The sequence below is a fragment of the Lithobates pipiens genome, unplaced genomic scaffold (assembly GCF_037356315.1).
Source record: "Lithobates pipiens isolate NorthernLeopardFrog02 unplaced genomic scaffold, aLitPip1_a1.2 Scaffold_23, whole genome shotgun sequence".
Classification (NCBI taxonomy): Eukaryota; Metazoa; Chordata; class Amphibia; order Anura; family Ranidae; genus Lithobates; species Lithobates pipiens.
Window position 1 is genome coordinate 178,861,979 of NW_027507785.1, and position 72,089 is coordinate 178,934,067.

Here is a 72,089-nt window from a genome sequence, read left to right on the forward strand (position 1 = left end):
CCCTCAGGCATGATATTTAAAGGAATATTTCATTTTTATTGTTTCACTTTAGGCATTATTAAAATCCCTGTTCCTGAAAAAATGGTTGTCTTAAAAACTTTTTTTGTATTGATACATGTACCCTGGGGCAGTATCCGGTTCCCCATACAATTTCATGACAGTAACTTGCATATAAGCCTTTCAAATGAGCACTTTTGATTTATTTTTCATGTTCGTGTCCCATAGACTTTAATGGGGTTCGCATGTTCACACAATTTTTTTTTGCCTGTTCGCATGTCTTGGTGCGAACCAATCCGGTGGTTATTCCGCTCATCCCTATTCTCCAGGGAGAATAAGTTCAGTGCTTGTAGTCGTTCCCAGTAATTGAGGTCCTCCAGTACCCTTATTAATTTTGTTGTCCTGTCTCCAGATGTGACATTGTGACGTCGCTTCTGGGTTACTACATTGGAGACCCGATCAAACCCGATTCCGGATTTGTGCGGGACTCAGGCCAGCGGGCGGACTTGCCATCTGGTCGCTCCAGTCTCCCATGGGAGTGGTAGAAGGCTGCGGGAGGGGGCGACGTCGTTCCAGATCCTTGTGATAATGGCCGAACGGCTGCTGAGCCACATCAGTTATCACCACAAAGCCGACCACCAGCTCTAAAATTTGGTACCGGAGTGAAGCCTGCAGCTGCAGGCATTACCCTGGTACAACCACTTCCTCAAAATGATGTACAGGTGCTTTGTTTAGTGGGAAGTGGTTAAAGGCTTCTATCCATGTAGGAAATGTGAGGTCTGTAAGATCAACTCCCTAGAACAAAAAAGAGAGACATTTTCAATTTTTTTTTTAATACTACATCTAAATCATATAACATCAATTCTTTCATGACATGTTCGACCCACAATGTGGTAGATCTGATTACTCCATGTGGCCTTTATTACGTTGGTCGAACTGTACGTAAATTGAAATTGAGGCTGAAGGAACATCTGGACAATATTTGTAATGGCTTCCCAAATTACAGCCTTTTGAAGCATTACGCTATGTGCCATGGAACGAATCAAAGTGGAATCTTGCCCATTAATAAATTGAATTCCCACTGAAGAGGGAGTCACATCAGGAGAGAGATCTCCAAAATGGCAATAGGGAAGATAGCCTATTCTCTGATCCATGAGGCCATACTAGTGAGAAATACTCATGGGTTACTACATGAGGCAATGTTTAAACAATAGCATAAAGGAGACAGAAAGAGAGAGAGAGAGAAGAGGAAAGAGAAGAGAAGAACAAAACAAAGAGGAACAAAGTGGTGGAGGGGAGAGCCGAACAGCAAGAAGAGAGGAGAGGGAAGGAGGGAAGGGGGGAAGGGGAAGGGGAAGGGATACGGATAAGGGGGTAGGGTAAGAGAGCCCATAGTGTCCCTATGCGTTCGAAATTTTGTTCATCAAAGTGTCAGAGGAGGAGAAGCGGAGCCAGATCGACCATTGAGTTATAAATTTGGCGTAGGTGTCATTGTCCAGCGCCAACATCTCCTCCATTCTCATGGTGTCATTCGTAATTGATACCCACCGTGACAATGGGGGAGTATTCTTCATCTTCCAATAAGCAGGTATCAATTGCCTAGCAGAGGACATAAAAAAACGGAGCAATCTTTGTCTCTGCGATTTAATAGACCCGGGCAGTATAGAGAGTAATGCAATTTTCGGAGAGATAGGAACCGGTCTATCAGCTAAAAGATTATAACATTCAAAAACCTGTGTCCAGAAGGGGCGGATCCTCTCACAGTCCCACCAGACATGTATATAAGTTCCGACTGAGGTTTCACAGCACCAGCAGGTGGCTGGTGTAGACGGGAAGATTTTGTGTAAAGTTGCAGGGTCTCTGTACCATCTGGACAAGAGCGTGTAGTTCTTTTCTTGAGAGTAGCAGGAGATGGTTGACTTATGTGTAAAGTGAAAAGAGGTTTGCCATTCCGGCACAGAGATGTCTTCACCCAAGTCCGCAGACCACAGCCTAGTGTAATGCAGGAGTTGATCATGTGCTAAAGTCTGCAGTAGGTTATATAAGGAGGATAGGAGGTGTTTGGGAGTTTCTGGGAGCGAGCACAGTTCCTCAAAGTTGGTAAGCTTGCGATGTATTTGAGAGGAGGAGTGTAGGCGTTTGGCTCACAGCCTTACATGTGTCCACATTTACCAATCTCCAGAGTCTGCCAGGTGGACCGGGGTCCCCTGAGAAGGATGTACAAATGTGCAAGCTTGTGGCCACTCCGTGCGTTTAAAGGATCCTAGGGAGGCTGCCCCTGTACCTTGTGGTAGAGCAGGATGGTCAAAAAGGGACGTCAGGGGGCCTGGGTCAGAGGAGAGGGTGGTGTTTAGCCCTGTCTTATGCCACAGCTTCAAGGAGGCCAAAGTCAGTGGGGATAAGGATGTCATGCGAGAGTAGTCTTATTTGTAACCCCATAGAGGAGCTCAGAGATCTACAGGAGAAAGGTCCTGTTCAACGGTCACCGAGGCCTTGCAGGGAGGGCGGGGGAACCATTCTATGATGCGAGTCATATGAGCAGCTGTATGGTAAGTCTCAAAATCGGGGAGACCTGTTCCTCCCATAGTCTTCGGAAGCGTAAGCAGTTTAAATTTAACTCTGGGGAGGCCCCTGTTCCACATGAATCTGGTGGCTAGCGAACGTAGGGAGGTAAAAAATGATTTGGGGACGTGGATGGGGACCGTTTGAAATAAATACAGGAATTTAGGTAAAGTGTCCATCTTTAGGATATTAATCCTTCCAAACCAGGGCAAGGGAGACCCACCCCACTCCTCAAGGTCCTTCCGTATACGGGAAAGTAGGGGAATATAATTCAGGGAAAACAAATTGGCTAGATTGGAGGGTATAATGACCCCTAAGTAAGAGATCCCCTTGGTCTGCCATTTAAATGAGAAATTGGATTTTAGAAGGGACAGTGTGGAGGGGGTGAGGGATATGTTGAGGGCTTCTGTCTTAGCGATGTTGATCTTAAAGTTACTATGGATGCCAAAACGTTGAAATTCTCTGAGCAGGGATGGTAGGGAGATGTGTGGATTCTGAATATACACAAGGCGGTCATCAGCATACAGGGAAAGTTTGTGGTGTGCAGACGGGAGTTTGAATACCGAGAATGGAGGGGTTTTGACGTATGGCACAGGCCAGATGTTCAATGATGATGACAAAGAGGAGGGGGGACAGGGGGCAGCCCTGCCGGGTACCGTTTGCAATGTCAAAGGGGGCTGATGTGGTACCGTTGACTAGGACCTTAGCTGAGGGTCGGGAATATAGGGACATAACTTTAGAGATGAAGGGAGCTCCGAGGCCAAGTTGTTCTAAGGACAGCTGTAGAAACCTCCAACTGACCCTATCGAAGGCCTTTTCAGCGTCGAAAGATAAGAGGCAAGCTTTCAGGCCTTTACGTTGGATCAGGGATATAAGATGTATCTTCTTGGTGGTGTTGTCCCTCGCCTCTCTGCCAGGGACAAACCCCACTTGATCATTATGAATAATTTTAGGTAGTAGAGGGGACAGACGTGTAGCCAGAAATTTTGCGAATAGCTTAACATCTATGTTGAGCAGGGAGATGGGCCGATAGCTGCTGCACTGGGATGGGTCCTTGCCTGGTTTAGGGATAATAGAGATGTTGGCAGATAAAGATTCCTTGGAGGGGAGGTTAAAACTGTCTACCGAGTTAAAGGCCTTTGTCAGAACGGGTGCAAGTTGGGGGGCAAAAGTTTTGTAGAACCGGGGTGTAAAGCCGTCAGGACCCGGGCATTTTCCCACTTTAAGGGCTTTGATGGCCTGTAAAAATTTAGAGGTAATTAGGGGCTCATCTAGGGCTGTCGCGTCCACGTTGTCAACAGTAGGTAAAGCAGTCTCCATAATATAATCCTGTGTGGGGTTGGGAGAGGGGGGGGGGCGATCTGAAGGGGTGGCACGCGGAAGGTTATAAAGCTGTGAGTAGTATTGCCTGAAGGATGCAGATATCCCAGAGGTGTTAAATGTTTTCGTATGATCCGGTTGAACGATAAAGGGGATAGAATGTCGCGGGGGTCTAGGTTGAATGATCCTAGCCAGGTGCTTACCACATTTATTTTCCAGTGAGTAGAAGTGGTTCCGAGCTTTATCCCTGGCGATTAGGGAGTGCGCGTATAGGAGCTGGAGTAGGTCTCTGCGGGCATTGGAAAGCTGAACAAAAACAGAGTCCAGTTCCTTTTTGTGAAGGGGTTCGAGGTCCGCTATGGTAGTAAGGAGTTTGCGTATGTCATGAGCTCGGGCCTTCTTAAGGCGAGAACCGTGTTGTATAAGGGTACCCCGGATCACACATTTGAGTGTGTCCCATTGGTTCAAAGTGGAGGTTGTGTCAGCGGAGTGGTCACCTATAAAATCTCTAATGGCTTTAGAGACATCCGCTACACGCTGTGTCCCGCAGCAGATTGTCATTAAGTCTCCAGCTCGCCCCCCGGTGGGTAGCAGGGGGGCGGACTAGAGTCAGATAGACGGGGGCATGGTCGGACCATAGAAGGTTACCGATCAACGTTTGGAGAGGTGTGTCTAGAAGTGATTGCGATATGAGAAAGTGGTCCAATCTACTCTAGGAGTTGTGTGCAACTGAGAAATAACTGTAATCCCTTTCCGTGGGATGCTGGACCCGCCAGGCATCCACCAGATGGGAGGAATGTAAGAGGGATTTAATACGTGTAAAGGAACAGGTAGACTTACCCGAGGATGTGTCTGCGGATGGGGAGAGGACAATATTGAGATCACCTCCAATAATGAAAGCCGACCCTCCAAAGGTGGATAGTCTGGTGAGGACCGAAGAGAGGAACCGAGCCTGGCCCACGTTCGGCACGTAGATGGGCTAACAAAGAAAAGAAAATCGTTTATTTTCAGTTTCAGAAATGTCATCTATGGGAGAGTCCAGAACCTCCGGGTTAAAAGATTTATGAAAGGCAACAGATACCCCTTTAGATTTGGCCTGAGGATTAACACTGTGAAACCATTGCGAGTAATACCTATTGCGCAGAGCTGGAATAGCTCCTGCGCGAAAGTGTGTTTCTTGAAGTAGCAGAATTTTCGTACGCTTTTTGTGAAAATGGTAGAGCATCTGGCTCCGCTTCTCAGGCGTGTTGAAACCTCTACAATTAAAGGAAGCGAAGGTTATTGAACCGTCACTAGCCATGGGGGGTCATAGGGGTGGAGCTCAGAATCAGTGTGATAAGTGAGAGGCAGAGAGAAGACGGAGGGAAGAAAAAAAGTAAGAAGAGAGAGAAAAGACAGTATAATAACCTTGTATAGGAAGTAGCAACAATTATAGGTATGGTCACCCGCTCCCATTACAACAAACAGGGGTACATGGAACATAGTATTTGTAAACATCAATTGTGGGAGATGGGCCCAAGAGGTCAGGAAGAAAAAGGGAGTAGGCAAGACAAAAACAAACAAAAAAGGCCACTAGGTGGCTCCAAAAGGCAAACGGCATACAGAAAAAAAGCCTGTCATAAAGACACAAATCAGTGCATCCCACAGTGATCATCGGAACACCGTGGGGCGCAAAACGAAAAACAAAAAAAACCCGTAAGGGGGGGGGGGGGGGGCCGTGAAACAAAATCACAGAGCCGGGCAGCTCCCAGCACCACGGGTAAACCAAAATCAGTTGCGACCTAAAGAGTAAACCAAATAACATAATAATGAAAATTATCTTAGCGGTCATCAATAAATGCATTTGTAAACCGGCATAAAATAGAAAACATCTATGAGTCATAGGGGGTAAGGATATGCATCAGGCCCTAGGAAGGGATCAGACTAAACATAGCAATAACTGTAAAGTATGGCAAGGGCAACACAGGGGGCCATTGCAGGTAGTGGAATGCAAGGACAAGTCCAGAGATTAGTCCAGTAACGATCAAAAAAGTCATAACAGAGCACCCCAACTATAGGGAAGGGGGGGCACAGCAACAGGGGGGAGTAAAAAATATACAAAAAACCTGTAAACAAGAGGGTTAATCAGCAGGTGAGCTATTTGACCCATACGGGTCCAAGCACATCACAATGGAGGACCCCAGTGGTGGGAAGAGAAAACAGGCCCGGGGGGGCCCACTGAGTCGGGTCAGTCGCTGGGGTCCTGAAGCTGCGGAGACCGAGGGGTGCGCTTGCGACCTTGCTTCTGCCATTGCGGGGTGTAGGGTAGACCTGGAGTGGTTGGTGCAACCGGCCAGTCGGGTAGTGCGACTTGAGGCAGTTCAAGCGTACTGAGAAATGTAAGCAGGTCTCCCAATGTACGAAATAGAGCGGTTTTACCCGCATGGTGCACTCGAAGATGCAACGGGAAACGCCATTGGTATTTGATCTGTCTTGCTTGTAGGAGTTGCGTGAGGGATTTCAGGGATTTCTCAGGGATTTCCGTATTGCCATGGTTTGGCGGGAGAGATCAGGAAGGAGCATGATGGGTGTTTCGTTGAAGAGAATCGACTGCTGTGTGCTGGCGGCCCTCATAATGTTCTCCTTTATTTTGTAGAAATGGACACGGCACAATGTGTCACGGACGAAGGAGGGGTCAGGGGTGCGGGGACCCGATGTACGGTGCACCCAGTCCAGTTCGATCGGGACATCTTTGGGGCGTTGGAGTATTTGGTTGAAGATAGCTGTTACAGCTGCAGGTAGATTCTTGGGGTCAACCGACTCGGGTATCCCCCGTATGCGTATGTTGTTGCGGCGACTGCGGTTTTCGAGGTCGTCCTGCTGGTATGAGAGTTGCTGGAGCAGGACAGTGTGGGTATTGAGGATCCGATCATGTGATTGTACAGTGTCCCGCAGGCCATCTACTGTGTTCTCCACATCTTCAAAGTGTACCCCCACATCTTTTCTCAAGTCAGAGATCTCTTTCCGATATGTTTCCTCGATCCTATGCACACAGTGTTCAAAGTCAGCTTTAGTGGGTAGAGACCTCCTGTAGCTGTGCAGGGATCTGATCTGCGATTCCATGTCCCATCCATCCCCCGATCCTAGGGAGGCATTAGATCGGCTTCTGGTAAGCCTGGGGGAGAGGGCAGTGTCCTCGGGGTGTGAGCAGGCTGTGGGAACGCACCTGAGATTACAGGGCTGGTTCAGAGCACGCTGGGGATGGAGGGGCCAGCGCCTCTTTAGATGCTGGTCGGTGCTGTGAGGACAACCTTCCATGGCCGAAATAATCATCCAGATCCCCTCCTGGGTGACGGCCACTGCCGCCCTTGTGTGCCTTGGGCTTGTCTTTCCCCATGGAGCTGTTTGGTCCGGTTTACTGTCCGAAATGAGGTCCGTGGGGCTGGGGGAGCCGGGAGCTGAGTGTGGCCCGACTCACCTCTCCATATGTCGGGCCAGGCCCTTATAGGTGAAAGTATAGATCATTTAGGAGGGGCTTGCATACGGCAAGATGTGGCCATATAGTTACAATCATGAGATAGTTCAAGGTGACATCCACCGTAGTGATTCTGGGAGGTATGCTGGCTTATTATCTGAGAGGATTGAAAGTTCATCCAGGTAGGAGCAATGTAAATTTGTCAGTCCCCTGCTGCAGTAGGGTGAATGAGTATACAATGAGAGCCAGAGCAAAGTCTGTAAGCAAAGGGAATATGAGGCTGCAGGGGATGCTTGTAGCAAGGATGCCTGGAATAGTGGGCCAGGAGAGCAAGCTGAAGGTTACAGTCAAATGTGGATAGAGAACCACAAGTAAATGGTTAGCAAAGCAAGTCTCCGTGAGGGGGGGTGGGGGGGTAGCCAGGCCAGTGTAAGGAGGCAAACCGCGGCCGCAATTGTAGACCGGAGCGGCTGTGGAGCACTTTCCCGGGCAGCAGCCGTAGGAAACTCCGGGGATTCCTAGGCCTCAGTAGGCTGCACTAGGCTGGAGCTGGCCGCGAGCTCCCCGAGGTCCGTGGAAGTCCAAAAATGCCCCAAATGAGACCCGGGCGAGGGGGGAGATGATTGGAGGGGACCGATGACAGCCCCTTACCTCTCCCGCCGGCGTGGCTCTGGTGTCTTCTGGCGGTCCCGGATGCCAAAGATGGCGGCGGCCAGCAGATCCGGGCGGCTGGGAGCCCCAGTTCTGGGAAATAGGCGTTCAGGACCCTGTGACGGCACAGTGCGGTCCAGTCAGGGCGACCTTGGAGGCAGATTGTGTGCGGTGGTGGGTGGATGGCGACGGATAGCTCCGTGGACGGCTGGAGCTCCTCAACTAGATGTCGCCGCCATTCGCGTCAGGCCCAGAGGAAGTGGATTTAAAAGAAGACAGGAAGTCGTAGATGGGTGTGGAGGAGTGTAGAGGACATGGTGGATGGTGTTTGTGTTTGGGTTGCAGCAACAAAAGTGGACAGCAGTGTCCTGCCTGGAAGCCTTCTGGCAGGGGAAGCTATCTGCCATAGTAATCAAGGACTGTTTGATTGAAACAGCAATTCTGGACTTTGCAAGTCAGTGAGACTAAAATCTTTTTCTTTTGTTTTTGGCTGCTGTAAAGCTGTTTAAGTTTAATAAACCTCCTTTTAAGTGAAAAGCCTGTGTCCTGCGATCTAGCTGGTCCCCCGAACATTACAAGTGGTGGAGAATGCGGGTAGGACAAAGTAACAGGCATTTTTCTTGCTATTTTATTTTTTATTTTTTTTGCATTGGATTTAAACTGACATTTAAAGGGACAGTACAGTAAATTTATGTCCTGGGTTAAAGCTGCACAACTGTTGAAAGCTGAAACAATGGCGGAGCTAATTAAACAGCTGTCCTTGGCTAATATGCAAGCGCAGACTCGCCATGAGGAAGCTAATCAGCGCTTGGCAACCCAGCTGGAGGTACAAAAAATGCACCACAACGAGGTGCTGGCTCTGCAGCAAGAAGATACTCTCCTGTTGGTGACCCAGTTAGCAGCCCAGCAAGCGACCCAACAAGGGGTTATGCAGGCTCAGATGGCTGCCTTAAAAGAAGCAGTGCAGCAGCTTTCTCAGGGCCGTGAATAAGTGGCCGTTGCCCCTGGCAGCCAGGTGACCATAAGGGCAAGCCATTTTCTGCAGAAATTGTCCCTGAGTGATGAGGTAGAGGCGTTTCTGGCTACATTTGAGAGGACAGCAGAGAGAGAAGGGTGGCCCCAGGACCAGTGGGCCGGCTTAATTGCTTTTTTCCTCACCAGAGAACCTCAAAAAGCCTATTTCGACCTACCACCAGAAGACGCTAAAGATTATCAAAAACTAAAGGCAGAAATACTGGCTCGGTTGGGGGTGACTACGGCTGTTCGGGCCCAACGAGTGCACCAATGGAAGTATCGCCCGGATTGGCCACCGCGGTCTCAAATGCATGACCTGGTGCAAATAGTAAAAAAAATGGCTGCAGCCCGAAGTGTTGTCTGGCTCCCAAATTGTGGAGCGGTCGTGCTGGACCGATACTTAAGGTCACTGCTAGACGACCTTCAACGGTGGGTCAGCCATGGAGACCCCAAAACTGTGATCCTCCTTGTCGAGATGGTGAAACGAAATACAGTGGGGGAGGATCTGCTTGGCCCTACCCAGCGTCAGGGGCCCAGTCTGCCACAGCCTTTTCGATCAACTGCCGCCCTTTGAAAGGATGTCCCCAGGAGCCCTGAAACCAACACCCTGGAAGGCCAAGAGTCACACCCATTACCCCCTCAGCGATCTGTTCCTGTTCGGAGAGGAGGGGATGTACAATGTTGGCGATGTCATGCCTGGGGCCATACCCGGGCCCACTACCCATTGCAAGAAGAGCCCATGGAATGCGGGGTTCTTCGGAGGGGGTCTTTTTATGCCCATAAAGCGTGTACAACACATCTTGACCTTGGAGAGGGGAAATTTGAGTGTGAAGTCCAAGTGAACCACCACCCTGCCCGGGCTTTGCTGGACTCTGGAAGCATGGTAACCCTGGTTCACCCTAGAGTAATTGGGAAGATCGGTCAGGTAAGCAAAATTTTATGGGCTGTGTGCATTCATGGGGACGCTAGAGTACCCTCTCATCTTGGTGTCCATCTCCACAGCATGTGGCACTGGTACTCAAGAGGTGGGGGTGGTAAAGAACTTGGTACATGACGTTATCATAGGACGAGACTGTCCGTTATTTGCAAAACTGTGGGGACAAGGAGAACTATCTGAATGGTCCAAAGACTGGGAAGAAACTAGTCCCTCTGTTCCTGCTGTTGAGGGTAATAACCCTGAGATGCCACATGTTCGTAATATGGACCCAGTTGATAAAAATGCCAATGATTTGGTTAATGGTGATGAAAATAGTGCTGATACTGTTAAGGATGTCAAAATGTGTGGTTCACAGACCTACCTGAACACTGAGGGGGGGGAACCTTCCCCACTACAGGTAATGCTGGGGGAAGAGGATGAGGAAGTGGCCTCTACCCCTGCCTTGCCAGATTTGGGTGTTCCCCAGGGGGCATTTGGTACTGCCCAGATGCAGGACCCCACTTTGGCCAGGGCACGGGAACAGGTTTTAGTAATAAATGGGGATCCCCAAGAGCCAGGTGTGAATGAGCGGTGGCCACATTTTGAAATATGTAATGAATTGCTTTATTGGGTTACCAAAGTGAGAGAAAATGTGGTAGAACAATTATTGGTACCCCAACAGTATAGACGCAAGGTCCTGGACCTGGCCCATGATGATGTTTTAGGGGGACACCTGGAAGTTGAAAAGACGGAGGCACGGATCGCCGACCGGTTTTCCTGGCCAGGCCTGAAAGCAGAGGTAAGGAGATACTGTACCTCTTGTCCCACCTGTCCGTTGACCGCTCTGGCGACCCACTTCCGGAGCCCGTTGGTCCCTCTGCCCATAATTGAGGTACCATTCGAGAGGATAGCCATGGATATAGTGGGTCCCTTGGTAAAGTCGAGCGGCTCGAGGTCATTCTTACATACTGGTGATCCTCGACTATGCCACTCGATATCCAGGGGCACTACCCCTGCGTAATACCACCTCTAGGGCTATTGCCCGGGAACTATTCCAGTTGTTTACACGGACAGGTTTTCCCAAGGAAATACTCACAGACCAGGGCACCCCGTTTTATGTCAAAGGTTATGGCTGATGTATGCAAACTGTTCCGGATTAAACAGCTGCGCACATCGGTCTACCATCCCCAAACAGATGGATTGGTAGAACGTTTTAATAAGACCCTTAAGTCTATGCTCAAAAGAGTGGTACAAAGGGATGGGAAAGACTGGGACTGCCTGTTATCAGCACTCCTGTTTGCTATCCGAGAAGTGCCCCAGGCCTCCACTGAGTTTTCGCCCTTTGAATTGGTATATGGGCGGAGACCTCGCGGACTACTAGACTTTGTTAAAGAAGAATGGGAAAGTGAACCAATTCAGCATAAGAGTGTTCTTGAATATGTCTCCCAAATGCAGGAGAGGATCCGAACTGTGATGCCACTAGTTAAGGAACATTTACACAAAGCCCAGGAGGCTCAACGACAGGTCTATAATAGGGCTGCCAAAATTAGGAACTTCCAAGTGGGGGATCGAGTAGAAGTGTTGATTCCCACTGTGGAAAGTAAATTCTTGCCTTGCCAGATGGCAAGGCCCTTTCGAGGTTGTAGAAAAAGTGGGAGAGGTAAATTATAGAGTCCACCAGCCAGGCAAGAGGAAACCCTATCAGATATATCATGTAAACTTGTTAAAGCCCTGGACAGACAGGGAACCAGTGAGCTCCCTGGCTAGTGCAAAACTTAAGCCTCGGGTTGGGATGGAGTGTCCAAGTAGCAAATACCCTCTCTAAAACCCAAAGTCAGCAGGCAAAGGAGTTTTTGCAGAGAAATAAACATTTTCAGACTTGCCAGGGCTCACTAGTGTCATAGAGCATGATATTATCACGGAACCAGGAGTCAGTTTTTGTCCGGCCCTATCGCATCCCAGAGGCTTATAGGAAGGCCGTTTCAGAGAAAGTGAAGAAGATGTTAGACCTGGGGATTATTGAAGAATCGGTCGAATGTTATTCATTCAAGGTTCCTTAATAACATACCCCATCTTCTTTTTAATCATTTCCTTGGTAAAATATAAAGAAAAAGAACACAAAATCATTGGGAATTTTAACATTTCCATCGTTACTATATTTTTCTCTCCCTATATATTTTCTCCTCCTATTTTTATATTTTATATATATCTTTTATATTTTATATTTTCTCTTATTCATTTTTATATTCTCTTTTATTCATTATTTTCACAAGTCTTTTATGTTTATTCCCATTCGAAACGTATCACTTCTAATTATTCCAGAAATAATTTTAGTATTTCAAAAAATACTTTCTAAACATAAGTAAATAAATGCACAACACTCCACGTCCATAATTTAATTTTAATATTTATTCCACTTCCCCTAGGAACTTCCCACTTTTCCATGAAGGGATAAATGTACACACATAATATTTTTTGAAAAATTCTTCTTTTTAAAAAAAAATTTTTATATAATTATCCGACTACAGTTTTATACCACTTTGTCATATTCATATTTATATTACTGCATTTTCCATATTCACTTTATTTACGAATTCACTTAATGTTTTTACTCCTTGTTCCGTTTTCATTTTATATCATGTTCTGTTCAATCCTAAGGAGTGTCAGTATTTTTATAGCCAAATTCCAGACACATAGATTCCCTATATATACAGGAGTAATGTCCAACCATCTTTCGGCATTATATATTTGTATCAACACAGGCGCATTGAACAATCACCTGCCTAGCCTAATAAGTTCAGTATTACACTAATAGAGGGCATTCCCTCAACCAAAATGGCGGCGGGGTCTTCCGCGCATGCGTGTTGGTACATTACACCCTATATATAGAAAAAGGTGTATGCAGATGGCCGCTCCAGAGAACGTCTTTGATGAAACGCGTAGGGCATGGCCAGACAGCATACACCTCTAACTTATACGGCGAGGCAGCCGAACGGGATCTTTCCTTCCCTTTTTGAAGCATATACGAACAAATGTTTTTGTAATTTTGTCTATTTAATAATAAAAATTGAATTTTAAAAACATACTACACCATGGATATGCCTCTTACTCATTACATATAATCGAGCACGGTATACAAACGGAGAAACGAGGGACTCCCAGAACCACAATAGAGGCAAGCCAGAGAGCAACACAGGGCTGATACTGTGAAGGCTGATCCACCCGGACGGGGTCATAACTCTGGTGAGAGCAATTGCATAAGTGGTCACAGAGCACCGGGAGCAACATTTGAAGTCACCTTCTCTCTTCCCTTCACCTCCACTTAGAGGATACCCCACCACTTTTCTCATCATTTTTTAGGACACCATTTTTTTGGGACACTATTTACCATCAATTCTATTTTCATTTTCATCTTTATTTTTATTTTTATATTTATTTTAATTTTATTTTTATTTTAAATGTAATCACTTTTTTTTACCTTTTGTATTTTTCCGCATTTTTCATCCGATACAATTATTTTCGCACGTACCTTTAACCACAGTTGCACCAAGTGAGGATTCGATATGTGAAACAGATAATCGGACTATATATATTTTATATTCCAATCTTCATACTATTGGTTTTCACCTTTTACCCTTATAGTTCCTTTTTTTCACATTACTAGCGATTGTATTTGTGCATTTTGATATTGACACTATTCGTTCACAGGCACTCTGCACTTTAATATTGTTATTTAGTAACTGTATGTTGCTTTAATTGATCCATGGCTCATTAATTTATGATTCCAATGACATTTATGGTTTTTAAGATATAATGATTGTTTGTTGACACCCATTGATAAGCACATATATACACGTATTATCAGTTGGTATCACATATTTATATTTTTATTTTATTATCCAGCAAGCTGGAAAATTTCTGCTTATTGCTTATCTGAATTTTAATTTTTAAACGGTATAGCGCCAAGCCTATTTCCTCCCCCACTTTATTATTGAAGAATCGCAGAGTGAGTGGTTGAGCCCGATTGTGTTGGTACCAAAGCCCAACGGGACTCTGCGATTCTGCAATGATTTCCGGAAACTTAATGAAGTTTCACAGTTTGATGCCTACCCCATGCCCCAGGTAGATGCGCTTATTGAGAGACTAGGTCCAGCCAGGTATATCACTATGTTAGACCTTACCACGGGGTATTGGCAAATCCCGTTGACTAAGGCTGCTAGAGAGAAAACTGCTTTTTCTACCCCAGGGGGGAGTTTTCAGTACAAAAGAATGCCTTTTGGATTGGTTTTTACGACCTCACCGTGAGTATGCCTCAGTGTACTTGGACGATATAGTCCTTTTTAGCCAAGACTGGGAATCACATTTGCCCAAAGTTCAGGCAGTGCTGGACTCTCTTTGGAAGGAGGGGTTTACAATAAACCCTGAAAAATGTGCTTTGGGAATGGAGGAGGTGAAATGCCTGGGCTATGTCCTGGGTAGAGGGGTAGTGAAACCTCAGGTCAACAAGATAGAGGCTATACAGAGTTGGTCCCTCCCCCTCACAAAAAAGCAGGTACGTGCATTCCTGGGCATGGTGGGATACTATAGGAGGTTTGTACCCAACTTTATAGGAAATGAAACGGGGGGGGGGGGGGGGGTGGGGGGGGGGGTGCGCTTCCTCAAATACCAAAAGAACTAACAATAATACACAGCAAAGTATACAGATATAAAAATAAATATTAATAACAAGGCAAAAAGTGCTATAGTGCTTGTAAACTAAAACAGTGCTTAGTGCTTATGGAATTGTATTGAAAGTGCATTTGTGCATTGCATAAAACAACTGGTTTAAAGTGTCTCTGTGCATCACTCAAGTGTCAAAATCAAAGATGCATGTGCTAAACGCATATAACACCTAAAAAATACAGTGTAAAAAATGCAGTGTGAAAAGATATATCTGTGATATAAACACAAAACTAAAGTAAAAAAATTCCAACAGAAATCGATAGCAGCAAATAAGTGAATCTCAATGGAGTGTCCCATACATAGTCCAATCGTGCAATTTGGATGCAGTATCACAATCAAAAATAAAGTGCAATGTGCCAAGCCAACTCTCTTCCAGTGGTATTCCGTGCCAGTGCTGGTTACACTAAATAATTACCTCACAGCTGCGAGGTATGCAGCAAGAAAAACAGCTAAATTGCAGGGAGTACTTGGGAGGGTCAGGGGGATAACTGCAGAGAGGACTTCTGACCGTGCCAGAGACTCATCCGATTCCCTCGTGGTTGTTACCAGCGAAAAGGCTCAAGGGGACAGGTAAAAAGCATCCACCATAGTGTAGTATTTAAAATCAACACTTTTATTAAAATATAGCTTATCTACTCACAAGAGGAAAACGAATAAGGCACACAGCTTGACAAAAGACCGGTGAGCGTCTTGCTCGGATGTAAACGTCACTTCCGGTTTCCTACGCGTTACGTCACACAATGACCCAACTTTGCCACGTTGGTGGCTCCATTGACCGATCTGACTAAGGGTCAGAAATCGGTCATGGTGGAGTGGAATGCAGACGCTGAGAAGGCTTTTTTGGAGCTCAGGTCGGCACTGTGCCAACACCCTGTCCTGGTAACACCCAATTTTTCAAAAGAGTTTGTTGTCCAGACTGATGCTTCCAATGTAGGATTGGGAGCGGTGTTGACACAGGTTATTCATGGCGAGGAACACACAATAGTCTTCCTCAGCAGGAAGTTAACACCAGCGGAGAAAAACTATGCCATAATTGAACAAGAGTGTCTGGCCATTAAGTGGGCTCTGGAATCCCTTAGATATTACCTTTTGGGGAGGAAGTTTAGGCTGATTTCTGATCATGCCCCTTTAACATGGCTGAGACAAGGAAAAAGGACTAATGCCAGGGTTACTCTGTGGTTCCTGGCACTCCAGGAATTTAAATTTGTAGTGGAGCATAGGCCCGGGAGACTGCTTAAAAAATGCAGATGCCCTCTCCCGAGTCCATTGCTTGAGCTCCACTGTTGCCTCCACCTCCTTGGCGTTGGAGCACGGGGGGGATATGTACAGGACGCCGTGGCTGGGTCCTGGAAGGATGCTATGTTTCCCCTCTGTTTGGACTGTGGTCCCTTTTAATGGAACGAAAGTGGTTAACTCACCAGTCAGAGGAAGTGGATTTAAAAGAAGACAGGAAGTCTTAGATGGCAGGGGAAGCTACCTGCCATAGAAATCAAGGACTGTTTTATTGAGACAGCAATTCTGGACTTTGCAAGTCGGTGAGACTAAAATCTTTTTCTTTTGTTTTTGGCTGCTGTAAAGCTGTTTAAGTTTAATAAACCTCCTTTTAAGTGAAAAGCCTGTGTCCTGCGATCTAGCTGGTCCCCCGAACATTAGTGTGTGTGTGTGTGTGTGTGTGTGTGTGTGTGTGTGTGTTTCAACCACAAGATGGCAGTGGTGTCATGTTTCAGCTATTGATTTTTTATTTCCTTAGCTAGAGGCGATTGCGTGTACAGTCTTTTTTTTAGAAACAATTTAGAGCGTTTTTTTTGGCATACTGCACAAAGAGGTGGTGTCTGTTTTCATTTTGATATATGTGACTTGTCGAGAGACTGTGTTAGAAGGACACATGGTCGGACATTCCGACGGAAAATGTCCGATCGGACCGTGTTGTCAGATAATCCGACCGTGTGTGGGCTTCATCTGACTTTTTCCTTCGGAATGTCCGACCAACAAAGTTTGAGAGCTGCATATAAAAATTTTCCGACAACATGATCCGATCGGACTTTGTCCCATCATAACTAAATAACGTCATCATGTTACGAATGATCGGATTTTCCGACAACTTTGTCCGACCGTGTGTATGCAACACCAGTTTCAGACAAAATCTGTCGGAAAAAATCTGACGTATTTTGTTGTCGGAATGTCCGACCGTGTGTACAAGGGCTTAGAGGGGCTAACAGGACCTATCTTGATGATCAAAGACCAGCCACAGGAGTTCTGGAACGCTTGTATGACCACCTATAATCTAGTGGTCCATGCCTTAGGGTAAGAGGCCCAGTGTCGGTGGAGGAGTGTTATTTCACCTATTATCTCTATCCACTTTGGGTGCCCCATAGGAGTTATCAACTGAAATACATTACCTTATGCTTTACAAGATTAATTTTGAACTTTCTCTAGGTTTGATCTTTTGAATACTTTCAATTTTTGACTCACTTTTATTACACTTTAGGTGTTTTGAGTTCTCTAATATTGTGTTGAGCACTGCAATTTTTCCTTGTTACTGTTACCATAGAGTTTTGTATAATACCAATAAGCGCTGACACCATTTTTTATTCTTATTTCACTTGTTAAGTTCCCTAAGCCCTAAGCTCCTGCTGCCTCTCTGGTGTGGCTTAAGGTACAGGCAGTATTTCTGAGAAAACTCTTCAATGTAGCAGATGTCAGGAAAGTTCCCATGGTAGACGCAATGCTGGCTGCTCTGGTGCACGCCTGTGTGCGTTAATGCATGTATGCCTGTGCTCGCTAATCAGTCTATTTGAACTGACAGTACACTCTGGATCTGTGCTGTCTGATCTGCAGCTCTCTGTGACGCCGCTCCTGTTATCTGTCTTGAACGTTGATCTCCTGACTACCCAGCTTGCCCTTTGGATTATACTTTTGTCTCCTGCCTGCACCTGACCTCGGCCTGCCTTTGAGTCTGAATCCGTCTGCCCCTCTGTACTTGGCTGCCCGCCTGTTGCCAACACTGCGTGTGACCCGACCTGTCTGCTCTGCTTCCGCGCAGCATCATCTGCCGGTTTACCTGCCTGCCCAGTTGGTCACCATCTTCTCTGCATCTGGGATCCTGAGCCTCCTTTCCTGCAACTACCCGCCAGGCTCTCATACCACTCAGACACATAAGGGAGAACTTCCTCTGCTCCATTGGGCTCATCAGTCAGGTACATGAAAGCCTGACAGTAGCCCTAAGTCCCTGAAATCATTTTTTAGGATGCTCCAGCTTTCTTTAACTTTGTTGTTGGTACCAATGTGTACCATGGCAGCTGGGTCCTCCCCAGAGTCCTGGGTCCTCCCAGCCCCACCCAACAATCTGTCCATCCGATCTGCTGAACCCGAGCGTCCGGTAAACAACATACTGTTCGGCGATCACAGTCTTTGTGACAGATCTGTCCTTCTAATTATTGAATCCCCTACCACCAGTACCTGTTCTATCTTGCCTGTGTCCTTGGAACCCTCCTCCAGCAGTGCAACCCAACATCAAGCAACCTGGCATATTTGTTGAGCTGTACCAACTCAGGTCTAGCCTCCATAAGGCTCTTTCCTCTACCCTCTCCTTCTGTCACCCAGCTACCTACATCTGGCTACTGTACCTCCATATCTTCAACCCCCTCTATACTGGCACCTGCTGGGTAATGTCCAAGCTCTTTTCCAGGTTGTTAAAGCGGAGATCCGCCGATTAATTTATTTATTTATTTTTAAATACTGCAGCTGCTGACTTTTAAAGAAAGGACACTTACCTGTCCAGGGTGCACGCAATGTCGTCACCCGAAGCCGATCTATCCCTCGGCTATCAGGTGCTGCCACCACCATCTTCAGTAAGGGAATCAGGAAGTGAAGCCTTGTGGCTTCACTTCCTGGTTCCCTACTGCGCATGCGTGACTCGTGCTGTGCTATCCCACTGGTCCCTCAGGGGCGGATCCGGGGGGGGGGGCAACGGGGCAATTGCCCCCTCCGAGAATTGTGGGTGACAGCGCGGGTGGTTCCGCGGGTGACGGCGCAGCTGATTCCATGGGTGACAGTGCGGGCAACTCGGTCGGTGAGTGGGCGGATGAGAGGGGGGCAGCTTGGTGGCTCAGTGTCTGAGCGGGCTGCTGGCCAATCAGGAAGCCAGCAGCCAGGGGAGCAGGGAGATGACATCCTCTCTCACTGCCCTGCATCCCTGCAGTTCAGCCCTCACTGTTGGGGAAGCCGTGGGCAGCAGAGAGATGACATCCTCTCTCTGCTGCCTAACTTCACTCTGGGACACAGCAAAAGACCACCTTAGCAAAAAAGTGACACAGTAGGTGACAATCCGCAACGTGTGGCAGGCAACGTGGCAAGTGACAATCCGCAATGTGTGGCAAGTGACGTGGCAAGTGACAATCCATAATATGTGGCAGGCAACGTGGCAAGTGACAATCCACAATGTGTGGCAGGTGACGCGACAAGTGACAATCCGCAATGTGTGGCATGGCAAGTAACAATCTGCATTTGGTGACAAGTGACGTGGCAAGTGACAATCCGCAAGGTGTGGCAGGTGACGTGGCAAGTGACAATCTGCATTTGGTGACAAGTGACGTGGCAAGTGACACTCTCAGGTCTCCCACTGATTCTGCATTATGGTGAGTTGAACCATTTAGTTTTATATTACAACGTAATAATAGAAATGATGCGCTTCAATCATCCTGACACCATAACAACCATGGTGCCGTAATGATTGAAGCGCACCAGCCATTTCCCTGATAAATTGCCCCCAAATAAACATATTTTATAGCAGTGTCCCTCTCAAGACTAGACTCTGGATTCGCCCCTGCATCAGAGAAGCAGCCAAGAGGCCCGTGGTAACTTTGGAGGAGCTGCAGAGATCCACAGCTTGGTGGGAGAATCTATCCACAGGACAAGACAACTATTAGGCCGCGTACACACGGGCGGACTGTCTGTCCAACTTAGTCCGCTGAAACACATTTCAGCGGACAGTCCGCTCGTGTGTGGGCTTCAGCGGACTTTTTCAGCGGACAGTCTGGCGGACTAAGTCTTTCGGAATTTCCGTAATATTGTCCGTCCAAACTTGGTTTCAGCGGACAGTCCGCTCGTGAGTAGGCTAGTTCGACGGACTAAGTATGGCGCATGCTCAGAAAGGATTTACACGGCCGAAGGTTGCATTGCAGTGTATTGGACGTCGTATTTCTAGTCCCGTCGTACGTGCCGTACACGTCATCGCGCAAGCTTTCAGCGGACTGTCTGTTCGTCGTGTGTGGTCAAGTCCGTTCATTCAAAAGTAGGATGGACTGTCTGTCGGACTTAGTTGGACGGATAGTCCGCCAGTGTGTACGCGGCCTTAGTCTTTCGGAATTTCCGTAATACAGTCCGTCCAACTTTGGTTTCAGCGGACAGTCCGCTCGTGAGTAGGCTAGTCGGACGGACTAAGTATGACGCATGCCCAGAAAGGATTTACAGGGCGGAAGCGCTCGGTCTTGTAAAACTAGTGTTTGTATTGAAGCTAGCATATTCGTCATGCTGCTAATTTTGTGTTTTTTTAATATAGCCCATTCTTTTCTTCTTCATAATGCAAGAAAAGTGAAGTAGCTTTGCTGCTTATATTCACACAGAGTTATCCCAAATGTTTTTATTCATCCTCATCCTATAATTAATATTCCAATTTTAGAAAAATATTTAAAAAAAAAAAAAAAAAAAATTTTATATATATATATATATATATATATATATATATATATATTAAAAAAAATTATAGAATTTATCTATTACTATATATTTTTGGAACTACTATTATCAGTTTAAAATTATTTATTTATTTAATTTTTTTGTGGGGGGGGGGGGGGGGGGTTGAAACAAGATGGACTTGCGTTTTTTTTGGCCAAGCAGGACTATGTAAATAGATAGATACCCAAACCAGCATTTTAGCTTACACATGATTGAATGTTCAAAATCAGCAGAGCTTCCCCTCATTTCAAATGTTAAGCCTCAAATTTACAGTGACTGCACTTCCAAGTGCACTTGCAGTGCTTTAAAAATTGCACTTGAAGTTAGCATATTTATATTAACATGAACGTGTGTTTTGTAAATAACCCCCAGAGTCTTTTGACATGTACCTGTCTACTCACAAATAAACTTTTTTTTTTTAAGGGCCGGTTCACACAGCGAGGCGCGGCGAGGCGTCTCCGACTTGCCTCGCCACGACCTGCGGGGACCTCAGCGGCGACTTGCAGAGGACTTCTGTATAGAAGTCAATGCAATTCGCCCCCGAAGTCGCCCAGAAGTAGTACAGGAACCTTTTTTCTGAGTCGGAGCGACTCGAGTCGCTCCTCTCAGAACGGTTCCATTGTACAGAACGGGGGCGACTTGCGGGAGCGAGGCGAGGCGAGTCGTGTCGCCTCGCATCGCCTCGCTGTGTGAACCGGCCTCAAGCCAAAATAACAAAAAAAAAAAAAAAATACAATATTTTTGGAAATAATAAATATTTATTTTTCGTCAGAACAAAACTAAATCAAGAGGGAGGCAACACTGGAGACAATTTTGAAGTTTGTGAAGCCTTTTGTCCCCCAGGCACACATCAAGTGAGTGGCCACCAAAATTCAGAACCTGTGTAACATGTAAATAGGGAGCACAACATGGTCCTAGAATCCCAAAGACCAGGAACAGCAGCAGATGAGATCTATGTCCCCAGACTGTGGTACTACAACAGCCTGCGTCTGCCGGAGGAGGAGGCTGTGCCGGAGGCTGTGGAGGAGGAGGAGGAGGCTGTGGAGGAGGAGGAGGAGGAGGCTGTGGAGGCTGTGGAGGAGGAGGCTGTGGAGGAGGAGGAGGCTGTGGAGGCTGTGGAGGAGGAGGCTGTGGAGGAGGAGGAGGCTGTGGAGGCTGTGGAGGAGGAGGCTGTGGAGGAGGAGGAGGCTGTGGAGGCTGTGGAGGCTGAGGAGGAGGCGGCTGTGGAGGAGGAGGAGGCTGTGGAGGCTGAGGAGGAGGAGGCTGAGGAGGAGGAGGAGGAGGCTGTGGAGGCTGTGGAGGAGGCTGTGGAGGCTGTGGAGGAGGCTGTGGAGGCTGTGGAGGAGGCTGTGGAGGCTGAGGAGGAGGCTGTGGAGGAGGAGGCTGTGGAGGAGGAGGCTGTGGAGGCTGAGGAGGAGGAGGAGGCTGTGGAGGAGGCTGTGGAGGAGGAGGAGGAGGTTGTGGAGGCTGAGGAGGAGGAGGCTGTGGAGGAGGAGGAGGCTGTGGAGGCTGAGGAGGAGGCTGTGGAGGAGGAGGCTGTGGAGGCTGAGGCTGTGGAGGAGAAGGAGGCTGTGGAGGCTGAGGAGGAGGAGGCTGTGGAGGAGGAGGAGGCTGTGGATGCTGAGGAGGAGGAGGCTGTGCAGGAGGAGGAGGAGGAGGAGGAGGCTGTGGAGGAGGAGGCTGTGGAGGCTGAGGAGGAGGAGGAGGAGGAGGAGGAGGAGGAGGAGGAGGAGGAGGAGGCTGTGGAGGAGGAGGCTGTGGAGGAGGAGGAGGCTGTGGAGGCTGAGGAGGAGGCTGAGGAGGAGGAGGCTGTGGAGGCTGAGGAGGAGGAGGCTGTGGAGGCTGAGGAGGAGGCTGTGGAGGAGGAGGAGGAGTCTGTGGAGGAGGAGGAGGCTGTGGAGGAGGAGGAGGCTGTGGAGGAGGCTGAGGAGGCTGTGGAGGCTTTCGGTCCGACTCCTGCTGGGCCCAGCTAGCTCCTGGGTGAGCTCATCCTGTGTAAAAAACAAAGAAATCAATAACTAAAATATGTCTATATTTTGAAATCATCAATCACTAACAATTTTACAGTTCTCACTTGCAAATACATTTGTCTTGAAATACAAAAGGCTATCATTTTGACACCATCATTTTTCCATCAGTTCACCAAGATTTTAGCCACATTTGTGGAAACTACTGTATCCTTATATCCAATTTAATTTGTGATGAAATCCTAGATTTGGAAGCAATTCAAACATTGAACTTTACATCATTAATATTTGAGCAATCCTAACTTTAGAAACTAAAATATACCTGGCTCCAGCTGGGCGCATCAACTTCGTCCAGCAAGGAAGGGTCTGGATCTTCCTGGGGTGGCTCACCTCAGGTGGAGGGAAGGGTGGAGGGAAGGGTAGACGGAAGAGTGGAAAGTGACTGCCTGGCTTCTGACGTGTCATCCAGAAAACGCAGCCTGTCGTAATACCACAGCCTAGGTACATAGATCTGATCTGGTGCTGCTCCTGATGTTTGGGACTCTAGGATCTTTTTGCGCTCCCGCCTATACACGTTACGCAGGTTCTGAATTTTGGAGCTCACAAAGTCAATGTCTGCCTGGGGGAGTCGGGTTTTCACAAATGTCAAAATTGTCCCCAGTGTCTTCCTCCGGCCAGGACGGCTGGAATATTGTGGGTGTTTGGAATCCCACAGGCTCCTGTGCGACTCTAATATATCGATAAATGTGGAGAGGAAGGCTTCGTCCTTAAAGGGGTCTGGAGTATATTTTTGCATTTTGATTTCTGAAAAAAAAAAATAAAAAAAAAATGTCAGACCAAATGCACACTATTTATATTGTGACAATGTAGGTGAGACCCACACTACACACACACACACACACACACTACCCCCCCACACACACGCTACCCCCACACACACGCTACCCCCCCACACACACACACACACACTACCCCCCCCCCCACACACACACACACTACCCCCCCCCCCCCCACACACACACACACACACACACTACCCCCCCATACACCCACCCCCACACTACCACACAAAACACCAACCCCACTCAACCACCAACCCACATAAAAATCAATTAACCATCAACAAGGTGAAATCTCACTATATACATTCCTAACGCAGGCTTAAAATTAAAAAAAAATAAAAAGATAACCATCTTACCGTCGCGTGTAGCACTCGCTGCTGCCGTTCGGACAAACGTATGGCCTCGCGGTAATGCTTTATATACAGCGCATGCGTTCAAGCTCCGCCTGCGTCGCCCACGTTGCCCGCCCCTGACGTTCCGTGTGACCGTATTTCCCCGCCCCTTTTACCCTCGTTCCGCTGTGGGAGATTGATAGATGAAAATGGCGGACGGAATTTCAGTGAGCAGCGCGGAGGAAAGCCCTCAACCCCATGCTTCCGGAGCAAGGAAGAGATATGAGGCCACAAACATGGCCTTTGAAGAGATGGTGGAGATGGTGGATATATTGAGAAGGGAGGATTACGATGGGGAAAATGGCCCGTATCCCAAACCCAATATCCGCAAAAACGGCATCATAAATCTAGTTGTCAAAACTTTGCAAAGCAAATTTGGGGTCCGAAGAGGCAAGGATCAGCTCCGGAAACGATGGTCCGACATCAAATCCAGGGAGCCGGACCAATACCATCGAATCAAAAAGGCCCTGAAAAAAAGTGAGTAAACTCCACGTTTATCGTGACTGTCAGACATAATCGTTCGTATAGGTATACGATATATTTGTAAATCTGGCGAATTTGATCGTTCGTGTGGTTAATAGTTCATGTAATGAGCGAATATGCTTGTTCGTATATGTGGACGTAAATAGCATGAATTTGTATATGGTGTACATTTATCTGGTGTTGGATTACATTTTAATTAGTTATTTTTTTTGTATTGTTCATGATAAACTGAATTGTCACACTCAGTTTAGGATATACATTTTTAATAAAGTTTCATAAATTTATTCAGTGTAATGTAGTCTCAATAAAAAAAATGAGATAGATAGATAGATAGATAGAAAAAATGCTGGTTCAACATCTGGACTGGGAATCATTTAGTGTAGTTTGGGACATCATAGAACATTTTTTGACATAATCACACACAGGTACTCCAGGGGATGATTCGAGTGTGTCCGTCTGTGAAACTTGGACAAAAGATATAAAGTATCACAGTTTGGTTAAAGGCTAGGTTCACATTGCTGCAATGTATGAGATCGAATGTGATTTGCACCGCACTGCAGTGCAAATCACATGTGATCTCTGTGTGATGCGATTTCAGCCATGCATATAGTATGGCTGAATTCGCATCGCATCCGGCCCAAACTTGTACATGGCCCTTTTTTTAGTCCACAGCCGAATCGGATCACATGGGTGTTCACACCATGTGGTCCGATTCCTGTCCGAGTTTAAAGATTGCACTGTGATATGAGAAATAATTTGGAGGTGTCAATAAAACTTTACACTGACACTCCCAGCAGGTCACATAGGGCAGTGTGAACTGCCTCCGGGAGGCATGCGATGTGTGAAACCACAGTAGATTTGCAGCGTTCGCACATCGCAGCAGTCTGAACACAGCCTAACTAAAAAAATGTCATTTTAATGATGTATTAAACTAGGATCTTGTAATAACCAGCTAATAATTGTACACCACTTCAAACCAATGTTTCAGATTCCAATTTCTGAACTCAAATATCACTATGCTTAAAAGTATACCTTTTTTTTTTTTTTTTTTCATTCTCATAGGGGAACAAAGACTCAGACTCAGACAAGAGGCGGAGCAGCCCAGGACCCCCCGACCTCACCAGCCTGATTGGGCAGTTAGCCCAAGCCCCGTGTCCGAGATGGAGCTGCCCAGCCCAGTGTCCGAGAGGGAGCAGCCCAGCCCAGTGTCCGAGAGGGAGCAGCCCAGCCCAGTGTCCGAGAGGGAGCAGCCCAGCCCAGTGTCCGAGAGGGAGCAGCCCAGCCCAGTGTCCGAGAGGGAGCAGCCCAGCCCAGTGTCCGAGAGGGAGCAGCCCAGCCCAGTGTCCGAGAGGGAGCAGCCCAGCCCAGTGTCCGAGAGGGAGCAGCCCAGCCCAGTGTCCGAGAGGGAGCAGCCCAGCCCAGTGTCCGAGAGGGAGCAGCCCAGCCCAGTGTCCGAGAGGGAGCAGCCCAGCCCAGTGTCCGAGAGGGAGCAGCCCAGCCCAGTGTCCGAGAGGGAGCAGCCCAGCCCAGTGTCCGAGAGGGAGCAGCCCAGCCCAGTGTCCGAGAGGGAGCAGCCCAGCCCAGTGTCCGAGAGGGAGCAGCCCAGCCCAGTGTCCGAGAGGGAGCAGCCCAGCCCAGTGTCCGAGAGGGAGCAGCCCAGCCCAGTGTCCGAGAGGGAGCAGCCCAGCCCAGTGTCCGAGAGGGAGCAGCCCAGCCCAGTGTCCGAGAGGGAGCAGCCCAGCCCAGTGTCCGAGAGGGAGCAGCCCAGCCCAGTGTCCGAGAGGGAGCAGCCCAGCCCAGTGTCCGAGAGGGAGCAGCCCAGCCCAGTGTCCGAGAGGGAGCAGCCCAGCCCAGGGCTAGATGTGGAGGAGGAAGAGGTGGTGGAGATACGCACCCCACAAAGTGAGTGTCTGACAACCCAGCTTAAGGTAAACAATTAATGGCTGTATATTTTAATCAATTTTTTATCTACACATGTTTTTAGGTGATGATCTGGTTGTGGAAGGACAAGCCGCGGAGCCATTTACGACTGATAGTGCCCAGAGACTCATTGGTCAGATCATGGCCTGGAATGGCAAAATTGATTTGATGGAGAACAACATCCATGCCATGCAACAACAACTGGACACTATGAGGCAGGAAATGAAGAACATGATCGATGTTTTAGGGAGAATCTAAGCCCCTTTTCCCTAAAACGAAAGATCATGTTCTTCATTTCCTTGACAAAAAGTTTTTAATGTTTTTAGAACATTGTTTTTAGAGGCCAAATTTTGAAGATGCACACGGTGTGTCAACATGTGCTATGTGCCATCAGAGGATCGCAATGGACGCATTTGGTGTTTGCAAACCCTTCCTCATTCTAGTATGTGAGAGGAAGGGATTGCACCCACCAAACACGTCCATTGATCACTCATGATGGTACATAGCACATGTTGACATTACCAATTTTTGGTGTGCATCTTCAAAATTTGGCTTTACCCCTTGTTTTCTGTAAATAATTAAAAATTAGATTTTATGTATTTTTATATATATATATAATTTCCCAAAAAAAATTACAAAAAACAAAACAAAGAAAAATATCTAAAAAAGAGGCACTGGTTGGAATGTGCACTATTAAAAAAAAAAAAAAAAGGTGTGTGTGTGTGTGTCTACTTCTTTCAATACTCAATACCAATTTGGGAAGTCATTTTGTGTTTTCTGTCACAAAGGGCCTTATTTACTATTGGCAAAAACCACTTTGCAATACAAATGCACTAGGACAGGAATATGCAATTAGTGGAAATCCAGCTGTTGCAGAACTACAAGTCCCATGAAGCATAGCAAGACTGAAAGCCACAAGCATGAGACCCAGAGGCATGATTGACTTGTAGTTTTGCACCAGCTGGAGGTTGGCCAAGTGCATATCCCTGAATTAGGAGAATGTAGGAGACAAGCACCGTGAAAAGCAAACAAGAACCAAACTTAAAAATTTGAACAGACAATACATATTTTAAGAAAAATAAATTTTTATTGGTCAGCTGGCATTGGAATAGCCCCCCTACCATTAAAATAGCTGACATACCGGTCACGCACCTCACGTGCTGTTTGGGGGGCTAAGCCAGGAAGGGCATGATCCAGCCCTGTGAGTTCAGGTAATATTAGTCCGGCCTCAGGCCCAATTGGTTGCAGGTACTGGTTTCCTGAAAGTTTGCATAGAAAATTGTGCAAAATGCAGCAGCAAAGAATTACATAGTTCAGTTTATACTCTGCTAAGTTGATTGCTGTCATAAACAGACGGAACCGGATGGCCATAATACCAAAGGCATTCTCCACAACCCTTCTTGCTCTGGCCAGCCGGTAATTAAAAACACTCCTCTCCGGGGTGAGGGTCCTTTGGGGGAAGGGTTTCATCAGATGGTCACTCAGACCGAGCGCTTCATCAGCAATAAACACAAACGGTAGACCCTCGACATTCTCGGCATCTGGTGGCAAGTCCAGGCCACCAGTGATGAGACGGTGGCAGAACTCGGTCTGCCTAAAGACTCCTCCGTCAGACATCCGGCCGTTCTTCCCCACATCCACATACAGAAAGTCACATTGTGCTGACACCACCACCATTAACACCACACTATGGAACCTCTTATAATTCCAATAGTAGGACCCCGAATGGGGTGGGGGCACAATCCTCACATGTTTCCCGTCGATCGCCCCTCCGCAGTTGGGAAAGTCCCAACGGGCAGCGAATTGGGAAGCCACAGTCTGCCATTCCTGTGGCGTGGAAGGAAACTGGGGAGTCAAACACAGGAAAAAAAATGTGTCATTAAATCCAAACAATGCATAACAAATAAAACTCAAAAACATTTTGGAACAACAGTTAAACAGAAATATTGAAAAAGTTTTTCATCAAACAAAAAAAAAAAAAAGACGGCCCAATTCACAGATTACTCAGCCCTCTGATGGACCAGGGGACATAAGTTAGGTGGGTGAGTGGAGTCCTAATTAATGAGTATACAATCCCTGCAACCAATTTGAGTGGGGTGGGGGACTAATTAATGAGTATACAATCCCTGCAACCAATTTGAGTGGGGTGGGGGACTAATTAATGAGTATACAATCCCTGCAACCAATTTGAGTGGGGTGGGGGACATACATACATACATACATACATATTCACACACACACAAAGGGTGTATACAAAGAGTATACAAAGGGTGGGGGGGCAGTAAAATAGTACAATGGAGCTGACAATATGAATTATAGAGAAAAACAGTCTCGGCTGTGGGTGTATAGGGGCCCAGGATTGCATGCTGGGGACGTTAGTGAAAGCAAATATGCACGTGGGACACAAAAAGGTAAAAAGCTCCAAAAAAATGACACAAAAAAAAAACAAAAAATGCATGCATTCATATAAAGGGGACATTCACATCATATTCCTGTCATGGATATTAAAAGTCATGATGAAATTAATACAAACATACAATGCATATAATGCAATATTAAAAGAACAAACTTACCTTCATATGTTCCTTCTGCAGGACCCGAATAATGGCAGAACAGGTCTCTGGAATAATGATCCCAGAGCCTGGGGGGAGATGCCTGTCGAGAACTTGAGGTCCTGAAGGCTTCTCCCTGTCGCCAAGTAGCGCAACGTGGCGACGAGCCTCTGCTCCGGAGTGATGGCTTGCCGCATGCAGGTATCCTGCCTGCTGATATAAGGGGTCAGCAAAGCCAGCAGGCGGTGAAAAACGGGGTCCGTCATCCGGAGATAATTCCTGAAATCAGGATTATTCTCACGGATCTCACGGAGTAAAGGCATATGTGAGAATTGGTCACGCTGGCGCAACCAATTCTTTGTCCATGAACTCCTCCTCACCCTGTTCACAGATTGGGCTCGGGTCAAAGCCCAACACCAAGCCGCAATATAGCACGAACTCGTTCCCGAGTGCGTCCACTCTCCATGGCTTTGAAACGGTCGGCTGGACAAACAAGCTCAACTGAACGCACTGAAGAACAGCCAGACCTATGAAGAACGACCTGAAACCCAGAAACGAGCGGACCAGAAGCGCCTAACAGGTACCAACTGATCCACGCGTACCGAAAGACAGATACAAACCTCACAGGTAGACTGCGCCGCAGTAAACGGACAAATTAAGCTGAAGTCTGAAAAGCACGAATCGTCTCTAACCAAACTTCTACTAACGCAAAGTCAGCAGAAGGAGCCCAAAGGGTGCTTTGCTGTGTCTTGGACTTCCCATTTCTAGTCCCGTCGTACGTGCTGTACGTCATCGCGCAAGCTTTCAACGGACTGTCTGTTCATCGTGTGTGGTCAAGTCCGTTCATTCGAAAGTAGGACGGACTGTCCGTCGGATTGTCTGACGGACTTAGTTGGCCAGACAGTCCGCCCGTCTGTACGTGGCTTTAGTCATGGGCTCCACAAATCTGGCCTTTATGGAAGAGTGGCAAGAAGAAAGCCATGTGGGGTACACTGTAAACAGGTGGAAGAAGGTACTTTGGTCAGATCAGACCAAAATTGAACTTTTTAGCCTAAATAAAAGTAAAATTCTATGTGTGGCAAAAAACTAACACTGCACATCACCCTGAACACACCATCCCCACGTGAAACATAGTGGTGGCAGCATCATGTTGTGGGGATGCTTTTCTTCAGTAGGGACAGGAAAGCTGGTCAGAGTTGATAGGAAGATGGATGGAGCCAAAAGTTTGAGTCTGCAAAAGACTTGGTTCACCTTCCAGCAGGACAACAACCCTAAACATACAACCAGAGCTACAATTAGAAATTTTAAATCAAAGCATATTTATGCGTTAGACTGGCCAAGTAACAGTCCAGACCTAAATCCAATTGAGAATCTGTGCCAAGACTTGAAAATTGCTGTTTACCAACCATCTCTCTCTAATCTGACAGACCTTAAGCTATTTTGCAAAGAAGAATAGGCAAACATTTCACTCTCTAGGTGTGCAAAGCTGGTAGAGACATACTGACAAGTTGACACAAATATGAAGAAATTATATTTAAAGAATAAATTGCTTTAAAACTTATATTGCATGATATGTGCTCAAGATTTATTCTATTTGTATCAAAGGATATATAATGATGTAGCTTTTACCAAATATCCATTATCATATAAAACATGTATCTTTCTGAGTTCTTGACCTGATTTCTCCTAGTACTTGAAATTAGGGTTTTTCAACTAGAACTGATCTTAAAGTTTTGTTTCTGGGAAATGTTGTAGTTTTGGCTACAGAAGTAATATTCTGAGAAATTTTGTAAAGTCATGTGGTTTTGGAAATTCCAAATGTCATTGTTGACACTTATTTAGATAGTTTTTTGAAATCCGCTATTTTGATTGAATGTTTGTTTTAAAAGACTTGGCTTAAGAGATGAGCAATAAGAACATGCTGATAGTTTATATGTTCTAGATCAGGGGTGCCCAGCCTTTTGAAGAGCGAGGGCCACTTAAGCGACTTGGTAACCGGTCGCGGGCCACAATGAGCAGAGCAGGCGGATGACAGCGGACACAACCCACTCTACTCTATGGGTCCTCCGATCCACCCTGACGGAAGGCAATTGATCCCCTTCCGTTTTTTTTTTTTTTTTTTTGCGAATCAGATTGGAGGTAGGCGGGTGTAAAAGGACACAAATCTGTTTACATCTGCCGTTTCAGAGAGGTGAATGGAGGGTCCGATTGAGTTAGACCGATTGTGTGAAAGGGGCCTTTCACACCAATGCAGCGCAGTGCACCTGTGTCTTTCCTGTGGGTTAGCTACACTTTGCCAAAGCCCTTGTACACACGGTCGGAGAATCCATCGGAATGTGTCCTATCGGACTGTGTCGTCGGATAATCCGACTGTGTGTGGTATCATCATCGGATTGATTCCGTCTGAATATCCGTCGGACCCAATTTTCCAACATGTTGGAAATATTTTCCGACCAACTGGGCCGGTCGGACATACTCCGATCATGTGTAGAGAATTTTGATCGGACCAAGTGCCACGCATGCTCAGATCAAATTCCTACATCAAAGCTATTGGCTACTAACCTGAATGTAGTCCCATTGTAACGAAATTACGTCATCACGTTCTGAAAGATCAGATTTTTCGCCAACTTTGTCCGACCGTGTGTATGCAACAGTTTGACAAGATCCGACGGGCAAAATCCGACGGATTTGGTTGTGGAAATCTCTGACCGTGTGTACAGGGGCATAGACTTCTATTATATCCTGCAGGTGTGGTGTACTTTATGAAAGCTCACCAAACCCGCAGGTAATAACAGAAGTCTATGCCTCAGTAAAGGTAACCTGAAGGTGCACTGCAGTTTGAGAGCAGCCCGGTAACCAATGCGCAGATATGCCCATATATACACTGCAATTTTAGTAATAAACTGACCTTTAATAACAGTCTTCCATTCAGGTATCGCCTGCTGTTACTGTCCTCAGGAGAGTGCATTTGGCATCACTCCGCCTGTGGCAAGAGACTGCGCTATACAGGAAGCATCGGCTTAAACAGCTCCATAGAGCCATTCTCAGTGAGGGAATCGGGAAGTGAAGTGTTGTGGCTTCACTTCCCAGTTGCCTACTGCACATGCGCGAGTCGCGCAGTGCAATGGGAATGGTCCACGCTGTCTCTGGGACCCGTGTGTCCCAGTAGACAGCGCACCAGGACAGGAAGAGGCAAAGACTCCCGTGGGAGTCTATCCCCGGAAGTGGGAGCAAATACCTGTCTTAGACAGGTATCTGCACCCCCCTCCCCCCTGAAAGGTGCCAACTATGACACCAGAGGGGATGAGCGGAAGTTCCACTTTAGGGTGGAACCCCGCTTTAAGCTGTGGTCTTTTGACATTGAATATTCTGAATAAACCATTAACAGATAACGAAACCTGATTGGCATTGATGTCCTTCCTTGAAAGACCAACATAACAATACCCAAAAAGACTTGCAGCTGCAATTGCAGTGAAAAGGTGGCTCTACAAAGTATTGACTCAGGGGGGCTGTATAAAATGTATACCCCACTTTTCAAATATTTATTTATAAAAAAGTTCAGTAAAAATAAAATCCCAATAAAATACATGTTTACGTTTTTTGACTGTAACATGACAAAATGTGGAAAATTTCAAGGGGTACGACTACTTTTTCAAGGCACTGTAGATGAAGAATGAGGGAAACACTTGATTAAATCCAGTTCTCCAATACTTCTGACATCTAATACTCTGTGGGTACATCTAAAACGGTCTAAAACTGTCAAGATGTTGGCCATGTGGTTCTTAAACCATTCAGGCTGACCGTATGCAAATATGTGTTCTCAACTTAAAGGGGTTGGGGGTGAAAACATCACGTATGACGAAACGCATATGGGAGGGCTCGCTGTGACGTCACCACGTGTTGCGAGAGGAGGACGGGCTCTTGTTTTTGCCGGCCGGCTTGTTTTTCATGTGCGATCATTCTGGTTTTATGTAAGTGTATTTCTATTTGCAATTAAACGAGTACTAAGGTTTTTTACACTATGGGAAGCTTCTTTCTTTCTACATTTTGAACATGTATACTGGGTAGCAATGAGAATTACGGAGTGTCATAAGAATCCACAATATATGAATCGTTTGTCCCTGATTGGCAAAGCATTCGGTGGAGGCGGAGAGCTATTAATAGCTTGAGATCATAAACGCTCCTTATGCTTTACCGTCTGGTAAGTGCATTTATTTTCCGGTGGCTGGGCACAGTAGTGATAAGGAAGTGTGGAATCACTGTGGTGCGATCGGCTCCTTTTCCTCAATAACACAAACTTTTTATGGACTTTGTGATTTGTTTCTTGCAGTTTGTTGGCGCAGCTCTTTTTCCTCTAATTTTAGTGATTGGCTGCAAGTCTTTTTAGATGCCCTTTCATGGAAAAGTTTTATTCCTATTGTGGGGTCACCTGTACGGTATTTGTACATTGAAATCATATCCACTCTCAAGTGTCTCTTCTCCAGAGAGAAGTTCAGTGCTTGTAATCTTTCCTCATAACCAAGATCCTGCAGTCCCTTTACTAGCTTTGTTGCCCTTCTCTGTACTCTCTACATTTCCAGCACATCCTTCCTGAGGACTGGTGCCCTGAACTGGACAGCATACTCTAGGTGTGTCTTTTAGAGTGGGAGAATTATAGTTTTATTACCCTTTTGGGATACACTGACTAATACCCTTATTTAAAGTGGTGTTGCCACCAAAAAATTAAAAGCTGCTTAAAATTCGTAAAAAAAATTAAAAAAAAAATTGGCAAAAAAAAAATTTTTTACTCACCTCTAAATACCGGTTGCTAGGGGGTCCCTCGTAATCTGCCTTCTTCATTGCCCGGGCTGGTGACATCACTTCCCCTCGCGCCGCACATTCACCTGGGACCTGTCATGTGTCCCAGGTGACTGTACGACGTATCACGGCGCCCTGCGCCGCTCGCGCATGCGCAGTGGGTGCCGGCTGTGAGCCACAGCCGGGTGCCCACAGTATGCATGACGGCGCCGCGAGCGGAGCGAGGAGCGGGGGGGGCTTCGTTCCCCCGCATCGCTGGACCCTGGGGCAGGTAAGTGTCCGATTATTAAAAGCCAGCAGCTGCAGTATTTGTAGCTGCTGACTTTTAATTTTTTTTTTTTTTTTTTTTAGGGGGTACCCCACTTTAATATGCTCCTAAAGCAAACCCATTTTCCCTCCTGGTTGTAAACCCTCTCCTTTACCTAATGAAGTGAATAGCCTCAGGTGATATACAGAGATGAAACACATCTCCCTACATAAGTTTTACATGTATATCTGCTGCCTTTCCCTTTCTACACTCTTCTTACAAATCTCATGTTAATCTTTTTTGCTCATTCAGCAATGGATGTGAAGTCTGGGTGTACACTGTGTGTAAGCTGATTGAAAGAAAGGCCCGCATCTCCCCCTCCACATAGGCAGAGGAACAAATAAACTTTCAGAGCTACAGTCTGAATAGACAAGCTCTCTGCTTATGTATCTCTAGGTTCCCATTCCTGATACAAATGTCCAGCTGCTTTTATCTCCTTTGTCAGAGAGCTTGTCAGAAGTTATGCTGATAACAGAGGAATGGAGCAGCAGAAAGACACAGCACTCAGAGCTTTGGAGAGAGATAAGTAAACACTACAGATATATGTGCCCAGGTCAGATTTCATGAATGGAATTTACAACCACTTTAATTCTGTCAGAGAAAAGCAAACATACCCTTAAATATAATATACATTGTCTTGAAAAAAGTTTTCATACCCCTTGAAATTTTCCACATTCTGTCATGTTACAACCAAAAACCTAAATTTATTTTATTGGGATTTTATGTGATAGACAAACACAAAGTGGCACATAAATATGAAGTGGAAGGAAAATGATAAATGGTTTCCAATTTTTTTTATAAATAAATATCTGAAAAGTGTGATTTTATACAGCCCCCCTAAGTCAATACTTTGCAGAACCACTTTTCACTGCAATTACAGCTGCAAGTCTTTTTGGGTATTGTTAAGTTGGTGTAAGGAAAGGCTTGCTGGGAGCAGTGGTTCCTCATCGGTCCGTGTGCACCTGCGGGCGCCCGCCCACATGGTTACCGGCGCCAGGCGGGCTATTTAAACCTTGCTCTCCCCTCAGCTCTTGCTGCTTGATCTACAGCGCTCCCGTGATTGCCTTCTGATCTGATATGATTGAGTGTATTTACCCGGCTTGACCTGTGACCTTCCCTGCTCTCCGCGTGCCTTGACCCCCGGCTTGTCTACGACTCCGCATCCGTCTCATCCTCTGGTCCATCCGTGATAATCCGCTACTGAACCCGGCTTGCTCCACGACCCTGCCTCTGCTTCCTGCATCTGTTCCTGTAATGATCATCTGGTTTGACCCGTCTTGCCTGACTTCCCTGTGTGCCTGTTCCTGAGGGTCTCATCGCTCCGGTGTGCCTTACTACCTGCTGGCTCCTGTGTCCTACTACCAAGTGCTGCTAGTACAGGTGCAAGCTTCCTGTGTGCCCTGCTTGTTCCTGTCTCCTGCCACCAAGGCCTGCTGACACTGATACAGCTTCCTGAGAGCCGCCTGATCCATCCTTCGGCTGTTGATCCTGCCAGGCACTCGTGCTACCTTCGACTGCCACGCATCCTGTCTCCTCTATCAGAGGCCGCGATTCTGGGATGCAAGAGAGGTCTCCTTCTGCAATCTGAACTCACCACTATGTACGTGACAGTTGGTCTTTCAAGGAAGGAGAGGGTTTGCTGGAGGTGGTAGAACGGCGGCCCGGCACATTCCAGAAGAAAAAAAAAAAAGCCCTGGCCATAACCAATAGAGTGAGGACGATGCCTAAGACAACACCTATACCACATAATCTCACTATCATATAAATGGAAGATACCTGTATCCATTAGTCTCGAGGTGCTAGGCTTGCGTCCACAAACAGGGTATGATCAGGAAAAATACCTCTATTATATTTCACAGCAGGGCCCGTTCCTGATCTCAAGAAGAGTATCTGTGAGGCTTTACAGTGTTGTGCCATCACCACCACTGCCTAAGGCCCAATTTTTCTGCCCCTGTTTAGCAGGGGCATGTAATTACTGAGGAAGCCCTACCTTGGGCCTCACCTTATGATCCCAACCACTGTGCTATTTCCAAAGCAAAGTTGCATAGTTGGGTACATGTTCTGTTGCTGAGTACACAGATGAATTCCGACATTGGATTGCAGATACCACTTGAAACCCAGCAGTGCAAAACAATCAGTTCTGCCAAGGGCTTTCTGAACAAATAAAATATGAGCTTGATCGCCAGAGTAGATACACCTAATGATTTTAATGCTTTCATCCAATTACAGAGCATCCCAAAGAATTCATAGCGTTTTGCTTTTTCCACATTTTGTTATGTTACAGCCTTATTCCAAAATGGATTAAATTCATTATTCTCCTCAAAATTCTACAAACAATACTGATGATGATAATGACAACGTGAAAGAAATTTGTTTGAAAACTTGGCAAATTTATTAGAAAAAAAAAAAAAAAGAGACAAAATCACAAGTATTCACAGCCTTTGCTCAATTCTTTTGTTGAATCACCTTTGACACCAATTACAGCCTCAAGTCTTTATGAGTATGATGCTACAAGCTTGGTTCACCTATTTTTGAGCAGTTTCTCCCATTCTTCTTTGCAGGACCTCTCAAGCTCTATCAGGTTAGATGGGGAGCGTCGGAGCACAGCTATTTTCAGATCTCTCCAGAGATGTTCAAGTCGGGGCCACTCAAGGACATTCACAGGGTTGTCCCGTAGCCACTCCTTTATCTTGGTTGTGTGCTTAGGGTCGTTGTCCTGTTGGAAGATGAACCTTCCCCACAGTCTGAGGTCCAGAGCGCTCTGGAGCAGGTTTTCATCAAGGATGTCTCTGTACATTGCTGCATTCATCTTTCCCTCGATCCTGCCTAGTCTCCCAATTCCTGAAAAATTTCCCCACAGCTGATGCTGCCACCACCACGCTTCACTGTAGGATGGTATTGGCCAGGTGATGAGCAGTGCCTGGTTTCCTCAAGACATGACACTTGCCATTCAGGCCAAAGAGTTCAATCTTTATTCCATCAGGCCAGAGAATTTTGTTTCTAATGGTCTGACGGTCCTTCCGCTGCCTTTTACTGAAGAGTGGTTTCCGTCTGGCCATTATACCATACAGGCCTGATTGGTGGAGTGCTGCAGAGATTGTTCTTCTGGAAAGTTCTCCTCTCTCCACAGGGAAATTCTGGTGCTCTGTCAGAGTGATCATTTTGTTCTTGGTCACCTCCCAGACTAAGGTCCTTCTCCCTTGATTGCTCAGTTTGGCCAGGGTCAGCTCTAGGAAGAGTCCTGATGGTTCCAAACTTCTTCCATTTACAGATGATGGAGGCCACTATGCTCACTGGGACCTTCAATGCTGTAGAATTTTTTTATGTACCCTTCCCCAGATCTGTGCCTCAATACAATCTTGTCACAGAAGTCTACAGACAATTCCTTGGACTTCATGGCTTGGTTTGTGCTCTGACATGTACTGTTAACTGTAGGACCTTTATACAGACAGGCGTGTGCCTTTCCAAAACATGTCCAATCAACTGAATTTACCACAGGTGGACTCCAATCAAGTAGTAGAAGCAACAAACTGAGCTCAATTTTGAGTGTCATGGCAAAGGCTGTAAATGCTTAGGTACATGTACATTATGGGCGCAACAGTGGTGTAGTGGTTAGCACTCTCACCTAGCAGTAAGAAGCGTCGCTGGTTCAAATCCCAACCACTACACTACCTGCCTGGAGTTTGCATGTTCTCACTGTGCTTGTGTGGGTTTCCTCCGGGTACTCCGGTTTCCTCCCACAATCCAAAGACATGCAGGTAGGTTAATTGGCTTCTGTCCAAAATTGGCCCTAGTATGTGAATGGGGACCTTGGATTGTGGGCTCTTTGAGGGTAGGGACCAATGTGAGTGTGCAATGTACAGGGGCAATTGTAGACACTCAATCAGGTTGAACTGGATGGACTGGTGTCTTTATTTAACCTTACTATGAAACTATGTGATTATTTTTTATAAATTTGCAAAGATTTCAAATAAACTTCTTTCACCTCATCATTATTGGATATTGTTTGTAGAATTTTGAGGAAAATAATTAATTTACTCCATTTTGGAATAAGGCTGTAACATAACAAAATGTGGAAAAAGTGAAGCGATGTGAATACTTTCCAGATACACTGTATGTATTTGAATTGATCAGAAACCTACAGAAATTAGGAATGAAAGACTGGGAATGTTTAGAAGTAATGTTTGTATTTGTTTCCTGGCTAGTAAGTTTGTGTAGAAGGATCTAAAAGTTTCTCTGGATTCTAACACTCCCGAACCTATGCAGGTTGATGCTGTTAGGAGATCCATTTCTAATCAGCAGAAAGAGATGTTTGAAGAACCAATGTCTATATTGGGGGAACTCTGGGCATTACGCAGTTAATTGCCCCAACAACGTTATAAGAGCAATTGCTGCGACCGATGTTATAATGCCAGAAAAAAAAACTACATTATCCAGTCTATTACCCACTGATTCATGAAGAAAATAAAGTTAATTCTCTACTATCTCATTTTGTCATCCATATCAAACGTATCACCAAGAGCCATGAAATTCCTTGCTGTGCTATGCTGGACTCTAGGCCTAGGGTGAACTTTATAGACTTCACCCACAGCAATAATATTCAAACAAGAAATAAATCTGTCCTTATTGATATGGAAACAGTTGATAGTTCACCTTTTATCGTCAGGACCTGTTATCCATGAAACGGTTTCTCTGACACTCCAATTTGAGGCTGACCATTGTGAGACGATCAGCTTTCAACTGATTATGTCATCCAAGTGTCCTGTTATAATGGGCATTCCTTGATTTTCTACCCATAATGCCTTTATTAACTCGGAATCATGGACTATACATTTTGTGGTTCCCTTGTTGTAGAGAACCTTGTTGAACAAGTTCTCCACCAATTAAGGAACCACACTTTGATGTGGTGGCTACCCAGTCATGTGACAACCTGTTTCTTCAATACCCTGTGTTTTGGGATGTCTGTGATTAAAAAGAATGCTGATCAATTACCTCCTCATTGCCAATATGATTGTCCCATTGAACTGCTCCCATGGGGGGAAAATACCCTTTGGTCATCTTTTTAATCTTCAGAACTTTGAAGTTGAAGGTGCTCAGGCAGTGGCTTGATGGGAATTTAGAACAGGACTTCATAAGACACTCAACACTTCCCGCAGGGCAGCTCTGTTCTTTGTTGAAAAAAGGACTCCACTGTTCAGCGATTACAGGGATTTGAAAAAAAAAATCACTATTAAAAAAATATTGCCCATTTCCTTTAATCTCTGATATGTTGGAAAGACTCTGTTGTGCCAAAGTCTTTAGAAAACGGGACTTGCAGGGGGCATATAACCTTGTCCATATTCCTCAAGCAAACAAATGGAAAACTGCCTTTAGAACAATACACAAGAAAAAATGTGCTAATGTGAGATGGGTAAGGGAAGAAGGATGTGTCTCAGTCCCGGTATAGTATATACACCACAACTACTTATAGTCCAAGGGACTGAGTCACATCACAAAAAATTTATTTTTCATAAAAACATATATTGTTTACAGAAATGGTTAACACATATAATAAAATATATCCACAGTAAAAGTACACACATCACATTAATGTATAAATTTGGAAAAACCTTGCATGAGCCAGATTTGTCCATGCTAATATCCATAGGCAAATATGAGGAATAGTGAAAAAAAAAAAAAGATGAAGCGCTACCCAAATATGCCCTTATAACTTTAAATAAACAAAACAAAGTTCATATAAGTGCAATCTTCTTGTGAACAAGTACAATCCGCAAGGCATCCAAACGTGAATAGATGGCAAGTGACAAACACCAAGTGGACCCTCCGCCAGTCACACTATACACTCACCTCCCAGAATGGCCCCAAATTAGGCCTAGTAGCACCTTCCCCTCTTGAGGTCAGAATCCTAGATGTCTTTTTAACCCTTTAACTTTCTGCTCCACCGTTTGGTAGAGCACATTTTGAGTCATGCTAACTCATTGAAAAATGTGGACCTTAAAGGGTTAAGCTCCCATCAGTGGTCTCCTGCAAGCGTTGTCTCTCATAGGTGATGGCAACATATGGGTAAAGAAGGAACCAACATAGTGTAGTACTGTAAACATAAATTTATTTAAAAACATACAACTGTTCCACTCACATTTAAGAATGCACATGCCCTGTGAAGGCTTACCTATGTTGGAGTTCATGGCGCAGAGATGTAGGCTCACCCTTGCAAATAGACACAGCCCACGGTAACAAAGAGATAAGCTACCTGGACTGTGAATCTGTGCACGGGGGATTGACAGGAATTGCCAAAGGATAATCAAGGTAAAGCCGCAGTCAGGATAACGATAAACAAAGCCAGGGTCTGAAGCTGAGGTCAGTCTTGGAACACTGGAACTCTGCAACGGAAGACAGGAGCACAAGAACACTTGGCAAACATGATAAAATGAAAGCCAAAAGCCCTCGGCATGAGGCAGGGTTTTATACCCAGCTAATTGGGTAACCTGCCTCAGCTGATCCAGGAGTGACAGGTACAAACAGAGAATTGCCCACAGTACTTTATACTAAACTAGGCATGGCTGGAAAGTAGGCTGAATAGAACTGAGGTGTGGCTCAGAGGTAAAGAAACAGGAGCAACAACTGACAGTCATGAGATCAATACCACCCAGAGCCACTTGGGGTGCGACCACGCCTGGCCGTCAAAAAGACATGGTAGAGACCATGACATGCCCTGAGGCATACAGGTGATGAACTTGGGTATATACAGATCAGTCCCTGGAGTCACAAAATTATCCACAAGACCTAAGCACTGCTGGCCTCCTGGGTGATTGTAGCTTCCTAGGACAACACAATGACATCACAAGCCCTGCTTGATGCATTTCATCACTGCACATGTGACTTTATCAAAGGGTAAATGCCTGTAATCAATGTGCTGGTATTTATAGTCCTCCTGAGTCAATTCCAGCAAACAGACATGGCAGCCATTTTCTTGTGGTCTGCAACGGCCTTGCAGATGAATTTGTGACCCCAGGAACTGATCTTTATACAGTGCCTTGCGAAAGTATTCGGCCCCCTTGAACTTTTCAACCTTTTGCCACATTTCAGGCTTCAAACATAAAGATATAAAAATTTTATTTTTTGTGAAGAATCGCCAAGAAGTGGGACACAATTGTGAAGTGGAACGAAATTTTTATTGGATTTTTTAAACTTTTTTAACTAATAAAAAAATGAAAAGTGGGGCATGCAAAATGATTCAGCCCCCTTGCGTTAATACTTTGTAGAGCCACCTTTTGCTGTGATTACAGCTGCAAGTCGCTTGGGGTATGTCTCTATCAGTTTTGCACATCGAGAGACTGAAATTCTTGCCCATTCTTCCTTGCAAAACAGCTCGAGCTCAGTGAGGTTGGATGGAGAGCGTTTGTGAACCGCAGTTTTCAGCTCTTTCCACAGATTCTCGATTGGATTCAGGTCTGGACTTTGACTTGGCCATTCTAACACCTGGATACGTTTATTTGTGAACCATTCCTTTGTAGATTTTGCTGTATGTTTGGGATCATTGTCTTGTTGGAAGATAAATCTCCGTCCCAGTTTCAGGTCTTTTGCAGACTCCAACAGGTTTTCATCCAGAATGGTCCTTTATTTGGCTGCATCCATCTTCCCCTCAATTTTAACCATATTCTCTGTCCCTGCTGAAGAAAAGCAGGCCCAAACCATGATGCTGCCACCACCATGTTTGACAGTGGGGATGATGTGTTGAGGGTGATGAGCTGTGTTGCTTTTACGCCAAACATATCTTTTGCATTGTGGGCAAAAAGTTTGATTTTGGTTTCATCTGACCAGAGCACCTTCTTCCACATGTTGGTGTGTCTCCCAGGTGGCTTGTGGCAAACTTTAGACGAGACTTTTTATGGATATCTTTGAGAAATGGCTTTCTTCTTGCCACTCTTCCATAAAGGCCAGATTTGTGCAGTGTACGACTGATTGTTGTCCTATGGACAGACTCTCCCACCTCAGCTGTAGTTCTCTGCAGTTCATCCAGAGTGACCATGGGCCTCTTGGCTGCATCTCTGATCAGTCTTCTCCTTGTCTGAGCTGAAAGTTTAGAGGGACGGCCAGGTCTTGGTAGATTTGCAGTGGTCCTTCCATTTCAAAATGATCACTTGCAAAGTGCTCCTTGGGATGTTTAAAGCTTGGGAAATCTTTTTGTATCCAAATCCGGCTTTAAACTTCTCCACAACAGTATTACGGACCTGCCTGGTGTGTTCCTTGGTCTTCATGATGCTCTCTGCGCTTTCAACAGAACCCTGAGACTATCACAGAGCTGGTGCATTTATACAGAGACTTGATTACACACAGGTGGATTCTATTTATCACCATCAATAATTTAGGACAACATTGGATCATTCAGAGATCCTCGCTGAACTTCTGGAGTGAGTTTGCTGCACTGAAAGTAAAGGGGCCGAATAATTCTGCACGCACCACTTTTCAGTTTTTTTATTTGCTAAAAAAGTTTAAAATATCCAATAGATTTCGTTCCACTTCACAATTGTGTCCCACTTGTTGGTGATTCTTCACAAAAAATAAAAATTTTATATCTTTATGTTTGAAGCCTGAAATGTGAGAAAAGGTTCAAAAGTTCAAGGGGGCTGAATACTTTCGCAAGGCACTGTATGCATAAGTTCATCACCTGTATGCACCAGTGCTAGTGCATTCTTAAACGTGAGTGGAACAGTTGTATGTTTTAATAAATTACGTTTACAGTACCACACTACGTTAGTTCCTTCTTTACCCATATGTTGCCATCACCTATGAGAGACAACGCTTGCAGGAGCCCACTGATGGGAGCTTAAAAAGACATTGTGACCCCAAGAGGGGAAGGTGCTACTAGGTCTAATTGGGGGCCATTCTGGGAGGTGAGCGCATAGTGTGACTGGTGGAGGATCCACATGGTGTTTGTCACTTGCCACCTATTCACGGTTGGATACCTTGCAGATTGCACTTATTATGTGGACTTTGTTTTGTTTATTTAACCACTTCAGCCATGGAAGTATTTGCCCCCTTAATGACCAGAGCACGTTTTACAATTTGACACTGTGCTGCTTTAACTGGTAATTGCGCAGTCATGCAATGCTGTACCCAAACAAAATTTGTGTCCCTTTTTCCCTACAAATAGGGCTTTCTTTTGTGGTATTTGATTACCTCTGGGCTAAAAAAAAAAAGATATTTTCTACTTTGTTATAAAAAAAAAAAAATCCAGTAAGCTCAATTTTAGTCATACATTTTAGGTCAAAATGCATTCAGGCACATGTAAAAAAAAAATTGGATTTTTGTACTCACCGTAAAATCATTCTCTCTGTAATTCATGGACAGAGACAGCTCCGCTCTGTAACTAAATGGGTTGTATAGCCTGCCATTAGGCGAGCTAAGCAAAATTGTTACACAATACACAGAACTTTAAATCCCGCCCCAGGGGGCGGACCTTGTGCTATCAACCCTCCTCAATGTTCCCAGCAGCCTCAGTACGTCAAGAAGCAGTATAACGTAGAAAAAAGGAAGGGTGGGTGCTGTGTTGGTCGGTGAATTACAGAGAAAAGGATTTTACGGTGAGTACAAAAATCCTATTTTCTCTTAATCACCGAACGACACAGCTCCTCTCTGTAACTAAATGGGACGTCCCCAAGCAGTGCCAAACGAGAGGTGGGAAAAAAACAGCATAAAAACTTCATCCACCATGGCAAGTGGGAACTAGTGAAACTAAACCCACAAAAAAACAGCAGTGTGTGGAAAAATTCCACCACGTAACCAGGTATCCTCAACAGGAGTGATCCCCAAGACTGCAACATTGCGGAAGTAATGCAACAGTGCATAAACCAAACAGTACTGCGTTTTTTATCAAAAACCAGGAAAAAAACTCAGTTGCAACTACACAGCCGCCTGCAAAACTTTGCGGCCAAAACAAGCATCAGCCGATGCACTGACGTCTACCTTGTAGAACTTGGTAAACGTATGGATAGACGACCATGTCGCCGCCTTACACATATGAGCAACAGACCCTTGATGTCGGAAGGCCCAAGACGTTCCGATTGCTCTTGTAGAGTGGGCCGTGACTGGAAAGGGGGGCACCTGCCCCTTCCAGGCTTAGGCTTGGACTACAATCTGTCTGATCCACCTGGAAATGGTGGCCGACGAGACCGCCATTACTTTCTTTGGACCAGCCACGAAACAAACAGCGAGTCTGACTTCCGAAAGGGAGCCGTGGCAGAAAAGTATGCCTTCAGAGTCCTAACCACGTCGAGAGCGTGAAGGGCCACCTCCTTGGGGTGCTTCGGCTTAGGACACAACGATGGTAATACAATGTCCTCATTGATATGAAAAGCCGAAAGCACCTTTGGTAGAAAGGACGGTTGCGGACGCAACACCACCTGGTGTTCGATGGATGGTGGATGGCCAGATAAGGCGACTTGCAGGACAAGGCCACCAATTCCGAAACCCTCTTGGCCGATGTGATGGCCACTAGAAAGACCACCTTTTGTGAAAGGGTCAACAGGGGAATCTCCCTGATATTCTCAAACGGCGGCTTCTGAAGCGCCGACAACACCACGTTCAAATCCCATGGGGGTAACGGTGGACGCACCGGAGGGACTACATGTCGTACCCCTGATCAAAGGTACTCACTAATGAGTGAGACGCCAGGGGTCGTTGAAAAAAGACAGCCAAGGCTGAAATTTGTCCCTTAATGGTGCTTACCGCCAACCTCTGGTCTACTCCTTGCTGAAGAAACAGCAGGATCCTGGATATAGAAAAGGAACACAGATGCCATCCATTCTCCTCCCACATGGAGATGTAGGCCTTCCAGGTACGATGGTATATCTTCCGTGAAGAAGATTTCCGCGCCCTTAACATAGTTGGAATCACCGAGTCTGACAGACCCTGGTTCCTCAGCACCTGGCTCTCAATAATCATGGCGTTAAAGCCAGCGATGGTAAAACTGGGTGAAAGATTGGACCTTGAGATAGGAGGTCCTCTCGCAGTGGCAGTCGCCAGGGAGCGTCTGCCACCAGATGCACCAGGCCTGCATACCAGGGCCGCTGAGGCCAATCCGGGGCAACCAGGATTACTGGAATCCCCTCGGCTTCCACTCTGCAAAGCAGAGGAGAAAAGGCGTAGATCAGGCTTAGAAAAGGTACTGATCCCACGGAGCCACCAGCACGTCTGACGCTTCTGCCCATGGATCTTTTGTCCTGGACACGAATCTTGGCACCTTCCGATTGAGATGGGAGGCCAATAGATCCACATCTGGTGTGCCCCACTTCAGGCACAGCAGCCTGAATATCTCCGGATGCAATGCCCATTCTCCTGGGTCTAGCATCTGTCGACTCAGATAGTCCGCCTGCCAATTTTCCACCCCCGGGATGTAAATGGCCGACAGGGCCGGAAAGGGGCGCTCTGCCCAACGAAGTATGTGAGCAACATCCCGAGCAGCGGCTGAGCTTCTTGTTCCCCCTTGGTGATTTATGTACACCACAGCCGTGGCATTGTCTGACTGTGTCCTGGTCGGACGCCCCAGAAGACACATCGACCATGTGTGGAGACACAGCCTGATCGCTCTCAATTCGAGCAGATTGATCGGCAACTTGGATTCTTCCATCTACCAGAGGCCTTGAGCCGACTGAATCCCCATCACTCCACCCTAGCCAGATAGACTGGTGTCCGTAGTGATCACCGTCCATTTCAAAGGAAGGAACGATTTTCCGGACTGAATCACCGGGGACCTCAACCACCAGAACAGGGAGTCCCTGACTGGCTGGCTCACCTGGATCTGCCGATCCAGGGACAACGGAGATTTGTCCCATTTTGGCAAGATATCCTTTTGCAAGACTCTGGTGTGGAACTGGGCATAAGGTACCACCTCAAAGGAGGCTACCATGAGCCCCAGCACTCGCATGCAAAAGCGGAGCGACGACCACTTGCGGTTCATCAGTAGTTTGACCGCAGATCTGAGAATCTGCAATTTGTCTGAGGGGAGGAAGACCCTTGCTTCCCTGGAGTCCAATAGTAAACCAAGGTACTCCAGACGCTGGGTCGGTACAACCACCGACTTCTTTAGGTTCAACAGCCACCCAAATTCTCGCAGAGTCTGCATGGTGATCGCCACATCCTCCTCTAATTCTGAGGCGGAAGATGCTCTCAGGAGGAAATCGTATAGGTAACCCACGATCGCGATCCCCCGTTGTCGCAGCAACGCCAATACTGGAGCCAGTACTTTGGTAAAGACTGGGGGGGGCTGATGCCAGGCCAAAAGGAAGAGCCACAAACTGGTAGTGGGCTTCCCCTACTGCAAAACGCAGACATTTTTGATGCCGAAGGCAAATGGGTATGTGCAGGTAGGCATCCTGGATGTCCAAGGATGCCAGGAAGTCCCCTTGATGGAGTGCAGCGACAACTGAGCAAACTGATTCCATTCTGAACCTCTGCACCTTTACAATGTGGTTGAAGGCTTTTAAGTCCAAGATTGGACGTACCCCTTCCTTTTTGGGAACCACAAACAGATTTGAGTAGAACCCCTGGAAGCGTTCTGATTCCGGAACTGGTACAATTACCCCCTGATTCAGCAAGTCCCTTACTGCCCCTAACAGGGCCTCCCTGTGAACTGGGGATGCGGGTATACTGGAGGGGAAGAATCTGTTTGGCAGCCAAGAGAGAAACTCTATCTTGTAGCCTGTGGAAATCAGATCGCAGACCCATTGGTCGAATAACCGGGAGGTCCACCGGTCTGCAAACTCCCGAAGACTACCCCCCCACCCGATAGGCGGGTGGGGGCAAACCTTCATGCGGTAGCACTTTTGGTCGCAGGCTTGTTAGACTTCCAGAGACGCTTCTGACCGTCCATGGGCGTCCTGTCGGGCTGGGGGCGTTTTGCCGAAAGCACCGGGCGAACGAAAAAGCCGCTTGTTAGTGGAAAAAGAGGGCCCTTGCCTGTGGTGAGGCTCCTTGGCCTTCCTGGCCTGTGGGAGTAGTGTACTCTTACCACCAGTGGCATTCTTAATAATGTCATCCAACAAGGCTCCAAAGAGCCGCTCACCAAGGAAGGGGAGACCCGTCAGGGCTTTCTTGGATGCCTGGTCAGCAGACCAGCATTTCAACCAAATTAGGCGCCTCAGCACCACAGCTGACACTGAAGCCCTGGATAACAGAGGGAGAGTATCCAGGGCCGCGTCACAAACATACTTAAGCCCTTGCACTAGTTTGTCTGCTAGCTCCACGCAGAGGCTTTCTGCTCTCCCAATTCGCGGTGCAAAAGTTTTGCCCACTCAGTCAGTGTCCAAATAAGGAAAGAACCACCGCCTCGGCCTTCTTATCTGTCGGATCCTTAAATGCAGGAGTCCCCTCAACCGGGATCGTGGTTACTTTATTTAAGCTAGATACTGGGGGGTCCACGACCAGAGGAGCCGACCACTTTTTGAGAAGGCTTTCCTCAAAGGGGTAACGCACCGCCAAATTTTTGGGGACCGAAAAGGTCCATTGCGGGCGACCCCATTCCCTGTAGATGAATTTGTCAAAATAAGTCAAATACGGGAACACCTTAAGTGAACGTGCTAGCTTGCAGAACCCAAAAGGGACCGGTACATCAGCAGAGGGATCCGCTGGCTCCTGGATCTTCAGGGTATCACGCACAGCTGTGATAAGTGCTCCAACAAGAGCTTTGTCGTGCCCGGACCCGGAATCATCCTCACTGTCCTAATGGTCCTGGTCAGTCACGTCTGATAGGTCAGAGCAGGGGTCACCAGCCACAGCAGGGCCCGAGTCTGCATCAGAGCTCTCCCCAGAGGACAGGGGGCAGGGGCCTCTTATGTGCACCTTTCCTCCCACGTGGCGCCTCTATCTTAGCAACATAGGAGTCAAGGACTGCCGTCAGGGTGTCCATGCGTACTGTGCTAACCGCAGGTGACCTGGTTGCTATAGCCTGGATTTTGGGGGAAGAAACACCAGTTTCTGAAGCCATGCTGACCCTAGCCTGTCTGCCACCTGCAAGGGGACTTAGGACAGTGAAGGTCCCACCCTCCTGCTGACGTGGGATGGGGGGGTACTTAGCGCTAGACTCACCACCTTGGGGCATTCTGTGAATGCCACTAGCAGTGCCTGTAGTCCCTAGGAGGTTCCCAGTTGCAGAGAGGAGAAAACTGTGTCAGCAGCAGCTGCTTGTAACAGCGGTGAAACGTTCTGCAGAGCTAGATTTAGCGTTCAGCAAGGAGCCATCCAGCGTCCTGTACACACAGTGGACACAGGAAACAGCAAGTGAGAGCACATGTAAGGCCGCGTACACACGCGCGGACTGTTCGCCCAACTTTGTCCGTCCAACAGTTTCGGCAAACAGTCCGCTCAAACTTAGCATGGACGGACATGCCCACACACGACGAAAGAACAGTTTGCTGAAACCGTGCGCGATGACGTGAGCGGCACGTACGACGGGACGAAAAATACGACGTCCTATACACTGCATTATAGCTTTCGGCGTGAAAATCCTTTCTGAGCATGCGCGCAACTTTGTTTGACGAACAAGCCTACACACGGGCGGACTGTTCGCTCAAACAAGGTTTCAGCGGACAGTTTTTCGGAATTTCCGAAAAACCTTGTCCGTCCAACTGTCCGCTGAAACTGTCCGCTGAAAACCCACACACGAGCGGACTGTCCGCCCAAACACTGTTCAGCGGACAAAGTTGGGCGAACAGTCCGCCCGTGTGTACGCGGCCTAAGAGCGCTCAGGCTTCAAGAAAATGGCCGCCAATGAAACTAAATAGGAGATCCTAAAGAAGAGGGCTGCTGAAGCTCACCAGGGGAATACAGGCTTTCCCACATCCAAGATGGCCGCCAGACAGCGCCATGCGGTGACAGAACAAAACTAAAAATGTGCTGCCTGCCTACAGCCAGAACAACCTCCACAAACACTTTTGGGACCCCCCAGACCAGGACCAACGCCAGCCACACAGAGCCCCCACAGGTGAGAAACCAGCGAACCCACACACACACACACACACACACTGCCCACAGCGCATTTAGCCACCCCCCTCAGAGGGGGGAAGAAGGGGTGATAGGGACTTGTGAGAGAAGATAGGGAGGTGAGGTGGCCCCCGAATCGACCCCCCCCCAGGGAATGCCCAGCTGCTCCCCCCACCGAGGCAGGGAGAGCCGTACTTACCAGTCCTGAGGAGCTGGGAGACATTCCAGGGTAGCTGTTGGCCTGGTATACTGTAATCCAGACAGCAGTAGCCCAGTCATATGTATACCCCGGAGCATTGAAGCTCACCGACCACCTCTCGAGCTGAGGCATGTCGTGGCCTGCCGAGTCTTAGCTGCGGCCTGCTCACACTTGATGGCTGAACTGGGGAGACTACAAGGATATCATTAACCAGCCTGTCACCCAGCCGGCAATTGATAGAAGATCCCAGGATCTTTCATCTTGCGCAAAAAAACATCAAACCTGCAGCAAAAACATGGACCGAGAGGGCCTGCAGGGTTCCTAGGTCATTCTCCTTACTAAGCAAAATAAAAAACTGAGGCTGGTGAGAGCTGTCAGCAGTGAGGAGGGTTGATAGCACAGGGTCCGCCCCCCTGGGGCGGGATTTAAAGTTCTGTGTATTGTGTAACAATTTTGCCTAGTTCTCCTAATGGCAGGCTATACAACCCATTTAGTTACAGAGAGGAGCTGTGCCGGTGGGTGAATATAAGAAAAAATTGGATTTTTGTACTCACCGTAAAATCCTTTTCTCTGAAGTTCATTGACGGACACAGCATCTTCATCTTCACCTTAGGGTTATATTGCCCCTTTAGGAGAGGACTAGGCAGAATATGTTAAAAACAGCAAAACTGCACAGTACCGCCCAGGGGGAGGTCCTACTGGCTATAACCCCTCACACTGCATCCAGCAGCTCAGTTTGTCAAAAGCAGTACAAGCATAAATAGGAGGTGTGGGTGCTATTTTCTCTTTCATTCATTGATGGACACAGCATCTTCATCTTGACCTTACAGACGTCCCCAAGCAGTTTAAAAAAAATAAGGGGTGGGAACAATAAGGTTGCAACTCCTCCGTTGAGGAGCTCTGGTTGTTGTGTGGAGTTATTTTCTTAAACAGCCGCCTGCCAAACCTTGCGGTCAAAGCAAGCATCCGAAGATGCACTCACATCAACCTTGTAAAATTTAGTGAAAGTGTGAACGGACGACCAGGTCGCCGCCTTACAAAACTAAGAAACAGAAGCTTGATGTCGGAAAGCCCAAGAGGCACCAATTGCCCCGGTAGAATGTGCCGTGACAGCAAAGGGAGGCACCCACCCCCTTATGGCATAAGCCTGAACCACAATCTGTCTGATCCACCGAGAAATGATGGCCCACAAGACCGATTGACCCTTCTTCAGACCAGCCACTGATACAAACAGCGAGTCCGACCTCCGAAAAGGAACAGTAGCAGACAGATACACCTGCAGAGCCCGGACCACGTCTAAGGAATGCAAAACAACCTCTTTGGCATGTGACGGCCCAAAGAAATAAGGACGGAAGCACAATGATGTCATTTAGATGAAAGGCCGAAACAACCTTTGGAAGAAACGAAGACTGCGGGCGCAGCACCACCTTATCCTTGTGGAGGACCAAGTAGGCAGACTTGCATGACAAGGCCGCCAACTTAGAAACCCTCCTGGCAGATCTAATAGCCACTACAAAGACTATTTTTTGATAGTGTCAATAAGGGGATCTCCCTAATATTTTCAAATGGCAGTTTCTGAAGCACCGAGAGCACCAGATTCAAATCCCACGGAGGCAGCGGTGGTCGAACCGGAGGGGTCACATGTCGAACCCCCTGAACAAACGTATTTACCAATGAATGAGTCGCCAAGGGTCGCTGAAAAAAGACAACCAAAGCTGATATCTGCCCCTTAATGGTGCTTAAGGCAAGTTTTTGATCCACTCCTCGCTGCAAAAAACAGCAGGATCCTGGAAACTGAGTATGTGCGCGGACACCACCCCATCTCCTCACACATGGAGGCCTTCCACGTACGGTGATAAATCTTCTGAGAAGATGACTTCTGTGCCCTCGGCATAGTGGAGATTACTGAATCCGACAGACCTCGGTCCCTTAGCACCTGGCTTTCAACAGCCATGGCGTTAAAGCCAGCGACCGTAAAGCAGGATGAAGTATTGGACCTTGCGACAGAAGGTCCTCTCGCATCAGCAGCCTCCAAGGAACATCCGCCACCATTGGTACTATGTCGGCATATCACGGACATCGAGGCCAATCTGGGGCAATCAGAATCACTGGAATCCCCTCGGCCTCCAATCTGCGAAGCAGACGTGGTAGAAGTTTGAGTGGGGAAAAGCATAAATCAGCCGACAATTCCCCCATGGAGCCACCATTGAGTCTTCCGCATCCACCAAGGGATCTTTTGACCCGGCCACAAACCTCTGTACTTTCCGATTGAGTCGAGAGGCCAGGAGATCCACATCTGGTGTGCCCCACCTTAGGCAAAGGAGCCGAAATACATCCGGTGCATCGACCATTCCCCTTGATCCAGCACCTGACGACCACAGGATGTGAGCGACCTCCAGTGCTGCAGCCAAGCTCCTTGTTCCTCCTTGATGATTGACATATGCCATTGTTGTGGCGTTGTCCGACTGTCCCACGGTGAATCGTGGTTACCTTATTTAACCTGTCCATTTCTTCAGGAAACTCTCCTGAAAGGGGTAACGCACCACCATGCGTTTCGGGACTGAAAAGGCCCACTGCGGCTTCCCCACTCCTTGTAAATAAACGTATCAAAATAAGTTAGGTAAGGAAACACCTTAGCCGCATGGGTCAGCTTGTGGGACCCGAAAGGGACCGACACCTCTGTAGATGCCCCCCGTATCCTCCATCTTTAAGGTATCCCACGCCACTGTGATAAGTGCTCCTACAAGCGATTTCTTCCTGCGCTGACCCAGACACGGAGTCATTCTCCCTGTCCGAAATGTCCTGGTCTGCATCCTCTCACATGTCAGAACAGAGGTCGCCTGACACAGTGGGAGCCAAGTCTGAATCACAGCTTTCCCCAGAATACGGGGGAGGGCGTTTTTTATCCCTGTTGCGCCCTCACGCCGCTTTCACCCTGGCAACAAAGCACTCCAGGACTGCCGACAGAGCGTCCATAGGCACCGCAGGTACAGGGGAATCGGTTGCAATAACAGGGATGTCTGGGGAAGAAGCGCCAGCTTCTGTCCCACACTTGCCTGTCACCACTTAGGGACATAAGGCACACAAAATGTCCACTCTCCTAGCTGCTGCAGACTGAGGGCCCCCCCTGACCCAGGTACTACGCTGTGCTGCTGCTGTCTGCTCTCCCCTGTGTCAGCCACAAGGTGTTCTGTGTAAAAAGCACGCTGTCTAGAAAGAAACAGTCACCCAGCACTAGAGGCAAAACAAGCTGAGGCTACTAGAAAATGGCCGCCAGCCGCCTCAGCAAAAAATGTCTGAGGGCGCCGGGACTTCCAGAAATTGTCCGAAAGGAAAAAACTGGCTGTGGCTACAGAAAAATGTCCACGGTCCGCGAATCAGGTTCTCCACATGGCATACACGCCAAAACACCCCACCATGACCCAGAAACAGGGAAGAGGACAAGCAGACCCCAAACACCCAGCTTAGCCACCTGCCAGGACCCGGCGCCCCCCCGGAGGACTCCCTGCCAGGTACATGCACTGCACCCCCATGTGCCCAGTCACACAGCGGCTCAAAGCATGGGGAGGAGGGAAGGGTCAGGGAGAGTAAAAAGGGAGAGTGAGAGACCCCCTAGTCGACCTCTCAGGCAATGCCCAGCTGCTCCATCCTCCCGAGACAGGGGAACCATACTTACCCCTCCTGCAGTACGGACAGCAGTAGCCCGTTCATATGTGTGCCCCGGAGCATATAGCTCACAGGCCGCCCTTGGATCAGACCAGGCATGTCATGGCTGACCCAGCGTGTACCTAAGGTCTGCTCACGCTCAATGGCCAGGCTGGGGAGACTACCAGGATCTATATTATCCAGCCTCTCGCCCAACCCGGCTGTAGATTACAGGAATCAAAAATGCATAAAAAATAAAAAAAATTCCAGGACCAATGGTCCCACTGGGAGCCAGGTCCTTCTCCTACACTAGGCAAAAAAAAAACTGGATGCAGTGTGAGGGGTTATAGTCAGTAGGACCGCCCCCCTGGGCGGTTCTGAGCAGTCTTGCTGTTTTTAACATGTTCTGCCTAGTCCTCTCCTGAAGGGGCGATATAACCTTAAGGTCAAGATGAAGATGCTGTGTCCGTCAATGAATGAAAGAGAAATGTAAATAAGCGCTTATTTATTGGTTTGCGCGAAAGTTACAGCGTCTACAAACTATGGCACATTTTCTGCAATTTACACAGCTTTTAGTTTATGACTGCCTATCTCTAATTTCTTGAGGTGCCAAAGTGGCAGAGCAGTACAAAACTCCCCCAAATTACCACATTTTGGAAAGTAGGCACCCCAATGAAATTGCTGAGGCATGTTGAGCCCATTAAATATTAAATTTTTTTGTCACAAGTGATTGAAAAATTATAAAAAACAAAACAAAAAACATTTTACACAAAGTTGTCACAAAATTATATTTTGCTCACACGTGCCATGGGTTTATGTGGAATTACACCCAAAAATTAATTCTGCTGTTTCTCCTGAGTACGGATATAGCACATGTGTGAGACTTTTGGGATCCTGAAAACCAATCACCACCGTCAGGGCATACATTTTTGATTTCATGCCTCATTACCTATCACAGTTTTGGAGGCCATAAGATGCCAAGACAGCACAACCCCCCCCCCCCCCCCCCCAAATGACCCCATTTTGGAAAGTAGACACTTCCAGCTATTTTCTGGGAGGCATGTTGAGTTCATGGAATATTATAATATATTTTGGGACAAGTTTCAGGAAAATTCTAATTTTTTTTTTATTTTTTTTACAAAGTTGTCACTAAATGATATATTGCTCACACATGGCATGAGTATATGTGGAAATACATCCCAAAATACATTCTTCTGCTTCTCCTGAGTATGAGGATATCACATGTGTGAGACTTTTTGGGAGCCTAGCCACGTACAGGACCCCGAAAACCAATCACTGCATTTAGGCTTTCTAAGGGCGTAAAATGGTGATTTCACTTCCTCACTACCTATCACAGTTTCGTAGGCCATAAAATGCCAAGATAGCACAAAATGCCCTCAAAGGCCCCATTTTAGAAAGTAGACACCCCAAGCTATTTGCTGAGAAGCATGTTGAGTCCATGGAATATTTTTTGGCGATTGGTTTTCGGGGTCCTGTACGCGGCTAGGCTCCCAAAAAGTCTCACAGATGTGGTATCCCCGTACTCAGGAGAAGCAGCAGAATGTATTTTGGGGTGTATTTCCACATATACCCATGGCATGTGTGAGCAATATATCATTTAGTGACAACTTTGTGTAAAGAAAAAAATAATAATAATAATTTAACCGAAACCTGTGGCAAAATATAAAAATACTCCATAGTCTCAATATGCCTATCAGAAGTGCCCCACACATTGTGGGTTCTGCACCCGTCAGATGACGTGAAGGCGCTGAGGCGGAGGGAGGGGTTTGATGAGGCTGGCCGGAGCGGGTGTGCGGGAGCGTGCCTCGATATAGCCGGAGGGTGAGAGGCTCCGGCGGTATGGAGATGCCGGCCGAACGAACCTGCTCCGGAGCCCGCCCGCCTGCCGGTCTGTGCTTAGAGGACTAAGAGAGTTCAGCGGCCATTGTTCGTCCCTCGTCAACCCTGCCCCCCCCCCCCCCCCCTGCGCGTCTGGCAGCATGGAAGGTGAATATCCGTGATCTTCCCGGTCCCCAGTTCCTAGAGTAGCACAGATCCCTGGCTTCTGAGCAGTGTCTATATGGAACAATACAAGTGGATGGAGGAAGACAGCTGCAGGAGAAACTAAGCAACAACAAAACAGAGGAATCAGAGCGACGCTGATCAGATAAGCTATACTGCTTATTGCTCTTACTGCCTGTATTGCTGTGTTGTCCTGTTCTGTGCCGCGCTATATTTTTTATAATGTGTGTGCTCTTGTGTACAAGTTAAATGTATACTGGACTGGAGAGACTGACTGAATTGCTAGATGCTTTAAATGTTGAAACCAGAGTAGAACCCTCCTATCAATTCCTATGAACTGATTGACTGAGATGTAAATTTTTTTTTTTTTAATTCCTTTATTTACTTTTCAAGATGAGGCAATTTTACAGTCAGAAAAGATGACAATAATTAAAATAAAAACAGAAACGGGAAATGAATACAGTTTGATGTTATAACAGCATTATCAAATATCAAATCCCCCAGTTGTGCACTCAGTGAAAAACATATGCGGTTACGGCTGTGTATCGTGGCTAACCGTGCACCACTCTGGGGGAGACTACCCGACTGTTACCCTGGTAACCTCCTATTGCTAGTGAAGTCACCAGGACCATACTGTAAGAAACTCCTTTACACCTGCCAGGGAGGGTTGTCTCCCAACCAGCTAAGTCCAGCCAGGTGGCACAACTGATGAGTTATAGAAAGTAGGATGTTCAAATTATCTGAGTAGACCGGCCCAAGGCTGGGAGCGGATTAGGAGAAGGACAAAGGGAGTGGAAAGGCAGGATGGGGAAGGATATCCCAGTTGGGGGTAGGGAGGAAGGTGGATAACAGAGAAGGGGAGTGGTGGTGCCTCCCGACCAGAGAGCGATTCACGCTACAGGGACTAATCAGGCAATGCAACCTCACGGAGGTAAGCTTCCATGTAAATGTATTGTTGCCACGGTCGCCACGTCTCCCGAAAGGCTTCCTCCCCTCCGTGCAGGGTGGCAGTGAGATCTTCCATGTTTCTTAGGTCATTCACCTTGGCAAACCACAGGGATTTAGTTGGTGGAATCTCCGATCTCCAGCGCAAGAGGATGCATGCCTTGGCGGCATTCAATAGCTGAATGGTAAGGGAGGCTTTATATTTCTTAATGGGTTGCTTAGAGAGGTGCAGTAGACAGGCCGTGGGGTCTCCCTCCAGGGTAACACCAGTCAGGTGCTCGATCGTGCGTGTCACCTCCGTCCAGTAGGGTTTGATTTTGGGGCAGTCCCAGAAAATGTGCAGCATCGTTCCCTCCTCCACATTACACCGCTAACAAAGACTGGGGACCTGTGGGAAGAAACAATGCAGAGAGGTGGGCACTCTGTACCATCGGGTCAAGATTTTATAGCAGGTCTCTTGGACCCTGGTGGCAATAGAGGACTTCTGGGCGAAGTGAAGGATCTTCTCCCTCTGTGAGTCACTAAATTGGACTCCTAGATCGGCCTCCCATTTAGAAAGGAAGGGGGGGGTGAACCCTTCTGCTGGTGAGATCAGAGAGGAGTAGAGCAGATATAGACAGTAGCGGATCGGTTCTCTGCGGTGGCAAATTCGTTCCAGCTACGTGAGTGGACGCGATATGCCAGGCGTCCTTGCACACCAGCGCAGGAAGTTACGTAGTTGGAGACCGCTCCAGAAGTCCAACGGGGGGTCTATAGCGGACACCCCCGCTTCTATTGCAAGTTGGCCATCCGGGCCCAAAAAGTCGTGGAGATGAAACCGCCCTTCCGCTGCCAAGCGCCCAAGAATGGGGTTCAGCCGGCTAGGTGGAAAGTCTGGATTACCCAAAATTGGCACCATGGGGGAAGGCATCGGGGAAACTGAGGAGTGCCGAAAGGCATCCCTGACTACCCGTATGGTACTGCCTAGCGTAGGATGGTCATTAAGGGCCTTCGGCAGAGAGGTAGCGATCCACGGCCAGCTCCTGGCCATTCCATCAGAGTCCTCCATTTCCATCGTCACCCACTGTTTGGCCCCCGCGTGGCAATACCAGTCGACCACTCTAGTGAGGTGGGCTGGACTGAGATGTAAATTGATCAAGCATTGGAAGATGGTTCTTGGTGGTCTGAAAGGATAATCCTGTAGTAATGTGATATAAATTAATTCCATTAATCCCAGCAAAATTTGACTACTAACTTGCTCCGCAGCGGTGATACTAAGGGGCTGAGATAAGGAAAAGGGGAGAGTGTAAATTTATTTTAATTTTTTACCCCCTCCTTCTCCCCCACACCCCACATTACTAACGGGGTAGAATATTCAAAAGACTTATCGACAACGAGATAACCTAATAACCTAATAATCATAAGCAGCATATGTAACATATTCGACTACCCAAAGCGAGCAATCAATCCTGCTTACCCTAAAATTACTAGAACCGTATAATACAAGGATCATAAAATCTCAAAAACTCGTTGAATTGACATATTGAGATACGACCAGCTTTAATATGGGCCACTCCCATAGGAGTGGAAAGGCAGATTGCTAAAAAATATAAAAAATTGTAAACAAGAGGCCAGGTAAGAAGTAATAAGAGGACCTGCAGAACAGCGAGCTGCATCCCCATCGAAATAGTAAAGGAAAAGGGGGAGCCCTTAGAGGACCTACTATACTACGCTACTATTGAGAGAGGGGGAGACGTAAGGATAAAAAAACTGGGGAAACGAACAAACGAATCGGGGAAACGAACAAGAGGGGCGAAGAAAGATAAAATGAGTAAATCCTCAAAACAAAACACCAAGGGCGGTGGCCCCAAAACCCCAAAAAACACAGCTGCTGACAGCACGATTAAACAATACATGACCCAAGGAGCCAGTCCAAGAGGGGGAGGGGTGGAAAGGATGCCCCCTAAAATAGAGAAGAGAAAGAGATTGGATAACAAAATTAGAGAAGACCTCGGATTAATCCAGAGATGATTTGACAAGCGAAAGTGAACTGGAACTAAGTAAAAACGAAGACCAGCAGATGACAAAGGAGATAATGAGGGAGATGCTCTCGAAATAGGAAGCCGCTATAAAATAGGAAATCAGTATGTTGAGAACTGATCTAGGGCACATATTAACATGAATGGAAGCAATAGAAGAAAGAGTAGATACGCAGGCTCAGGAATTAAGAAATGCTAATGAGCAAATAAAAATTGTGTACCAAAATCAGAGGAAAATCCTATATCGACTTGAAGATCAAGAAAATAGGAATCGTAGACAAAATTTGAGAGTGCGTTCGGTACCAGAAAACAAGCAAGAAGACCTAAGAGAAACCATTAAAAACATATTTAGTCCCTTTCTGGACAAAGGAGAGGAAGAATTCCCAAAGATAGAGCGAGTCCACTGAATTGGCAAAATAAGGACAGATGGAAATGCTCGGCCGCGGGATATTATTATAAGATTTAGATTCTATGAAGATAAAGAAGAGTTATGGACGAAGTTAAGGAGGAAAGTCCCACTAAAATATGCTGGATCAGACCTATAGGTTTTTCCTGACCTAGCCCCAGAAACAATAACTAGAAAGCGCCTTCTAAAACCCTTATTAGAACAGATGCGTGCACAGAATATAAGATATAACTGGGGTTTACCGGCATGCCCAATAGGATTTAAAGATGGCAGATCAGCCAGGTTGAGATTTCCAGAAGAGCTGGCGGAATTCTGTGAGAAGCTGGAGATCCATGCTCCAACCCTACTGGGTTGGACGGATGGTCATTGGGAGAGATTGTAGGAGAGGATGGGACTCCGGGGGGGAGCACGGGACGGTGTATAGTGGGCTCGGTGAAAGGCGGGGCCACCCCCCCTTTTCCTCCTCTTTAACATCTGAGGAGAGGGGGAGTGGAGGCAAAATATCGAACCCCACCTCAGACATAATAAGACTTTGAGATGGTCAGGGTTTCCAGGCCTATCAACAAGTCTAAGGCTGGATTGGGGCCAATGGGGGGCGGGGAGAGGGGGAGGGGTTATGTCAGTAGAGAGAACTCCCGATATAGATAAGAAAATTTAGGTCTGGTTGGAAAGTGTAGAGAATAAAAATAATGGCTATTAATTTATATATATAGATATCAGGAAGGTAATAAACCCACTAAATACCTAGCAAAAATGCTTCAAAAGAAAAAATCTATTAATTACATAGAGAGAATCCAAACAGAACATGGGGCTATGGTCCATACAACAAAGGAAATAGCAGAAACATTTAGAATCTACTATAAACGACTATATGAAGTAAAAAGTAAGGAAAAGGAAATAGGAGCAATAAAAAAAAAAAGAAAAATAGATGAGTACTTAAACAAAGCTAGACTCCCTATGATTACTGAGAATGAAAAGGAAAATCTAGAAAGCCCCATTACGGAGGAGGAAAAAAATAAAGCACTGATACTCAGCCTGTCAGGGAACTCCCCATGTGAATGTCCGTCCCCGTGTAGCAGCGGTTCACCTTCGTTCTAGGCGCCATGCGCGGTGTCCCCGTCGGAGGCGTACGAGTTCCGGAACGGACGCACGCTAATCCGAACACGTGGACGTACACCAATCCGAACACGCGGACGCACCCGCGCAGACCGAACGTGTGTACGTACTCACGCACGTACGGCCACTTCCACCAATCCTGGCACATCTCTCCCTATATAAACGGGATCCTGGCCTGATACCAGTGCTGGATCGTCTTCCGCTATTCCTGAGACACCTGATCGTTGTTGGTTCCTGTGACCTTGTTCCTGATTCCCCGGCACGTTCGCCTATTCCTCTGGATACTCTTTGTTACTATCACCTGGACTATTACTGACCTCGGCTTGGACTTATTACTTCGGCTTGCTTCCTGATTTTGTACCTCACTGCAAGCACGTTACTAGACCATTGCTCATCCTTGACTACGCACCTGCCTTTCGTTCCTGTACCTCGTTGCCAGCCAGTTGCCGACCTTGCTTGTTCCAGACGTGCAGTGCTCCTTTACACCTGCTGGGCTTCTGCTAAATTCCTCCGTCATCAAATTACACCTCTTCCTCTGTGAGGACCTAGCATCTCCAGGCCTTCAACTTCAACCTGCAGGCACCTGCACCCTTTCGCTGTCTTCACACTCCCTGTTTCCACCTCCAGGGGTGTGGAGACCGGAACCGTGCAAGAGGCCACCCTCAACAGTCTGACTCCGCTGTAAGGTACGTGACACAGCCCCTGGGAAAAGCCCCGGACCCGACGGACTAACAACCTATTACTATAAAAGATTTAAAGACATTCTGATCCCAAGACTGTGCAAATATATGAATGGGCTAGGGTTAAATTATGAAATGAGTAAAGGGGCATTGACAGCCTCAATAACTGTAATTCAAAAAGAAGGAAAGGATAAGACGATGTGTTCCAGCTACAGACCAATATCGCTATTAAATGCAGACACCAAATTATTCGCCAAAATATTGGCAGGTAGATTGAAAACTTTGATGAACTCACTGGTCCATCCGGACCAGGTTGGGTTTGTAGCTGGGAGGGAAGATAAAGACAATGGGGTGAGAACCCTCCTGTTGTTATCTCAGAGGGAGGCGATAGAATCCCCGGTTCTGCTACTGTCGACGGATGCTCAAAAGGCCTTCGACAGGGTAGATTGGGGATTTATGTTCCAGACATTGGAAAAAATGGGAATTGGACCAAGAATGATCCAATGGATTAAAACACTTTATTACCATCCAACAGCAACCATAAAGATTAACGGGACATCCTCCTTGCCCTTTGAGATGGAAAACGGGACTAGACAGGGCTGCCCACTGTCTCCCCTTTTTATTCGTACTATCGCTAGAGCCACTACTCTCTACGATTCGAAATAACCCGTAAATTACAGGAATTAAGGTGGGTAAAGAGGTACATAAACTGGCAGCCTTTGCAGATGACGTATTGTTCTATATTAGTAATCCAAAAGATACACTACCCAAGTTAAATAAGGCCCTGGAGTACTATGGGGAAATGTCGAACTTCAAAATCAAATAAAATCGGAAATACTAAATATTAACCTCAGTAACAAAGAAGTACAACAGATCCAAAAAGAATGTAAATTTACATGGAGAAAAAATCTCAAATACCTTGCAATAAAACTATCTCAAGAAAATCTACCAACTAAATTATATTCCACTATTAAATTAAATCAAAAATGAACTTAGAAGATTTGGTAATAGACCACTTTCTTGGTTGGGACGAATACACACATTAAAGATGTTTATTCTCCCAAAGATTCTGTATAAATTTCAGATGATGCCGATCAAAATCCCTGCTGGTTATTTCTCAAAGTTGAAATCCTTATTGCTTAAATTTGTATGGAAGAATAGAAAACCAAGGATCTCCTTTTCAGTGTTAAAACGGGGGGGAAAAGCATGGGGGGCTTGCAGTTCCTGATATATATATAATTATTATAAGGCAATAGTGCTGTCTAGAATTGTCGACTGGGTGGGTGAGAAAGGAAAAGAGAAAAGGTGGGTAAACTAATGCCGCGTACACACGATCGAATTGTCTGGCGTACTTAGTCCGACATACAATCCGGTGGATAGTCTGGCGGACTTTCTACCGAACGGACTTGGACACACAGAAAGTCCGACGTTCGCTTGCGCGATGACGTACAGCACGTACGACGGGACTAGAAAAAGGAAGTTCAATAGGCAGTAGCCAATAGCTTCCTTTTTCGTACTTGCTTCTGAGCATGCGTCATTCTTAGTCTGCCGTACTAGCATACTGACGAACGTATTGTCCGCTGAAACCCAAGTCCGATGGGAAGATTGGAGTGCAAAAATACTTTCTTAGTCCGCCGGACTTCACGCTGGAAAAGTCCGCTGAAGCCCACACACGATCGAATTGTCTGCTGAAATGAATTTCGGCGGACTAAGTACGCCGGACAATCTGATCGTGTGTACGCGGCATTAGAATATATATATAGTAAAACACATTTAGGCAAAATAGTGTGGAACCCTCCAAAATATAGGGTCTTAGATGTGACACAAACGAGATGACACAAATAGTATTTAAGATTTGGGATGAGGTCTATAACACTATAATTCACCGTTTATTGCACTGAAGGAAAATGAGTTCTTCCCACCAGGGAAAAAGGAAATAGGAGGTAATTGGATAAAAAAAGAAAAAATACAAATAAAACATATTATGGAAGAAGGGAAACTTATAACACTTAGGGAATTAGAGCACAAGGGTCTAATGGTTATTGATGGGTGGCGGTATCTCCAGCTGGCCCATTTTATTGGAAGTTTACCTCAACCAATAAGATCTGGAGAGGAGTTGACCATGCTAAAGCAACTCTGTATAACAAATAATTCAAAAGGAATTGTATCCAGGATGTATGGATTGTTGATGATGCTGGGAGAGCTGGAGATTCCGCCATACATTAAAAAATGGGAAAAGGAACTAGGAACACAGAGGGATAAAGACACAATAAGTAAAATAATGAGATTAACACATAGTTCGGCAATAGACAGTAAAACAGCTGAGATGAACTATAAGTGCCTTGCTAGATGGTATAACACTCCGGATAAGACTGCGAAATACCAACAGGGAAGATCGGCAAAGTGTTAGAGAGGCTGTAAAACCACAGGAACAATAGCACATCTATGGTGGGGAAGCCCAAAAATTAAAATCTATTGGGGAAAGATCCAAATAAGAGAAATAACTAAAATAAGTGTGATAGCAGACCCTTGGATTGTACTTTTTCATGGTACAAAGAGCGACGTAAAACAGTATCAAGAAACTATAATCCCACACCTCCTTAATGCAGCGAAAAAATTAATTCCTAAAAATTGGCAGGAAGCAGAAACTCCAACGATGTGGGAGTGGGTAAATGCAGTCAAAGAGACATACAAGATGGAAAAACTAAGTAGTGGAGATGATAACAAAAGAGAGGCAGTAATAAAAAAAAATTTAAATGTTGGAAAGATTTCAAGAAAGATTGGAGTTATGCAGAAGACTTAAGACCGTAAACAGAATTCATACGGGAGGAGGACAAGAGGAGAGGGAAAAATACTGACATATAACTAGGGAAAGGGAGGGGGAAGGGGATTGGGAATAATAAAAAGATGTATGATGAATAAAAGAAGTGTATTTAATAAGGAAAAGATATTTATTGTTATTGATATTGCGAAAAAAAAGAGGGAAAAAAAACATGATAAGCCACAATTATGTGAAGACGAAAGGAGACAATGTTGAACGTAAAGTTGATTTACATCTCTGTAGAGAATTCGCTGATGTGGAAAAAAAAATGCCTATCAGAAAATAGCTTGGGGTGTCTACTTTCCAGAAAGGGATAATTTGGGGGGTTGAACTGTCTTGGCATTTTATGCTCAACATTAGGAGCTTATGCCACACATCACCCTCTCTTCTTACCACTTGAAGACAAAGCCCTTTTTGACACTTTTTGTTTACATTAAAACATTTTTTGTGCTAGAAAATTACTTTGAACCTCCAAACATTATATATTTTTTTTAAAGCAAAGGCCGTACAAATTAAAATGGTGGGTATTGTAATTTTTTTTACACGGTATTTGCACAGCAATTTTTCAAACGCAACATTTTTAAGAAAAAATAACTTTTTGGAATTTTAATGCACTAAACCACACTATATTGCCCAAATGTTTGGTGAAGTAAAAAAGATGATCTTATGCAGAGTACATAGATACCAAAAACGGCATGCTTTAAATTTGCGCACAGACGTGCATCGGCCACAAACTACATACATTTTTAAAAGCATTAAAAGCCTTTACAGGTTACCACTTTAGATTTACAGTGGAGGTCTACAGCTAGAACTACTGGCCTCGATCTGACATTCACGGTGGGGACACGGGGTGACGGGTGCTTTTTTTTTTTGCTTTTTTTACACTGTTCCTTTCATTTTTTTATTTATTTTTTTATAATTTTTATTGTTATCACAGGGAATATCCCCTATAATAGCAATTAGTAGTGACAGGTACTCTTTTTTTGAAAAAATTGGGGCCTATTAGACTCTAGATTTCTCTGCCCTCAAAGCATCTGACCACATCAAGATTGGTGTGATAAGATGCTTTCCAAATTTCCCAATAGTACTGTTTATATCCGGCAAAACCAAAGTCATGAAATGCTCATAGCTTTCGGTTTCTTAGGCCATAGAGATGATTGGAGCCTTTCTGGTCTCCGATCAGCTCTATGGTCAGCTGATGGAAACACTGGCTGCATTCTCAGGTTCCCTGGTGGGACAGGAGATCCCAAGAAAAGCATGGAAAGCATGGGGGGGGGGGAGGGAAGTTCTCTCTCACCGCTTGTAAAAGAAATCTAGTGGCTAACTAGCTGCTAGGATTGCTTTTACATGAAAGCCGACCATTGGCTGATGAGAACAATACCAAGATGATACCTAAACCTGTAGGCATCATTCTGGTAGAACCACTCAAAGTCCAGCAACATACCAGTATGTTGCGGGTCCTTGTTGGGCATATATTTTAATGTTCTTTTTTCTCACGCAGCCTGTGGGCTGAACGAAAAAAGAGATTGACCAGTGGGTATGCCCACCATTAGAATACCGCCCTGCATCCACCCACTTTTTATGGGAGTATATGCATCCTTTTTTTTTTTTTTTTTTTTTTTTTAACTGTGGTGGTAAAATCACCTCCTACAGCGCTGGAGTCACAGCTTTACGTATTGTGAGAGCAAACCTTGTTGCTGTCAGAATAAATAAACCTGTGCTGCAGCTGAATAGCGTACCTGCAAAGCAAATAATGGTTAACAATAAAACAAAGTAACACTCCAAAGACATGCTGGTAGGTTAATTGGCTTCTGTCCAAAATTGGCCCTAAAATATGAATGTGAGTTGGGGACCTTGGATTGTGGGCTCCTTGGGTGTGGGGACCAATGTGTGTGTGTGTGGTGAGCTGTGTAAATTGATGGCACTATATGGGTACCCTTAAAAAAGAAAAAAAAATAGGAAACAAATTTTGTACTCAACGTGAAATTCTTTTCTCTGAAGTTCACTGACTGACACACCTCCAATAATCTTCACCATAGGGTTGTTACACCACCTTCAGGAGAGGACTAGGCAGAAAATGTTAAACATTTGAAAAAAACAGAACTTTACAGTTCCGCCCAGTTCCGCCCAGGGGGCGGTCCCTCCAGTAACATCCCCTCAGCCTGCCTCCTGCAGCTCAGTACGTCAACAAGCAGTATAACGTAAATCAATAGGAGGGGAGGGTGCTATGTCAGTCAGTGAACTTCAGAGGAAAGGATTTTATGGTGAGTACAAAAATCCTATTTTCTCTTTCGTTCACTGACTGACACAGCTCCATTAATCTTGACCATAGGGATGTCCCCAAGCAGTGTCATAACGAGGGGTGGGAACAGCATAAAAAAAACTTCACCCACAACCAGAAAAGCTCCCTAACAAGGGAGTCACTCTCTATCTAGCCGCATCTGAACTAATGCAACGTGCATTATACTCAAAGTAACTGTATTTTCTTTAAACAGAAAAAGGAGTGCAGAATTGCAACATTACATAGCTGCCTGCAAAACTTTGCGGCCCAAGCAGGCATCAGACGATGCGATTGCATCCACTCTGTAGAATTAGGTAAAAGTGTGAACGGACGACTAAGTCGCCGCCTTACACACCAGAATGACTGATGCTCGGTTTAGGAAGCCCAAGAGGCCCCAATTGCCCTGGTGGAATGGGGCGTGACAGGAAATGGGAGCACTTGCCCCGCCAAGGCGTAGGCCTGTACCACATCTGTCTGATCCACCTGAAAAGGGTGGACGACGAGACCGCCAAACCTCTTTTTTGGACCAGCTCCTGAAACGAACAGAGAATTTGACTTCTGGCAGACAAATGTATCCTTATAGCCCTGACCACATCCAAGGAATAAAGGGCCACTTCTTAGGATGTGTCGGTTTAGGACACAGAGATGGTAACACAATATCTTCATTGATGTGGAAAGCTGAAACCACCTTCGGCAGAAAAGAAGGTTGCGGACGCAACACCACCTTGTCCTTATGGATAACCAGATAAGGCAACTTGCAAGACAAGGCCACCAGTTCCGAACCCCTCCTGGCCGATGTAATGACCACTAGAAAGACCACTTTCTGGGAAAGAGTCAATAAGGGAATTTCTCTGATGTTCTCAAACGGTGGTTTCTGAAGCGCCAATAACACCAGGTTCAGATTACACGGGGGTAACGGTGGGTGCACTGGAGGAACTACATGTTGGACCCCCTGAACCAAAGTGCTCAATAAAGAGTGAGACGCCAGGGGTCACTGAAAAAACAACACCCAAGGCTTATAAAGGTCCTTTAATGGTGCTTAAAGCCAACTTCTGGTCTACTCCTCGCTGTAGAAACGGCAGGATCCTGGAAACTGAATAGGTGCCCACATACCATCCTTTCTCCTCACACATAGAGATGTATGCCTTCCAGGTAAGACGGTATATCTTCCAAGAAGAAGATTTCCGTGCTCTCAACATAGTTGAGATCACAGAGTCCGATAGGCCTCGGTACCTTAGCATCTGGCTCTCAACAGCCATGTCGTTAAAACCAGAGATGGTAAAACAAGATGGAGAATCGGACCTTGATACAGAAGGTCTTCTCGCAATGGCAGTCGCCAGGGAGCCTTCGCAACCAGGCGTACTAGGTTGACGCATCAGGGATGCAGAGGCCAATCTGGGGCAATCAGTATTACTGGAACCCCCTCGGTCTCCACTCTGTGGAGCAGACGTGGTAGTAGCTTCAGAGGAGGAAAGTCGTAGATCAGTCGGTACTGATCCCATGGAGCCACCAGCGTGATTGACACGTCTGCCCAAGGATCTCTTATCCTGGATACGAATCTCGGCCCCTTCTAATTGAGACAAGAGGCCAGAAGATCCACGTCTGGTGTGCCCCACCACAGGCACAGTAGCCTAAACATCTCTGGATGCAACACCCATTCTCCTGGGCCCAGCATCTGGCGACTTAGGTAGTCCGCCTGCCAGTTTTTTACTCCCGTGATGTAAATGGCCGACAAGGCTGGTACCTGTCGCTCTGACCACTGAAGGATGTGAGCAACCTCCCGTGCTGCAGCTGAGCTACTTGTTCCTCCTTGATGGTTGACATATGCCACCGCCGTTGCGTTGTCTGACCTGATCCTGATCGGACACCCTCGTAGTCTCGTCGACTATGTGGAGAGGCAAAGCCTGATCGCTCGGAGCACGAGCACATTGATCGCCAACTTGGGTTCCTCACCTGACCAGAGACCCTGGGTCGACTGTACTCCCAGTACTCCACTCCAGCCGGTCAGGCTGGTGTCTGTTGTGATCACAGTCCAATGCAGAGATAGGAACGACTTCACGGACTGAAGTTCCGGGGACCTCAGCCACCAAAGCAGGGAGTCCCTGACTGACTGGCTCACCTGAATCTGTCGATCCAGGGATAACGGAGATATGTCCCATTTTGTCAATATCTCCTTCTGCAAGACTCTGGTGTGAAACTGGGCATACGATATCGCCTCGAGGGAGGCCACCATAAGGCCCAGAACTTGCATGCAGAAAAGCCACGACAACCACCTGCGGTTCAGCAATAGATTTACCGCAGCTCTGAGAGTCTGCAGTTTTGTCTGATGGGAGAAAACTCTCGTTTCCATGGAGTCCAGCGGTAAGCCTAGGTACTCCAAGTGCTGAATCGGTATGAGCACCAACTTTTTTAGGTTCAACAGCCACCCAAATTCCTGCAGGGTTTGCATGGTGATCGCCACATCCTCCTTTAATTCTGAGGCAGAAGCTGCTCTCAGAAGGAGATCGTCCAGATAACCTATGATTGCGATCCCGCATTGTCTCAACAACGCCCATATTGGAGTCAATACCTTGGTAAAGACTCGGGGTGCTGAAGCCAAGCCAAAAAGGGGGAGCCACAAACTGGTAGTGGGGTTCCCCCGACTGCAATTCGCAGAACCCTCTGATGCCAGAGGCATATGGGTATGTGCAGGTACGCATCCTGGATGTCAGGTCCCCTGAGACCAGGTGACAGATGCACTCCGTAGGAGTCAGAAGTGCACCGCTAAGTAGTGGGCCTTAGGACTGACTGCTGCAGATTGTAACCAGGGAGATTCAGGACACAGGTCTACTGGATCACTAACACAGATCCCAGTGGGAGCTAGAGCATAGATTCCCCAGGGCGCGGAGTCTAAGGCCGCGTACACACGGGCGGACTGTTCGCCCAACCTTGTCCGCTGAACAGTGTTTGGGCGGACAGTCCGCTCGTGTGTGGGCTTTCAGCGGACAGTTTCAGCGGACAGTTTGACGGACAAAGTCTTTCGGAAATTCCGAAAAACTGTCCGCTGAAACTGTGTTTGAGCGAACAGTCCGCCCGTGTGTAGGCTACTTTCGAAATGAGCAAACTGTTCCCGCTCGGAGGAAAGTCTGCTCATTTCGAGCGCGTGTGAAGGTAGGCGGGGCCCGCGACGGAGACGTCGCGGGCTCCGCCGCCTGGAATGGGCTTAAAGGGGAACCCCAACGCCGAAAAAAATCGGCGTGGGGGTTCCCCCCAAAGTCCACAACAGACCCTTGTCCGAGCACGCTACCCGGCCGGCCAGGAAAGGGGGGCGAGCGAGCGCGCCCCCCCTCCTGAGCCGTACCAGGCCGCGTGCCCTCAACATGGGGGGGTGCCTTGGGGAAGGGGGGGCCGCGCGGCCCCCCACCCCAAAGCACCTTGTCCCCATGTTGATGAGGACAAGGGCCTCTTCCCGACAACCCTGGCCGTTGGTTGTCGGGGTCTGCGGGCGGGGGGCTTATCGGAATCCGGGAGCCCCCTTTAAGAAGGGGGCCCCCGGATACCGGCCCCCCACCCTATGTGAATGAGTATGGGGTACAATGTACCCCTACCCATTCACCTGTGAAATAAAGTACAAAAAAAAACACAACACAGAGAAAAAATATTTTATTGCACAGCTCCGGGGGTCTTCCGTCTTCGGGGGTCTTCTCGCCGGACTCCTCCGCTATCTTCGTGTAGCTCTTTTACTAGCGGAGGAGCCCGGCTTTCTTCCTCCCCGCCGCCGGCCTCTTCTCCCGACTTCGGGGGTCTTGTCCCCCTCTTCGGTTCTTCTGCCGGGCCACCGCGCCTTCTTGTAGCTCTTTTGCAGGCGGTGGCCCGGTCTTCTGTCGCCGCTGTCGCCGTCGCCGCCTTCCATTCTTGTTCTTCTTCTTGTTCTTCTTCTTCTTCCCCAGGAGATGTTGACACGTCGCTCTCTCCGGCCGGAATGCCAGAGCCGCGCTGTGCGGTCACTTATATAGTGACAATGGGGCGGTGTCACATGGTATATGTCACATGGGTTGGTCACATGGGTTGATGTCACATGGGGACTATGACATCATAAGGGGGCGGGGTCACCATGTGACCAACCCATGTGACATATACCATGTGACACCGCCCCATTGTCACTATATAAGTGACCGCACAGCGCGGCTCTGGCATTCCGGCCGGAGAGAGCGACGTGTCAACATCTCCTGGGGAAGAAGAAGAAGAACAAGAAGAAGAAGAAGAAGAACGGAAGACGGCGACAGCGACAGCGGCGACAGAAGACCGGGCCACCGCCTGTAAAAGAGCTACAAGAAGGCGCGGTGGCCCGGCAGAAGAACCGAAGGCGGCGACAGAAGAACGGAAGGCAGCGGCGACAGAAGACCGGGCCACCGCCTGCAAAAGAGCTACAAGAAGGCGCGGTGGCCCGGCAGAAGAACCGAAGAGGGGGACAAGACCCCCGAAGTCGGGAGAAGAGGCCGGCGGCGGGGAGGAAGAAAGCCGGGCTCCTCCGCTAGTAAAAGAGCTACACGAAGATAGCGGAGGAGTCCGGCGAGAAGACCCCCGAAGACGGAAGACCCCCGGAGCTGTGCAATAAAATATTTTTTCTCTGTGTTGTGTTTTTTTTTGTACTTTATTTCACAGGTGAATGGGTAGGGGTACATTGTACCCCATACTCATTCACATAGGGTGGGGGGCCGGTATCCGGGGGCCCCCTTCTTAAAGGGGGCTCCCGGATTCCGATAAGCCCCCCGCCCGCAGACCCCGAAAACCAACGGCCAGGGTTGTCGGGAAGAGGCCCTTGTCCTCATCAACATGGGGACAAGGTGCTTTGGGGTGGGGGGCCGCGCGGCCCCCCCTTCCCCAAGGCACCCCCCCATGTTGAGGGCACGCGGCCTGGTACGGCTCAGGAGGGGGGGCGCGCTCGCTCGCCCCCCTTTCCTGGCCGGCCGGGTAGCGTGCTCGGACAAGGGTCTGTTGTGGACTTTGGGGGAACCCCCACGCCGATTTTTTTCGGCGTTGGGGTTCCCCTTTAAGCACATTCCAGGCGGCGGAGCCCGCGACGTCTCCTTCGCGGGCCCCACCTACCTGTACACGCGCTCGAAATGGGCGGATTTGCCTCCGCCTTACGTGGGCGAGTCCGTTCATTTCAAAAGTTGAGCGAACTGTTTGGCAAACAGTTCGCTGAAACAGTCCGCTCAAAAAGTGCTGTGTGTGGCCATGTCCGTCCATGCTAATTTTGAGCGGACTGTTTGCCGAAACTGTTTGACAAACAAAGTTGGGCGAACAGTCCGCCCGTGTGTACGCGGCCTAAGAGCCAGCAGGTGTTCGCCAGAGCCTCCAGTGGTGAGGATGGACTTTGCTGCAGTCTGGCTCCAGGTCGCGGCCCCTAGGGTCTCACAGCTCACGCTCACAGTAGACTACATGAGAAGGAAGCAGCAGGCTGGAACAACAAGGATAGTAAAGGGATAAGGCAGAAGTCATGGAAACTAGCAGACAGGAACAACAGAGCACACGCCAAAGGTTCAGGGTCACAGGCAGACAGGAATGGTCGGGGACATGCCAAAAGATCAAGGTCACAAGCAGACTGGAATCGTTGAGAACATGCCAAGGTCGGTAACAGAGACAAACGTAGAGCACACGGCAAGCAGGAAACAGGAAGCCAAACACACAGTGAATACACAATGGTTGAATACACAATCAGCACTGCTGGCTTGCAGTGCACAGGTTAATATAGGGTTCCTTGATAGGGCCTGGGGTGGAGCCATGCTTAGAGGAGAGGTTATAAAAACCACCAGGTGGAAGTGGCTGGCCTCTTAGCCCTTGTACACACGGTCGGAGATTCCGACAACCAAATCCGTCGGATTTTGTCCGACGGATCTTGTCCGAAACTGTTGCATACACACGGTTGGACAAAGTTGTTGGAAAATCCGATCTTTCAGAACGTGATGACGTAATTTCGTTACGATGGGACTACGTTCAGGCTAGTAGCCAATAGCTTTGATGTAGGAATTTGATCTGAGCATGCGTGGCACTTTGTCCGATCGGAATTCTCTACACATGATCGGAGTATGTCCGATCGGAGCAGTTTGTCAGAAAATATTTCCAGCAAGTTGGAAAATTTGGTCCGACGGATATTCAGACGGAAACGGTCCGATGCATACCACACACAGTGGGAATATCCGACATACCGTTCTGATTGGACACATTCTGACGGAATCTTCGACCGTGTGTACAAGGGCCGAGTCTGAACATGAGGAGAGGTAAGCAAACAGAGGAAGATTACTGCATAACCATGACACTGGATGTCCAAAGACACCAGGGAGTCTCCTTGATGGAGTGCAGCGACTACTAAGCGAACTGATTCCATTCTAAAACCTCTGTACTGTAACAAAGACTACAGACAGATTGGAGTAGAACCCCTAGAACCTTTCCGACTCTGAAACAGGCACTATCACCTTGCGGCTTAGCAGGTCCCATACTGCCCCCAATAGGGCCACTCAACGAGCCGGGAGTAAGGGTATGCTGGAGGGGAAGAATCTGTTTGGTGGCCAAGAGAGGAACTCTATCTTGTAGCCAGAGGAAATCAGTTTGCAAACCCATTGGTCAGATAGCCCAGAGACCCACCGGGCTGCAAACTCCCGAAGGCGATCCCCCACCCGTATGAAGGCGGGGGCAAACCTTCATGCGGTAGCACTTTTGCTCTCAGGCTTGTTAGGCTTGCAGTTCCAGGAATGCTTTTGTCCCTCAGAGGTCATCCTGTTGGACTGGGAGTGTTTAGCCGAAGTCCCGGACGGACGAACAGAAAATGAGGGCCCTTGCCTGCGGCGTGGCTCCTTAGTCTTCCTGGCCTGTGGGAGCAAGGTACACTTCCCACCAGTTACATTCTTAATAATGTCATCCAACGAGGCTCCAAAGAGCCGCTCACCAAGGAAGGGTAGATCCGTCAAGGCTTTTTTAGATGCCTGGTCCGCCAACCAGAATTTCAGCCAAATCAGGCGCTTCAGCACCCCTGCTGACACTGAAGCCCTGGATAGCAGAGGAAGGGTATCCAAAGCCGCATCCCAAACGTACTTAAGACTGTGCACTCACTGGTCTGCTAGTTCCACGCAGATGGGAGTAGCCTGCTGCTTCTCCAATTTGCGGTGTAAAGGTTTTGCCCATTCAGTAAGTGTCTGCGACACAAGTGCTGTGGTAAGTACTGGTCATATTGCTGACCCCCCCAACCGTAAATAAGGAACGGGCCACTGCCTCGGTTCCTGCCCGTGGGGTCCTTAAACACAGGAGCCCCCTCTACCGGGATCGTGGTTACTTTATTTAACCTGGATACTGGGGGGTCCACGAC